This window comes from Lethenteron reissneri, chromosome 26 (assembly GCF_015708825.2).
Source record: "Lethenteron reissneri isolate LAM-NWPU_2019-01 chromosome 26, ASM1570882v1, whole genome shotgun sequence".
In the NCBI taxonomy this organism is placed as follows: Eukaryota; Metazoa; Chordata; class Hyperoartia; order Petromyzontiformes; family Petromyzontidae; genus Lethenteron; species Lethenteron reissneri.
Window position 1 is genome coordinate 16584966 of NC_083804.1, and position 62709 is coordinate 16647674.

The window sequence follows — 62709 nt, forward strand, 5'->3', positions numbered from 1 at the left end:
TGGAACGTTGGACCAACATTGATCCAACGGTTCTAACCGCATGCCAACGTTGGCCCAACGTCTGGTATGCTTATTGTGAAGCCACCGGTGAGGAACTTTATTGGTCGGAATTCGATCAATACATAAGCCAGGTTTTTTGGGGTTAAATCGTGTAAATATATAAATGTGTCGCTAAACCCGACACCACCCCACACAGCCATTTAGTAAGGTTTGTCGCGTAAACAGAATATGCCAATTCGTTACTAATACAGCACACTCGTGTGTTGGACAGCAAAGCCACAACATTTACAATCTGAGTATGATGTTTCGCCAGCAATCACAACTAGCTTCATCAGGCAACAGCCAGATTTGTGGAGGAATCCTCCTGCTTCGTTCCTTAACTAGAGGGAGAGATGTGATGTCACTTGTGTGCCCTTCTTGCGCGAAGTAATCAATACCAATCACCTATTTGTAAACCGTGACAATATTGTCGGGCGGTGGAAGGTTTATGACAACTGCGGCAAAAAACGACCACCTTGTGGCCTAACCCAAAAACAAATATGGATCATTGTAGCTCAATCAACTCTCCAGGAGTGTGCGACTGTGGTCATCCATAACAGACGGTACATGTAACAACGCAATGCCCCGATCCATAAATATGAAGGAGACATCACCTCAATGTGAAATTGTAGTTGTTGCTCTGAATCTACATCAGTAGCCATACGAAATAAGCTAAACCTCCCGTAAATCCCATGACTTTTGTGTGGCCATCCCCACTCTGAATCCCTCCCGTCTCCCCGCCCCTTGTGAAAACAGACGCTGCTCCATGTAGCAGCACAGAGGCCCTGCAATAGCCTCTTCCTCCATATACCTCATCTTTCCTGACTCTTTGTTCCCATGTTCCGTTCCCTTTTCATCCTTCTCTAAATTAACAATCATATATTCGACTTGGAACCCGCACATTCGTCAAGAGAGACCGCTACTCAAGAGGAGCGAGGAACCACAAACCAGCGGTAAAGGCCACCACGTGATGAGCCTGCGCCAAATCCCCCTCCAAGCTCTGTAGTCCTCGATATATTAAAGTATCATACAATTAAGAGGTGTCTACACGTGGGAGAAAATCCACGCGTACGATGGGGCAATATTCAATCCAAGAACAGAAACGATATTTTGTTCGTCAAAATTTGCCGTATTGCCTTCTCCTGGCAAGCCAGTCCGCCACGGTAGGAGGACACCTCCTCGAAAGCGCCCACAGGAGTTTCACAACATTCGCGTGATCCACCAACCTTCACCTCCACAGCTCTGGATGACAGGCCACGTGCGTAGCCACCACCGCCAATTCTTTATCTTCTCTCGTCCCTTTTCCTTTTTCCCCATTATATTATATCCTCGACTCTACTGCTGCCCTATCCCGTCGTGTGTGCCACGGGTAAAAACGAAATATATAAAATTGCTAGTCGGCAATCAAACACCACCTTACGTTGTAATCCATAAGAATGTGGAATTTCCACCACCCTATTATGTCGTATGTGCCACGTGTAAAAAAAAAAATGCTAGTTGCCAAAAAAAATACCACCCCGCGCTGTAAGCCATAAGAACGTGGAATTTCCAGCATCTTATCCCATCGTGCGTACCACGGGTAAAAAATAAAAAAAAATTGCTAGTTGCCAATAAAAATACCACCCCGCGCTGTAAGCCATAAGAACGTGGAATTTCCAGAATCCTATCCCGTCGTGCGTACCACGGGTAAAAAATAAAAAAAAATTGCGAGCTGCCAATCAAAACACCACCCCGCGCTGTAAGCCATAAGAGCGTGGAATTTCCACCACCGGCATCGGCTCGACAACGAGTTTCGGACACGTGCCCACGGTTCGACAAACTTGCCAGGGCGACCCCGCGTGCGCGTGACGTCACGCCACGTGCGCGCGCGGCGTCGCTTCCGGCGCGGCGGTCGCCACGGCAACGCAAATCACGTCCACGCCGGCACTCGACGAGTCGACGAGGCGGCTGGCGGCTGTCTGAAGAAGCCACTCTGAGTCGGTCCGCCGTGAAATCGATACGCGGCAAAGTGGGACGCCCTGCGGCAGTGACAGCAAGGGAAGCGTCGAGCGGCGGCAGCTGGATGCTGTTAGTGCCCTGCCCCCCCCCCCCCCCCCCCGTTCGGTCAGGAACAGCGGTGACAGCGACGATATAGCGAAAGCGGACGGCAAAGTGTCCGCTGGTGACAAGGCCAGCGGCGAGCGCGAAAAGAGATTTGGAGGCAGCAGTAACAGCGGCAGTGTTGAGATATCTGTAGCTGCGCCAGCCGTAGTGAGAGACTAGTAGCTGTATCATCAGCAGCAGCAACTGTATCATCATCAGCAGCAGCTGTATCAGCAGCAGCAGTAACAGCGGCAGTGTTGAGATATCTGTAGCTGCGCCAGCCGCAGTGAGAGACTAGTAGCTGTATCATCATCATCAGCAGCTGTATCAGCAGCAGCAGAACCAGCTGTATCATCATCAGCAGAACCAGCTGTATCAGCAGCAGCAGCTGTATCATCATCAGCAGCGGCAACTGTATCATCATCAGCAGCGGCAGCTGTATTATCAGCAGCAGCAGCTGTATCATCATCATCAGCAGCTGTGTCATCAGCAGCAGCAGCTGTATCAGCAGCAGCAACATCTGTATCAGCAGCAGCAGCTGTATCATTATCATCAGCAGCTGTATCAGCAGCTGTATCATCAGCAGCTGTATCATCATCATCAGCAGCTGTATCATCAGCAGCAGCTGTATCAGCAGCAGCAGAACCAGCTGTATCATCAGCAGCAGCTGTATCATCATCAGCAGCAGCTGTATCAGCAGCAATAGCTGCATCAGTGAGATTAATGGGCAGCGGTCACTGTGCCACCAAGCACTGAGACCCCAGTAACTGTGACAGCAGAGAGAGACGTCAGGAGGTGTATTAATAGCAGCAGCAGCAGCATTATCTGTATCAGCATTAGCAGGAGGATCCAGTAGAGGCGGCTTGAGCTGTGCCAGTGAAACAGCAGTCGCAAGAGGCGATATTATAACTTGCAGCAGGAGCTCTACCAGGAGAGTTAAGCTGTAGCAGCAGTGGAATACAGCCGCAGCATTTGCATCAACAGCAGCCGTAGCGGTAGACGCAACAGCGCCTGTAGCAAGCAATCACAGACAACGACATCATCATCAGCAGCAGCATCAGCAGCACCAAGGCAGCAGTAGAGGAGACAGCAGGGAGGCAACAGCTGCAAGCAATCACAGACAACAACAACAGCAGCTGCAAGCAATCACAGACAACAACAGCATCAGCAGCACCAAGTCAGCAGTAGAGGAGACAGCAGGGAGGCAGCAGCTGCAAGCAATCACAGACAACAACAACATCAACAGCATCTGCAAGCAATCACAGACAACAACAACAACATCATCAGCAGCAGCTGCATCGCAATGGCGAGCGACAGCAGTCTGCGTGGGGACGTGGATCACGCGTTCTTCAGCAGCGACTCGGAGGCGGGGGTCGGGGGGCCTGGGACCAAGGAGCCGGAGACCCCGAGGGACCAACCTGGGACTGGGACCCCGAGGGCTGAGAACCACGTTGGAGGCCACACGCCTGTGCCGGTGAGTTCCCACCCCCATCCCCTAGGTTGACTCAGCCTCAAACGATTACTTGGTGCTGTGTGTAAACATCAGCGCCTGGGGAGACAAAGGCGACCGGGCGTAGTGCTGGTTACCCCCCCCCCTCCGCCCCTGTGTGTGTGTGTGTGTTACACATGTTATAATTGCTGCGGAGAACGGTGGGCGGCTCATTGTGTTTGTGTAAATTACGATGCAAATTGTCTGTGAAGCAAATCACCCCGAATGTGCCCCGACCTCGTCAGATCTTTGAAGCTAAGCAGGCTTGAGCCCGGGTAATGCGAGGATGATTAAAGGAGACCCAACATGCACCAACAGATTTTTGACTTAAAACTTTCGTGACTTCAGGATTTCATATTCTTTGGTTCTTTCGGTAAAGCCACGTAGATAGAAAAAAATAAAAGTTAATTAAAAATTACGACGTTTCGAAACGTCGTTATTTTTTAATTTACTTTTATTCGAAAAATTACGACGTTTCGAAACGTCATTTTTATTTACTTGGATTTGTTTCTATCTACGTGACTTTACCTAAAGAGCCAAATAATATCCACCAACAGGTTGTTTGTTCGGAGGCTGCTGCTTGGCTTCAGGGTGGTCAGCAGAGGGCAGTGCAGTCAAATACTGTACGTTGTCTGTACTCGGCGTCTTTCGCCTCGGTGTTTCTCACCTTCATCAAAGCCAGCCAGCACTGGCCAGCTTAGTGAAGTACCTGCGTTCCTAAGTCGAGGACCTGCTTTATATCTATTGTAAAAGGCCGGCGTTCCGTTTGTCCGTCAAATAAATGAAAATATCATGTCAGAAGGCCTGAATTAAAAGTTATAGAAAGTGGGGGGTCCACAAAAATTGTCGACCCCCCCTTCCAATTTTTTCACTCCCCCCCCCCCTTCCCCAAAATAAATGCCTACACACCCTACATACAATAGAGTCAGTAGTATTCACACACATTGGGCGGGTGGGGGGGGAGAAGAGGACATCAGTGGGGGCGAGGTGCAAAACGTGCAGAAGCCCTCCGCAAGAGTTAAAATAAGGCGGTCATAGGCCGCCGAAATTCTCGTCGTCAAAATAACAACGACCCGCAACAAAGTGTGGTTGAGTCCCTCATCCAGCAGTGGATTGACATCGTTGTTCATCTGTGTACACACACGCTCTGAACTCTTTGCACGGAGGGCCAGACTGCTTCGCACGTTATAATAGCCACGAACTACACACGTAGACAATTGTTGGCTTGTTTGACTGGGTCAAGAGTCCATTGAGACAGGAGGTATCTTCCTTGGTTGCATAGAAACGACGTGGCATCAAGCTATGCATTATACGCTGCAGTGTTATTCACCTCTCTCTGTGTGCCGTTGCGGTTGAGACAGCGTGTATGTGGCTGTGTTGTCTTTCTGCTGCTGTTTATTTAACATATTTCTGTCGGGATTTTTAAAAATTCTTATTTTTGGCTGCATATGCTGTTTGTGTTCATATGTTGCCATCTCTGGTATCCTCAGATAATTTTTCGTAGTGTTGAGACACTATAGATATTCAAGTAATCACATTTAAGATTCATCATTGGGGTTTATAACCAAAGGCATGCCTTACTGTTCATATGGATCTGTGGCAGTGTTAATCATCAAGACTTGGAGAGCCAAACTGATTTAGAAAGGATTATTAGGATGTATTATTAATACCTAAGGCCCTGTTTCATCTTTGGCAAATTTGATCAACAATTTTGCATTTAGGGGCCGTCCATAAATGACGTCACGCACCTGGGGGGGGGGGTCAGACATTGTGACGATGTGTGACGGGGGGGGGGTGAGAAATGTGACGTCACATCAAAATGCGCAACTTTAAATAAATATAGACAACACTTTCTACTTAATTAAATCGACTTTTAAATAAATGTATTCTCCTACAACATCAGAGTACAGCGCCACATTAAATACGCACTACAATGACAATAGTTTAAAGCGACTTGAAGCATGTTTTATTTTTTTGGGGGGGGGTAGAGCTTTGTGACGTCATATTTGAGGGGGGGTTTGACTTTTTGTGACGCCGTGTGACAAAGGAGGAGGGGGGGGGTCAAAAATCGTCCAAAATCGCGTGACGTCATTTATGGATGGCCCCTTATCCATCTACACATAACTGCCCTTGAAAAGTATTTAGTGTTATTTGATTATTTGAGGATTAAAGTACGCATTTATGATTCTAAAATTCACCAATAATCAAATTCAGTAATCACTACATCACTACTGTAGTTGTGAATTAAGCTCAGGGGAATTTATCCAGACCAGACATATGTCTCATCATGGCTCCGTACCTACGACCCCTGGTTATGATTCTGTTATGATGGGTTTCATCATCATTTACAGATTTGACCCTGATAAAGCCAACATCTGTAAATGCAGTGTAGAGACTGAGAGGCAGCTTAATCAACTGGACACTCATTACCTCCCTCCAGGTGAGACAAGTGACTTTTGGCGAGAAGAGTGACAGCGATAGCGAGGATGCGGAAGGTGGGGCGTCCCAAAGGGTACGGGCTGGGGAGCCAGCAAAGGATGCGAAACTCGATACTGCTAGTGGAGAGGACACCTCGGCAACCGGGGGCCACAAGGAGGAGGGTGACGACATTGAGACGACTCCACGCGCGGAAGTGGAGAGCCACGAGAGCAACAGGAGCAGAGGAAGCAGCACGAGCAGCAGCAGCAGCAGTGACGAGGACAGTTCCGCGGATGACAGAAAATCGATAGATGGCAGAACAGCTCAAAATGGTGCCAAAATTGAAGATGATGTGAAATCAGAAAAGAAAATGGAAAATGACGCCAAGTCGGAAAGCGATGGAAAATTGGAAGATGAAACCAAATCACAACGTGGAGCTCAATCGCCGTCTCGTACGCAGTCAGCGGACCACGGGAAGCCTCCGGATCATGCGAATTCACCAGATGGCGCAAGGTCAAGGGGGCGGAGCAGTTCCCAGGGCAGTGCCAGATCCTACAGAGATTCGTCAAGTGACACCGTCAAGTCCAGAAGCAGCACCGCGTCCAAGAAGAGCATCGCGTCACGGACCAGCGCGAAATCCAAAAAGAGCACAGGGTCCAGAGCTCGAAGCCAGGCCTCGCAGAGCCGTGAAGAGCACGGAACCAGGGCTGGTGCCAGCATCAAGAACGACAGTTCTAGCTCCGACGAGGAGGACCACACGGTGCCACCGGGGAAGGCGCAGGGTCTCAGGAAGCCGAGCCCAGTCGTGAAGTCGACATCCGATAGCCTAGATGGTGGCCCACGATCGCCGCGGCAGGCGAAGGCGTCCAAGAAACAAGACAGGAAGGCAGACATTTGGCAGGCTCCTGCAATCTGCTCTACGGTAAAAAAAAAACGCCACACTCTTCGCTGCCCCTCCGACCATCCAGACACATGACACGGTGCGGTGTTCATCTCTGTAGGGTGTCGTCAGGGATTGGTTGGTTAAGCATTACCCTTTGGCAGAAAAAAAGCTAGGGCTTGTTTTAAAATTTATGTTCGGATAATTAATGAGTAAGCATTAGTTCGGAGCCCCGTGACTGATAAAATAGTGCACGCTGTTGTAAAAAACTCTCTCGGCTTCCCAGAATTATGTATGTATGTTGAAATTATTTGGCGCCGTACATAGCCAACCGTGCTAATCGGAGGCGCAAATATTATGGGAGAGACACATAATGACTTTCAAGCCTAGCAGAGGTATTTATGTATAATATGTGCGTCACAGCTCCTTTCTTCAGCACCAGACTTAAAAAGCTGAAAATGTTGCCTTTGCAGAGACATCGTGGTAGTAAAGGAAGTAGGCAATTAGTTTAACTCTCATAATGTAGCACATTGTAGTACAGCTGTGATACCATACATTACATCCATATTACAGTTTTACCCTTATTTTGGATGATCAATGTTGTGGCCTGGCCAACATACTTGTCAACTGTGTAACAGTTTCGCTTTCAGCAGATATAGCCAGTAAATGAGGTGAGTACAATATATTTCTGCTACACTGTCAGGAAAATTTTTAAATAGGTCTACTGGCGATGTCCATGCCGTTGTCACTGAATGAATGTCAAAGCAGCATTCGTGTTAACCGGAGCAACTGATGGGTATGCCTGCAGGCAAAACCGGTGAAAACGACAAAGCAGTCATCCTCTTCGGCCATCTCCTCCTCGTCCACTCTGTCACCTCTCTCATCCGGTGTGGAGGTGAGCATTGGTACTACCTGATTACGAGTAATCGTTCAGGGTCTACATATAGTCCCGTTCAATTAGGAATCAGATTGATCGGGTTTTTGCAGAAAATATCTGAATTAGTTTGTTGTTCTTCCCACCGCACCTCCAATTAGCACGGTTAACTATGTACGGTGTGAAAGAGGTTACAAATGCGTACGTGGGATTCGAAAGAGGCGCGATCGATATCACGTGACGTCGTCCTGATCGGAAGATTGGATTCCATTTTTCTGATCTAACTTTGTTGGTTTTTTAATTAATGGCTGCAGGAGTCCCATTTGATTTGTGAATAATTTATTTTAAAAAATTGTTTCGTAATCAGATCACGAGTCAAGATTGGATTCACAAATCCATTAATGAGAGGCTTCAGCAGTCACAATTAGATGTATGAATGGAATCTTTCACGGTATGATGGAGCCATGACACACGTCTGTAATTCAGCAGTTCAGAGGAAAGTCCTGGTGGATCATATGGGCTTTGTATTTATGTTGAACTTCTTTTGCACCCTACGTAGCCAACCGTGCTAATGGAAGGGGGCAACACTCCCGAACGCACTCAACGGTATGGTAGCCATCAGAATTCAGTATGCAGGTGGGTTCATAAACCCATTTGTAAGAAACGTGTATGTTTGTATGTATGTAACTCCTTGTATGTGTAAAATTTAAAAGCTCACCTCGGGTCCCGCTGATTGGTTCTCGCCAGCAAAAGGGGGCAGGGCTAGGAGCACGCACGCCTATTGGTTGGTTTCACCCCGGCTGATCACTGGCGGGAAAAATTAATCATGTGGATGAGATCCGCTGTAGGGTGACGACGGTTTGAAGGGAAGAAGGCGACATAAAAGGGTTTAAGCGATTGGTGACTCTGAAGACAGATGCTGTATATGTTTGATAGGCTTAGTAAACAGCCATTCATAACTTTATATGTGTTGGAACTTTTTTACATATGTGTGGGTTTTTCTGGGTAATCTGGTATCCTCCACAAAGCAAAACATGTTATGGCATTGGCCAAATATCTTAATGTCGGACACCCCTGAAAAAAACATGAGGATTCAGCCAGTATTTTTTTATTAACGTTGTGTTACTTCATAAAAGACGTGGATATTCTGTAGTTATATCATTTAAGCCTAAAAGTATTGCACAGTACATTGTTTTGCAATACATTAAAACTCAATCACAATTGATCAGGATAAGTTCAAATGCCCAACCAGGATTGGATCTGTGGAAACCCAGAGGAGATTGGTTTGGAGTCACATTATGGTACCGATCTAAATCACGTGAGTGGGTGTAATCAGAGCCGATTCAAAATTGCTAATTTGGCAAGTGCAATACGATCTGTCGTAGTAAGTCGAACAGGAAATCAGTCATTATAAAGGGTTTATTTATCCAGTACGGTATGTTGGTGTACACTCTGAAATTTTATCCAATGAAAATCAAATGACCTGGAAACAGAATAATGAGGTGCTTTTCGGAGCCAGTTTAGATCATGTTTCAGACCTGTCCGTGGTGAGTTTTGAGTGTGTGCATGGGTTTGTCGAGAGACACGTGTTTTCTCCCATAAGCACCACATTACTCACCATAGGAGTGATTCATCTTGTGGCGATCGACTAATTGAGGAGTGGTGGACTAATTGCGTGATGTTTGATTAATTATTTACCAAGGGTCAGTCGGGTGGTGGGTACCGCAGCTCGCGCGTGCTCAGCGAGGCTGAGGATCTCAACCACCTGCTCAAGGCCGTAGTTGCTATGGAGACACGGCCCAAGACTCGGCGGGCACCTGGAGAGGGCAGCTCGGCCACCAGCCGAGGTGAGTGGAGCTCACCTTGCCTCACCGTGCCTCACCACCCCTCACCTCGTCACACCTCATCATACTTCACAGTGTCTCACCACACCTAACCTCACCACCCCTCGCCGTGCTTTGCCACACCTCACCGCGCCTCACCTTGCCTCACCGCACCTCACCTTGTCACACCTTACCTTGCCACACTTTACAGTGTCTCACCACATCTCACCTTGTCACACCACACTTGACCATGCCTCACCACACCTCACCGTGCCTCACCACACCTCACCTTGTCACACCACACCTCACCACACTTCAGTGTTTCACCACACCTCACCGTGCCTCGCCACACCTCACCATACTTCACCATGTCTCTCCACACTTCACCATGCCTCACCACACCTCACCGTGCCTCGCCACACCTCACCTTGCCACACCACACTTCACCACACTTCACTATGCCTCACCACATCTCACCTTGTCACACCACACTTCACCATGCCTCACCACACCTCACCGTGCCTCACCACACCTCACCGTGCCTCACCACACCTCACCGTGCCTCGCCACACCTCACCTTGCCACACCACACTTCACCACACTTCACTATGCCTCACCACATCTCACCTTGTCACACCACACCTCACCACACTTCACCATGCCTCGCCACACCTCACCTTGCCAAACCACATCTAACCACACTTCACCGTGCCTCACGACACTTCACTACACCTAACCACCATCATAATGTTTGCAATTTAAACATACTGACGATAATGATGATGACACGTAAGGTCACAAAGTGCCACACAACCGAAACATAATTAAAGTAGTGACAATGAAACAGCTTCAAAACGAAATCAAACTGCAATTAATGTGGCAAGAACAAAGAACAACAAACATGGTCCGAAGCATCAAAGAAAATCACGCAGCTAAAATGCACACGTGTAAACTCAACGATGTGAGTGAACATCAGTGACCAGGAGCAATACACCACAATTGCCAATGATGCGCTTTATTTGGCCTCATTCAGTTTCACCAAATCTCACCAAACCCCTCTGCACCACTCAGCGCAGCAGCTCACCGCACTTTATAATCACTCACCTCACCACATCACAGTGCGCCAAGACTCACCTCCTCTCATCACACGTCTTCTTTACCACACCTAAACGTCCCTTCTACACCACGTTGTGCCCCTACGACTGTTGACGATGCCCCTGCATTTCCAACATTCCCCGTTGTGTTCCCCTTTACGTCACCCCTTTACCTCCCTTAACCCTCTATTGTCTCCTGTTTGCCAATGACATCTGTGGTTCCTCAATGCCCCCCTGTGCCTCTCCCATGTCTCCTCGTGCCGCCCCTCCTCCCCGCTCACCGGGGCTCGATGTGTCCCCTGCGTCGCCAGTCCTGCGGGCGAGTGCCTACGGCAACGTGCGCCGTCCACTGCGCTCCAACTACTCGTTCAGCGAGGAGCAGGTGCGCAGAATCGACCGCGACAACCAGCGACTGCTTGAGCGCCTATGCCACCTGTCCCTGCCACCACTGCCCCCGCCCGTCCGCCGTGCAGGTATGGAGGCTGTGCAGGTGCATCCCAACGCAGGCACGAGGCCATAAGTAAAGCACCTCATGACCCCCATTTGAGAGTTCTACTTTCTTATCCAAGGCCCCCATCTGGATATTGAACCATTCAAGTAAAGGACACTCAGGTATGGGTCTGCTCAAGCACGGGGCTATTCCATTCAGCGTCAACCTTTAAGCAGCAGCTCAAGGCTCACCTGTTCAGACTGGTGGCGTGTCAGAGACTTTGAGCTCTCGCTCTGCACCTCCGAGTTCTCGATCAAACATTGTGACCAATTCGCAAAATTGTATTTATCATTACGGTATTATTGCGAAACCACGCAGCTACAAGGCCACGCATGTAAGGGGTATATCAGTATTGTACGGCTCCCAACAATATAACAATCAGGAGAGTGACGTAAACTGTGAAGCTACTTTATAAGGTTGGCATAAAGAGGAAGTGTGATTTATTTTTTTATCAATGTCGGATCTCGTTCGCCCTCTGCTGCGGGTTCTCCCAGAAGGGTCATCACTGGGTTTTGTCTGACATCCTTTACCACCACTAGATTGCATGATTAACGAGATGTGTTACTGTTGGCACACAATCCAAAGATATCTGTCGGTTGACTTTTTTTGAAGTACAATTCAACTGACAACAACATTTACAAATTGTAGCTCTAAGTTACACCACCACACATGCACTATTATGGGAAAGCCCCACAGTCCATTCAAAACCCCAGAGGAGAACTCGGATATTCATATGTGATCCCGAAATTATGCTTGACCCTCCTTTATTTTTCCATTTGTATAGTCCAGCAGGAAAATGTACCTTGTGTGTGTGTGTGGACTGTACCACTAGGAAGTGGGAGTGTCGTTATGGTTCCCAGCAGACCGTACCACACAGCTGTGACGCGGGAGAGGGCACTTCGCAGAATTCAGGAGGAGAACATGGTGAGAACTGATGAGACATCACCATACACACCATCATACCCATCAACACCACCAACAGCACTACAACATAAAGGCAAAAATCATCATGATTAATATCATCACCATCTCTCTCCGCATCAACATCATTAACATAATTTCCAATATCCGAGTACTCAGATTTTACAATCTTTATTGGCTGTGTAGGGTGCTGGCAGGTTTAACGACACATATTTACGCGACCTAACCCAAAAAAACCTGTTTTATGGATAAGAGACCGTGCCCACTAACATGCCCACCAAGATGCCCACGAACATGCCCACCAACATGCCCAGCAACATGCCCACCGACATGCCCACCGACATGCCCACCGACATGCCCACAGACATGCCCACCTGGTAGACCGGACCGTGAAGCAGCAATGCAAGCGGTCATATGGAAAACGCTGAGAAAATACTCAAATATGATGGGATAGCTGTGAAAGCACCATACAGATCATTTTAACGAATACTGTATATTGTGATACACCTTGCTGCCCAGGCCTACAACACTCAGCGCTAAGCAGGCTGAACCCCTTCGTTTTCCAAGAACTGGCAGACAGATTCTGAGTGATTCGTCATTCAAGGAATACGCAACCCATAAAAATATCACCATCGATACCAACACCATGGGCGAGACGACTCTGCTCATGAATGCAACCGTCAATATAGTTACTGGAGCCACACAAGTGTTACATTCACCCAAACACCACTGACAGATGTACAACCAACACCATCATCATCATCACTGTTACATTCACCACCACCACCACAACCGTCAGCATTGCCACCAACGTATACAATTATCGCCACATGGTGGCGCCACACGTACATGTACCGGACGTGGACAGCCCGTTCATCCACTGCTGGTAGAGGACTTCATTGCGGATCGTGGGGGTTACTTGACCGTGCTTCACCATGCTGGTCAGTGCGGGTTATTGAAGGCAGGGGGCATAGGGCGTGCTCTCTGCTCGCCACTATGTAACACAGCCCCGCGTTGCCAAAGTGAGCCTGGCATGCAGTGGCCACCTATTCAAGCACTACCCAGGCTCAAGTCTGCTTAGCTTATGAAATCTGAAGAGTCAGGGCACATTCCGGGTGATTTGGTCATTGGCATACACACAAATACTGGGCCTATATTTGTATGCAAGAAACATAATTATCCACACGATTATTAACGCCACCATCATCAGCACTGTTAAAACCAATTCGTTTGAGTAAGTCAAATGACCAACTCCACTTTCACGGACATCATCATCAATACAAAAGAAAACGTATCCACTTATTAAATATGATGTTTTTGTGATGCTGCGTTAGCAGAGGTGCACGGGTACAAAAAACAATGAAACTCAACGGATTCATCAATAACACTGCCTTAAAATTAAATGAATACGTGCAGCAGTTGGCAATGTTTTGGGCAATGGCTCTTCGTCATAGCACGTGTTACGTGATGTGCTATGAAGAGAAATATGTTGAGTTTTATTGCTTATAATACATGGAGCAATCAGGCAATTAATGGTCGAGGAAATGTTTGTGGTGATGGTGATTGTGCTGCTATAAACCGTAGTGTTGATACTGACTTGCAGGTGATGTCAAAGTTCACAATGTTTATGGTGGCGGTGTTGTTGATAGTGGTGACTGGTGCTATTGACATGGTTCCATTGATAGTGGGGTTGATATTGTAAATGGTGGTGATGATAGTAACGGTGGTTATGGTACTCGTGATTATTGTGTTGATGTTGGTTATGTTGGTCGTGGATTTGTCAGTGTTTTTGCCGCCTCTATTCATGACCGTGGCACTGTAGTTCAATATGACCTCAGTGGCTTGAGTTCGATTCCCGACTACAGCTAACGTCAGTTGCCTGTGATATCTGACCTGGTTATCTTCTCCCCGCTTCACCAATCCACACTGACCAGCATGGTGAAGTAGAGTAAAATTATCTCCATGGCTTATTCTATCATAGGGCCTATGAGGAGCAACTTAGCGTGAGGAAGTCTTTATCCACCAGTGGATTGACAATAGGCTTACGTTATTATTTTATTAAATATTAAATGTAACTTAAAGCTTCTAGGTGTTGCAAAAGTGGTGATTGTCATCCTCAGCCTCAGTTACAGTACAATAATTTTAATTTACATGCAGCTTCTAATACAACTGGATCGCAAGAAGCTCTACAGATCACTGGGGACAGCTATTGTATGGAGAGTGGTGCACAATTCACAGTGACGTTGATGTCCTCGTTCATGTTGTGTACAGCTCATACTGCGCCGCCTGGAAGCTGTGCGACCGACTCCGGGTCTGTCCAGAGCAGAGCTGCTCCTCCAGTACTCGCGCCAAGCAGCATACATGGGCGGCCCCTCCTGGGCCCCAAGCTCCTCGCCCCGCAGGGCCCGTCGCCTGGGGGTCCACAGCTCCGTCTAGAGCCCCCCCCCCCCACTGTCCCACACCCCACCACCAACTGAGGGTCTTCGTTACAACTCTGGATACCCTAACCAATTGAAGGCAGGTGCACCTCAAGAAATGGATGGCACTTATCTTGCAGGTCTGAACCTAGGTTGCGTGCCATCTGACACGAGTTTAAAGTTTTATTATTGAAAATAAAATAAAAAATATAACATCACCGTCGGGCGCTCTACGGTGATGCTACAATGACGTCGCTACATTGGAGCGTGGAACTGCTGTGAAGTGACGTCACGTTGACTTCACACGAGTGTCATAGTGACACACTTGACCATCATTTCTAGATGTATTCTTTCTCAATAATGGCACATCGAACTCGTATCGAATATCTTGTAATACACAGCCTGGGTATGTATCTACAACGTACAAGCTGCTTATCTTTTTTGGAGGGTTGTATCTTCCTTGAAGAGCCTCCTACCCTAATGGGAATTTTGATGGTTATTTTAAGGCACATTTTTCAATATAGACGACCTCCTGTCTGCTAAGAGACCTTTCATCCAACACAAATGACTCACCTCCACCAGAGGGGTATTCCCTCCACGGGGGTCCTATTGCTCATCCTAAGAGACTCCTCTTCACCTAAATCAGGGGTCGGCAGCCAAAATAACAAGAAGATAATTTCTCTTCGAATTCAGTAAAAAAAAAATATCAATATCTCAAGAGCCACAATGCATGTGATTATGAGACGGTGGTCCTTTATAATTAACGTCACAAAGCGGTCCTTAAAGAGCCGCATGCGGCTCCGGAACCGCAGATTGCCGACCACTGACCTAGATGATTTTTCCTTCACCAAGGAAACCTATTTTCTGCCAAAATAATTCTCTCTCCAACTGGAGGCCTTCTCCTCTACCTCGGAGATCTCTAATACATTGAGAACACTCGACCACCAAGGGGCCTCCTCTCCCTCCCCTTCTCTCCTCCAACGAAGGGACCCCTCCACTCTACCCCACAGAAACTCTCATTCCCTTCCATGGCTCTTCATCTCGGGACCCTCGTACAAGGCCACTGAGCAGCAGTCCTGTATGCAGCTGCCCACTGTTATCGTTTTATGGGTGTTATCTTTGACCTTGTCAGTGGAGGAACCTTGTAAATGTGAAAGGGTGGGGATGCTACTGCGAGTGTCGCTCCGAGCAGCCGCGCACACGCACGTCTATACGCAGTGGTCTGTTCACTCACATGTGTACAGCACACACCTACGGGTGCACATACAGCTGTGCACGTACTCCCATAGTTTGTTCCACGTAATCATGCGCACACAACACACATGATCAAGATTCTATGTGAAGCCTATAATGTCCGCTATTAATATTCCAGATATTTAGGCATTGGCTTAATTTGGAAAGCAACACAATTTGTCAAAACGACCTGCCTATATTTTACAAAAAAAGAGATTTCGATTATGTGTTTAATGAATGAAATGGCTACAGCAAAGAATTGTATTGAGATTCATACAATTGGCTTTAATCGGACCCGTTGGAATTTGACAAAACATTACCTGCTAGTAAGACTGTATGGAATTTAACAAAAGATGTCAACAGGCATGTTCCTGCTCCATATATTATTGCAGGTAATTACACTGATTACAATTTCCTTATTTAGGCACATTGCTATGTTGATTTTCATTATAAAGTTTAGTTCCAATAGTGCTCCCTACCTGCTGTTTGCCTGCCTGTTTATTTCATAGCTTTAATCACGGTTTACCTTCAGTAGCTTCCCTAGGTATGTGTATATATATATTTCGATTTAAAGCTTTCGTGACTGCAGGGATTCATCTTCTTGGTTCTTTCGGTAAAGTCACGTAGAAGGGAAGTAATAAAATAATAAAAATAAAACATAATAAAATATTTTATTTTATTATGTTTTATTTTAATAATAAAAATAAAACATAATAAAATATTTAATTTTATTATGTTTTATTTTTATTATTTTATTACTTCCCTTCTACGTGACTTTACCGAAAGAACCAAGAAGATGTATATATATACTCTTACGTGCTTTCCATTTGTGTTTCTTCTTGACATATGATTTGTTTATCGAAATTGTTGTGCATGATGTTTTTGCTTATTTTTATTTTCGGCCAAATATTATTTAGCGGCCTTCTTAATTTATCCAACAATGTCCTTGTAGCTTCTTTCGTATGGCGTTTAACATTTTCACCAGAACTAATGGCATGGCCCTTTACAAAGAACATTGAATAACAGCTCAAAAGGGCACATCAAGCAAGTAGAGGTGCACGTTTGGAATTATGAGAGACAGAAATGAGAAACACTTCGATAAGAGAACAACAAAGGCAAATTATAGGCATCGTTTGACCATTTATCAAGAGTCGGCTTGGTGAGGAACACCGCTTAGAAGAGATGAGATAGCCAGTGGTCGAGGCTAACGACAGAGTGGCAACAAAAGGAGGGAACATGCCCGAGAGGACGTTCACCGCAGAGATGGAGCAGATGCCTGCTGTATATTGGGGAGTTTGTGTGTTCTCCGCGTGGTCGCGTGGATTTTTATTCGGGTCCTGCGGTTTTAACCTGCACATTGAAAACATGAGTTTAGAGTATTTGGCTGCTATAAATTTCCACACAATATGCCAATTTGTTGAGCTATCATTTGTGGCCAGGTTGCTTCTGAAATAAGTAATATTTAAAAAAAACTTTCAACTCTTGTTCCGGAGCCAGATGGATTCGTGCATCGCGAGCGAGTGAGAAGCGGCAACAATTTTGGGAGGGCTTCATCCAGCAGAGGATAGATCATCGCTGACGATGGTGATCTTCACGTGCATTATTAGTTTTGTTCAACAAGGCAGAGCTACTCGCCCATTGCAAAATAATCCATCTACTCTGGGCTTTGTCGACTGCCTGATCCAGAACCGGCCCTAGACCTTTGGGGGCCCTAAGCAAAATTTAGGTTGGAGGCCCCTTCGATGTATAATTTTTTTTCACCCACTCGCTAGCAGTGACTCTAGGGGGCCCTCTGCTGGCCACGGGGCACTTTGCAATTGCAAGGGTCGCTTAGTGGCTGGGCCGGCTCTGCCCTGATCCAAACTCAATTGTTCCCAATCACTACGACCATTATTGACCAATACTTTTCTAACTGTATTTAACAGGCCTACTCGTGAAAATCTGAAACTGAATCGTATTCTCAGCATTGCCAAACGTAATATATAACTCTATATGTTTACTGTTGATGCTATTCTTATAACTCAAACAGTTTCTACATCATGGGACCTCCTTTGCCAGTACCAAAATATGAGAATAGATGTTAAAACACTAAACTGAAACCTTTTTCAAGGAATCGTATCTGCATTAACCACAATACTTGTGGTCAAAATGCAAACAAAACACGTACTCTGATAATATATGCATGGACTTTGAAACTGATTGGTCCACACCAGAGACAGCAACACAACGTTTTGAGACGAGGCTCAAAAGAAAGCTATTTTTATGATAGAATATAGTATTGTCATCAGTATGACATAAGTATACCAAGTTTGCAGTCGCTACCACATTGGGAAGTGGGTTAAAATTGAGTTACAAGATTTGAGGATACAACAACAGACAGAGTTAATAGAAAGCGTGTAATAAATAGAGCTATAAAGCTCAATGGTCTTTACCTGGTAAAATAATAAATAGTATAGTCGTATAACACAAATCTACATGTAAAAAAATATATCAGTCAGCATAGTTTAGAATTTTGTCATACAGTCTAGTAAAGACTCTTTGTGACCGAAACATCCAGGGGTGTTCTTTATGGAGTATATAATATGGCCTGTGTAGGACCTATATAGGTCTCTGGCCTCGGTTAAAAGAAAAATTCGTGTCCGAATAATAAGAGCAATAGTGTGCTGCGCCACCTGGCGGACATTACATATAACGCCGGCTTCACATTGTGCATACGGAGGGAATGGCTTACAGATGATGTGGGAAGAATCACCCCGTTTCCTAGGATGGGCTGCTCTCCAGTTTCGATTTATGAAAATAATTATCTTTAATATTTTGATGAAGTTACATGTTTTCCACACCAAGCATGAAAACAGCTGCCCCCATGGTTACTAAAGCTACAGTGTCCATGTGGGTCATAGTTTTATCATGAGGGCAAATCTCGCAACTTCACAATCACATCAACAAATCCCAAGTGACTAAATCACATCGTATCGTAATATGCGGTTGCTGCTTCAATTACCTTGCTAAGCCATATTTTGTTGCTTCTGTTCCTGGAAGGAAAATACGATTTAAAATAAATGGCTGTTCAGGTTTAGATGAACCACATTCCATTATTTTCATCACGCACGGGTATCTTAAATTTCGTGGGCCGTTAGTATTTGCGTGTTATCTGTACGTTGATCTCTGAAATGTCTGAATTCCGAATAAAGTATGAATTAACAATTCATCTCACAATGGTCAGTTTTACTTTTAGTAATCGTGACGACGTTTATCCCACAGTGTGTTCCCAGATTAGTGAGTAAAAGCGACGCTCAGTGGCCTCATCACCCATTGAGCTGTGAAGGCGAGGGTTGGTGGATTACATGTTGTGAAACTCCCTCTGATGACGGAGGCTTGTGTTGCTTCCAAAACGTCGTGATTTGATTAACTTTATTTTTTTTTACCTACGTGACTTTACCGAAAGAACCAAAGAGTATGGATCATTGCAGTCACGAAAACTTCAATCTAGAACAAAGCCTATCTTGCCAGGTGAATGCGGTACAGTAAAGTGTGGCGTAATCATCTATCCTTCTGAATGAAATAGAATGTTGCCTTCCACATGTATTTACACTCATTAAATGGCGAAAAAACATCTTCACATATGAAGGACTGCAGAGCTTGCACAATTGCGTCGGCTCACTGCCTGGTTGCCTTAGATTTGTTTTCTTTTAAGGACATTTTATTCACGAATGTGTTGAATGTTCATGCATGAAAGCGACATTTGTAAATGTTAGGTTACTTAACATGTGACGTGGCGGGAAGGTCCGTTCCCCGGTGTGACGATCCCTGTTACCTGCGTCGCTTTACGAGAAGGGGCGTTTGTTTGTCACGTTGCGTGACGTGGAAATCGTCCATAAACGGATGAAAGGTTTCTGCATTTTTGGGTTATGCCCTGGGGTCGTTGCGAAACAGCAGGGGGTTTTAAGTGACATTTAAATACTGCGACTTTGGTGACAACAAAAATGCAATTGTGTTCATATATATTATACACTCATATCTATTATAGGCACAAACAAAGTTATACAAAAACTTATGGTAATTGTTTTTGTATCTTTATATTTATTACGAGTGACAATGTACGTCAATTTATTATCAAATGCATATTTGTACTCTTCATGATATTTAGTCACGGATGTTTTTCCCCTGAAAAGTAATTGTGATTTTTTAAACCCATCCAGTAATGTGACGATCTCACATTGCTGATGTGTGTGTAATTACTACATGGGGACACACGGGGAGACGCAGAGACACGGAGACACATTACTGATACGTGTTTCTACTACTAGAAAAGTCAATCAAAGTACTGTGCAGGCGTTTGTTTAGCAGAGTCAATAAAGGCCATCTGTCGACTACAATTATAGCAGAATTCAAGAATCACATGAACACAAACACTTAGTGTAAGCTTATGTTAAATTAAATCGTTTACGTATACTTTGTCATCTCACATCGAGTATATAAATCAGCAGCAAAATATATATTTGTGCTTACCTAGTAAGCATGCCAACGTTTTATAATTTACTGAATATACGACTTTCTACGTCGGCCAGCACCAACTGCAATCTGACGCCCATGGACAATACAATACACAGCAGTAACTAATTACAGTCACGACACGCATCTGTTAGACAGGTTCACAAAACACGTTAAACCTGCTCTTCCATTTCCACCTGCCATATAGCCGACGAAGTTTGACAAGTAAAACCAGCTTCCCTGGACGCTGTGGCTTGGCCAATGTTGTGGCTTGGCTCTGCAACACACCGGTGCTGTACTAGTGACGAATTGGTATGTTATGTTTACGTAACAACCCTTACGAGTTGGCTGTGTCGGGTGGTGGCGGCGGCTTTACCGACACATTTATATATTTACGTGATCTAACCCAAAAAAACCTCATATTGTTTAGTTTTTTGGCCTTCCCCCGCACCTCCGATTAGCACGGAGCGAAAGAAGTTCAACATAAGGTACATACAAACGTAGCCCGTGGTCACATCTAGGAGCGGCGCCTGTTCGCCCGTGTCACAGTGCAGCACAGCGTTCCGGAAATGTGCGACGATGAATATCGAAACGACGTCAATCAAAGCGATGTACAGGGCAGGTGGTGGAGGCGAAGGCTGAGAGGCGACGGAAACGAGAAAAGACGGACGATGCTTGTCGGAGACGTCCGCGTGGGGTTGAGGCGACGCGAATCGGACAGCGGTGTTGATAAAGTGCCGACGTCGGTGTGGAACGACGTTAAAGGGGGAAGACGTAAGTCGGGGTGTTTATACTGCACTGCAGACTGTCTCCGAACGCTCACTCGACTCGAAATGAAGCAGCAGATGCGCATCCGATTTCCCACTTCACTAAGGCAACAACAACAACTTCCTAGCGTTGTTCCCGCTGTGGCGCAGGGTCCGCTTTTCGGCATTGTCTTCTCCATTTGGCTCGGTCCAGGGCATCTTCAGGGGATGCGTTGACCGTCTTCATGTCTTCCTTTATTCGGTCCATCCATCGCTTCTTCGGACGTCCGCGTGGACAGCGGCCCTCTGACTCAATACGCACGGCAGTCTTGGCCACTGATGACTCTTCACTTCGCATCACATGGCTGTACCACCGAAGCCTTGCCTCAAGCATCTTGTCCGCAATGGGGGCCACACCAAGTCGCTTCCGAACGTCTTCGTTCCTGACACGATCCCATCGAGTGAGCCCGAGGCTCCATCTGAGCATCCTCATCTCCATGGTGTGGAGAGCTTGTTCGTGCACAGTTGTGGCTGGCCAGCACTCGGATCCATAGAGTGCCACCGGTCGGACGATGGTCTTGTATATTTTTCCCTTCAGCCTATCCGGCATTTTCCGATCACAGAGGACTCCCACTTCACTAAGGCAACCTATAAAAAAAAGATTTAACATTGTACCGAGATTGCGTTGGATGAATCGGAGGGAAACGCATAAGGGCAAGGAATGCGGTGGGTTGCCACTGGTAATTCGTGATTGCCCGTGGGAATAACTTTATTCGCTTGGCTCCAAAGACAATCATCACTCGTAGAGCTTTAACAGACTGCTGGGGCAAGTGCCTGTGAGCGCGTAGCACCTGACGAAGGCCGGGCACGGCACGCGGAGCGGTGGGTGGCCAGCGCCACACCGGGTCACCTTCGTTTCCCCGCTGGCTCCGCTTACACACTCGCACCAGGTACTCATTTGAGGCTGAGTCGACCCAGGGGGAGGCCCGGCACTAGGTTCAGATAACCGTCGGTGGCCGTGAGCGGCAAATCGGAACACCGGACCCGCCGGGGTTCGTAGCACGACGCGCGCTAACCGGACGCGCCACCGCTCCCCCGTATTAGGGCACCCCCCCCAGCTCCCTCCCCCCAGGCCGCTCCCTCCCAGCTCAGTCCGCCCAGCCCAACCCAGCCCGCCTGCCCGTCCACTGACTTCGCCTGCACCCCACAGGAGACGGCTGAGCTCACGCAGTCGCCGACATCCGAACCGTGGCGGTGGGGAGCGGACAGACGCGTGTCCAGCGCGACAGGTTTGCATGAAACTGTCACACACCATGCGGTCTGTACCCCCCGTGTTCTTCTGTCTTGGACAGGGAAATTGAGTTTCGAGGTCCGTGCGGCGTATAGTTGTTTCAATACGGGCAACTAAAACTGTCTGTTTGTGTTTCTCCCCTTTGGTGTGGGACTTTACAAGGGGCACGGGGTGATCAATACGATCTGAATCGGTCTGTAACAAGGTAGGCAGCACTGTTAAGGGGTCGACAGGTATGGCTATGTTCGTACGCGCTGCGCGCTGAACTTCTTTCGCACACCGCACGCGTGGCCAGCCGTGCGAATCGGAGGTGCGGGTGGAGAAGGACACGAACTAAGCAAGCACACACGCAGCGTCTCTCGCACACGCACACAGCGCCTCTCACACACACACAGCGCGTCTCTCACACACGCACACAGCGCCTCTCACACACGCACACAGCGCCTCTCACACACACACAGCGCGTCTCTCACACACGCACACAGCGCCTCTCACACACGCACACAGCGCCTCTCACACACACACAGCGCCTCTCACACACGCACACAGCGTCTCTCACACACGCACACAGCGCCTCTCACACACACACACAGCGCGTCTCTCACACACGCACACAGCGCCTCTCACACACACACAGCGCCTCTCACACACGCACACAGCGTCTCTCACACACGCACACAGCGCCTCTCACACACACACACAGCGCGTCTCTCACACACGCACACAGCGCCTCTCACACACGCACACAGCGCCTCTCACACACACACAGCGCGTCTCTCACACACGCACACAGCGCCTCTCACACACGCACACAGCGCCTCTCACACACACACAGCGCCTCTCACACACACACAGCGTCTCTCGCACACACACAGCGCGTCTCTCACACACGCACACAGCGCCTCTCACACACACACAGCGCCTCTCACACACACACAGCGTCTCTCGCACACACAGCGCGTCTCTCACACACGCACAGCGCGTCTCTCACACACACACACACACAGCGCCTCTCACACACACACAGCGCCTCTCACACACACAGCGCGTCTCTCACACACACACACACACAGCGCCTCTCACACACACAGCGCCTCTCGCACACACGCACACAGCGCCTCTCACACACACACAGCGCCTCTCACACACACGCACACAGCGCCTCTCGCACACACACAGCGTCTCTCGCACACACACAGCGCGTCTCTCACACACGCACACAGCGCCTCTCACACACGCACACAGCGTCTCTCACACACACACAGCGCCTCTCACACACACACAGCGCGTCTCTCACACACGCACACAGCGCCTCTCACACACACACAGCGCGTCTCTCACACACAGCGCCTCTCACACACACAGCGCGTCTCTCACACACGCACGCAGCGCCTTGCACGCACACACAGCGTCTCTCGCACACACACAGCGCCTTGCACGCACACACACAGCGTCTCTCACACACGCACACAGCGCCTCTCACACACACACAGCGTCTCTCGCACACGCACACAGCGCCTCTCACACACACAGCGCGTCTCTCGCTCGGAGGTGACGGGGGTCTCACTCGGCAAGCTGCGGGTTAAAGCATCACCGTTGCCGTGTGCGCTGCTTTGTTCATAGAGTGAGCGAGTGGCGCAAATCCGCGTGATGTCGTTAACAGACTCCACGCTTGCTGGAGAACGGTGAAAGCAGTCGGCGTGGTGAAGAGATCGACCCAGTCACACTCCTCTCCTTCCAGTTTGGAGCCATCAGGCGACACCGTCTAATGGAGGCGAGTTTCAAGGTCGTCGAGATGTCTTTGGGGTTTAACACGTTGTAGGAGGATTTTGCGACCAATATCATCCATAATAGAGGGTCTTTTGGGGGGTTAGATCGCGTAAATATATTAACGTGTTGTTAAAACCCGCAACCACCCGACACAGCCATTGTTTTGCTATGTTGGCTATGTATAGTAGTAAAACTATCTTCTTGGTTCTTTCGGTAAAGTCACGTAGAAGGGAAATAATAAAATAATAATAATAAAATACAAGAAATAATGCTTAATTATTTTATTATTTCCCTTCTACGTGACTTTACCGCAAGAACCAAGAAGATGAATCCCTGCAGTCACGAAAGCTTTAAATAGCAAAACTATGTTTCTTGCGTCCGTGTTCACTTACTGTATTCGAAAATACGTCCCTTAAAAACGTGTGTAGCTGGGAGCGGTGGCGTACGATGCGCTTTAAATGCGAGGGTTGGTGGACGACGCGGGTTTTGCCACACTCCTGGACCTACTGGCCTGCGAGCTAACCAGTAGTTGGGAGTACAGCAAGTGGGTCGACTCCATCTGTGCGGACGTTTGAAATGGCGTTAACCCCTTGTATCCCAAACGCTCATTCGTGGACTCGTACAAACATCCTCGTACCGTAACCCTCCTGAACGCGACGGGTCTTAAGACGTTGTAAGGCTGTCTTGAATAAACAACGGGATTTTTAGTCGGTGTAGGTTGGTAATGCAGCCATTGTACGGCATTGTTGTGTCCAAATGTCGAAAATGTACTGCTGTACTTCCCATTCCGAAAGAACCAGTTGCACGTTAATTTTGTTTAACCAGGTGGTGAGAACTCAAGAGATCAGGCTAAAGTCCAATTTGCAAGAGCGCCTTGGGTCACCAAAATGACCAAAGCAAAACAGAATAAATGAAGTAGAACAAATTAAGAAAATAGAAATAGGCGCAATGAACAAGGGGGCAGCACTTTCCACCCACCCTGCCACTGCGAGGACCGTTTGTCGTACAAGTCAAACCGACGTCTGTAATAATTACCAGAGCTGGAGTTTAGCCAAGTTGGCTGCAAACCCCCACATTTTGTAATGCTCTGTCCGAACATTGGTAACGTCTGAGACCATCAAGTTGCTACGTTTGAGGACTCGGTTTGGGCGCGCAAGCAACCTCCTGGATTCGACCCCAGGAGCTTGGTGGCGCCAGCTCAGCGATCCGACCTCTGAGCCACCTGGTCCTTGATAGTGAATAAACCTAATAATAAGTATTCATCTTAAACCACCTACTCTCCAATAAAATAAAATAAGAATCACTCAATTGGCTGTTTTAGGTTCCTTGAGTTTTTATTCACGAAACCCCTCCATTGTGGTGGTCGATATCCTGCATTCTCGCTCAAAGTCCCACTGACTTTAGTTTTACAAAACTTTCAGGAGGTGGGACAACTTCGGATGAGAAATCTCCTGCCTGTATTTTGATGAAATTTAATTGGGCACCATAGTAGCGAAGAGATTCTATGTCCCCTGACAAATGCTATCTCCCCTGACGAGGCCTGTTTTGAGGTTACATATTCTTTCTCCCCGTGGTCGAGTGGATTATTCTCTGGGTTCCTCCGATTTTTTCCCTCCACATTTATAAATGTATATTTAGATCGTTTTACTGCGACTATAAATTTCCACGTGTAGCTCCGTGGGATTTTTCTTGGTAAATGAAATAGTTTACAATAATGGGTGTTTTGTTTTTGCAGGTCAACTTGGACTTCCTCAAAACTCTGGATCGATTTGACAAAACTAGTAATGCTGTCCATGGGAAAATAGAGAAATGCTGCCAACACCTGGAGTCTTTTATTGCATCCACGTTCAGCAGCTCAGAAGGCAGAGTCCAGGAGATCCGAAAAGACCTCCAGCCAATCTCCACGAGATACAAAGACATAAGCACCAGGACCAGCTTTCTTGTGCAACGTGCAAAATCCAGAAATGACCACTATTTACAAGTGGCATATAAGGTTGTGGAGGATAAAATTTCCCCAGAAGAAGCGGGGAAGGAATTCGCATCAGAATTGCATGACCTCGTGACATCACTCAGAAATATTATTGGCGAGCACAACGAAGTCGTCCTGTTCCTTCGTAGGGCAGTTGATGTATCTCAGAAAATTACTGGGGATGAAAGAAAACATGCGAATCGAATGCAATTTTTACAAACTGTGTTGACCTACACAGCAATAATGTCATTGGTGGTAGGAGTAGTCACGTTGGCAGAAATAGTAGATGTAAGAGAGTCGGTGATAGGAGCAGTATTAGCACAGGTGAGAACAACCTTGGGATGGGAAACAGGAGTGGAAAGGGCAATAACACGAGTAAGAGTGGTATTCTCAGAAGGAGCAGTGGCAGCGATTATGGCAATAGTGGCGATGATTACATCACGTTCGTTACGTTGCACGGGAGCGCTGGCAGCCGGTGGTGCGCTTGTAACGGCGGCAACAAGGGAAGCTGTGAAGGTAATGCCACTGGCAGGGATAATGGTGTCAGCTGGATTGGTGGGAGTAGCGAGCGTTGCAATAAAAACATGGGTGAAACCTAAGGCTGCTTGGAAAAACAATGAGGAGCATGAAGCTTGGAAATCGAAGGGTGCGAGGTTTACCGAGGAGTTGGATGAGATCGAGGAGTCCATTCAGGAAGCGAATGGAGACCTCGGAGGAGTGGATCATTTTCTAAAACTTCTCGCAGACGAGATGAAGACCTCCCCAAGCAATAGGACATTGATATCAAAAACTAATTTTAAATTTATGATAAAGCAATGTCAAGACCACCAGCGATAAATTAAGTGATCATGCTACACCGAAATTTATTTCTTGAAACAAGTCAATTCTACATCTGTACCGTCGCAGGATGTCAATGAAATAGAGCCCAACAGTTTAATGGGCCCTTCCCGCTGAAATAAGAAAGTAAAATATATCTGTCTATTTCATTAATTGCGCAATATGTCTAAGCAAAGTTTGCTGACAGTAACCCACGTGTCACGTTTTAAATATCTTTTGATTGTAATTACGCTATTTGCCAACGTTGTTGGCTATGATTTTTTTTTTTGCCAAATAAAACCGATGAAATCCTTACAGTTGTCTACATTATTGTTCTCAAGTACACATTAAAATATCTTCCAAATATCACATGTGAGGTAAATCAATGTTTTACAGATTGTATTTTATATGTATAGGATTCAACTGAGTTGCAGACGCACTTCTTGGAGGCAACACATGTATTTATACCAACACGTAACACAGCCTATGGTGATGGACCACCAGGCTGAACTACACTAACACACTGGTATGTTAGCAACAACGGACCGGACCCTGGCTCTGGTCCAGGTCCACATGTTGGTGACTCTTCTTGGACGTAGATCGTAGATCTTCAGATGACAGTAGCAACGCTGAACCCTGGTCCCTGTGGGGAGCCGGTTTATATGCTCCCAGGTCGTGGCTGGCCCCGCCCTTGGCCACGCCCATCTTCGAGAGACCTCGAGTTCTCTCTCGACCCTTCCCGTAGGATCTCTCCCCCCGACACGTGACCACCCCCTATCCCCCACCTGGGGCCCCATGTTGACTTTACTGGTTACGTGTCCTTCGGGGTCAACCAGAGTGCCATGGCCCACAGTAACCTCGTTCCCGTGGCCTGCACTCTCACACCCTACCCCGTAGGGTCAGCACTACACGCGGAGTGTGGTGCCACTGAGCGCTGTCGCTCAGCGCTCACCGAGCCCCCTCCAGGAGTGGTACTACACCCACATATACGGGGTGTCCGCGATGGCAATACACCTCACTAGAGCCGGCATTACCCAGCGATATTCACGATGTCGCTACACACGTGATGTCCACGATGGGGTTACATCGCACGCCATGCCCTTCTAGGGCCGGCACCACTCAGTGACTTCCGAGATGTCACTACATGTGTAAGTTCAATTATTAGGCGGTATGATTATTACTTAATTTGGAGCTTTCGTGACTGCAGGAATTATTATTTGGTTCTTTCGGTAAAGTCACGTATAAAGATAAAATAAGTATACTAGATTTGTGTTTCTATTTAATTTATACCTGATGATGATTGCTTGTGTTGCAATCGAAACGTCGTATGCTGGTATGATTCTTACCTGCAGTAGCGGACACGTGTAAACAGAGGGTGGTAGATAGGATATGTGGGATGAGTCAGGCCATTGGGCCACCAGGGACCCTAGACCCTAGGAGGGGGGCTGGGGGGATGCCGTTATATTCCAGGGCCCCCTAGAGAGTTCGAGAAGGAAGGTGTGTCTAGGGGCGAAAAGACTCTGGAACGGGTATAAAAGCCGGACCCCTAAACGGGTCAAGCAGTCATCGTCCACCTGAAGACCCGAAGCCCTGGAGACCTGAAAAACCACTCTGAAGACCTGAAGACCTGAAGCGAAGAGCCCAAAGGGCAGAACCCGAACCCCTGGCTAGGGTCTGGTTAAGAGCTTACCAGTCTAGGGTTAGCGCTATAACCAGAGTGAGGGCACATTAGTCCGGAGGGGCTACCACGTTAGGGTATCGGGTGTAAGGGGCCGTGACCCCTTTGTGTATCCCTAGTTGTAATTAAGTGTGTTGCCTCTCGCAAGTCTCGCTATCCTTCATATTTGTGGATCGGCCATTGCGTCGCTATATGTTGTATGGTCTGTTCTGGATGACCACAGTCGCACACTGGAGAGTTTTACGTTTTTCATTTGTGCAGCAGGTATCCGCCATGATTTGTGCGGATGCGGCGTTGTTTGGCCCTGAAAAGGGCCGTGGGCGTGGCTTGTGTTGTTGTTGCTGCTCTGGAGACCGGAATATCGATGAGCAATATTCGGTCTCCAGAGCAGCAGCGCAAACGGACACGTGGAGATGGACACATTTTTTAAATAAGCCCTGGTAAGTGGATGTGGAAGAGCCCCAACGGAGAATCAAAAACTTTAATGGACTTTATTCCTAGGATTTCTCAGGGTTGTCACATAAACAAAACATGCCAATTCATTACTAGTTCAGCACACCGGTGTATTGGAGAGTAAACCCACAACATTTACCAATCGAGTACTCGAATGTTGTGCTGAACTAGTAACGAATTGGCAAGTTTTGTTTACGTGACAAACCTTACTAATTGGCCGTGTCGGATGGTGGCGGGTTTAACGACGCAAATTTATATTTCCGCGATGTAACCCAAAAACCTCGATGATGGATTCGAAAACCAGTGTGCACCTCCGATTAGCACGGTTGGCTACGCACGAAGTTCACCACAGAGTACGTCACAAAAGAAACCAGTTTGCCCCGGACCACGCAAACAGCCCCCATCCCCTGCCTCTTCCGAGAAATGCGAGCGTCTCGTCAGCCGCCCTCCTCACGACCATTTCCACGTCCTTGCTGTTGACATTAAAACCCAACCCACGGGCAAAGTTGACGTGTCCAAACAGCACACGCGCAGGTGCGCGTCGTCCTAAATTTTCAACTCGGAAAGTCAAACGTTGTCACGCGTCACCCATCCACGACTTCAATTGTGAGACTTGGCGACGTGAAGTCGTTCACTCCTTGCCGACGACGGAACGTGCTCCTCCTGCAGCTCCCGGACGCCTCTCCAGAGGCCCATTACACTGCGTACGAGGTAATTAAGAGCTTTTTCAAGATTGAATATAGGTTGTTAAATGACCGCTAAGACAAACATATCTAGTTTAAGTAACATTTCCCGGCGACCTTAATTCGGTTCTCGGCGACGGCTAACGTCAGTGGTGAGTTATCTCTGAACCCAACGGCCTTAATCTAAGTTTCGATTTAAAGCTTTCGTGACTGCAGGGATTCATCGTCTTGGTTCTTTCGGTAAAGTCACGTAAAAGGGAAATAATAAAATAATACAAATAAAACATAATAAAATACAATTCTCACGACGTTTTGGCCACAACACAAGCAGCCGTCCTCACTTGAGGACGGCTTGTGGTTGTTGTTGTTTGACTTGCATCCCACTGGGATTTTTGCACACAGCGTTGTTGTACGGTGTTTTGTTTATGGAATTTTTGCTGGTTTTTTCCCTGGATTTTCAGTTTCCACATAGTCACTTTAAGATGTGTTCTTGTTCATGTTTTTGTTTTTTGTTTGTTGCGGTTGCACCCGATTCAAGAGCCGAATGGCTCACAGGGCTATACCAAATAAATGAAACTTGAAAAACTTGAAAACTTGTCCAGGGCTCTCACGACACCAACTCGCATGTGACCAGCCTGGTGAAGTATGTTTAAACAACACTTACAGTCGACGTAGTGTGAGTAGGCGTATACATCCAGCAGTGTATCGACAAGGGGCTGTTGTCCGTAGATTATAATTTTATGTAATTACTTCGCTTGTTCACATAATCGCATCCTAAGACGCTCTGTAGAAGTGCACGGTCATTACACAATTCACAATGTTGTGCTGTTGATGTTCGTGTTGGCGTCCCGTACAGATTACACCACCACCACCAAGTTGACTTCGCACACGGCTGGGACGTGTGTTGTCGCTATCCACCGTGGTGAACGTTTAAGGTGAGGATGATTTGTGTTTGTTTCTAAACGTCGTTTCCAACGTTTCTCTTGTTTCTTACGCGATTTGTTGCGTATGGTTGTAATTTACTTTGCTCAGTCGGTGTTCGCCGCTGAGGTCCTGGCGGGTTTCTGTTGCTCTGGGGTATGTGGCAAACATCCAGGTGGGGTGCGTGAGGCGATTCATAAATGTGTGACATTATATCATGCATGAGAGTCATTTGTGCATAGTCATGTATGAATCTGCCAATGTAAAATAACTACGATAACCTGGAACTATATAAAGGACCATTCTAAACTCATTGATCATAATAACGTCACGCACGCAGATCGTCCGCTGATTTTTTTTTCGCCTGTTGTTACTCGTGAGGTAAGATACCTCGCAAAATGGACAATTGGTTAAAATATTGATGTTCATTCTTAATACATTTATTTAGGAGTACCTTGTTGGGTCAGGCAAGGGCGGGGGGGGGAGGGTACTCGGTTGAAACAAAATTAAACAAAGGGGGCACAGTAACGAAGCAAGGTTGAGAACCACTCCTCAATGCCCCTGTACCGTTCACATTCTGTTGTAATGTTCACCGATGCCATATTTATTGAGGGCAATATTGGCACGTAAAATAAAAATCGATTAATGGACTATATAAATGTTGTCTTAAATTCAGGGTGACTGTACGGAAGCAACATACGTACTGTGTCGGTGGTCATTCTGTAGTCGCTCGGCTACAGAATGAGACGACGGTATGTTGAAAAGTCTGACAAGATCCAAGCAGAGCCGTGCGAGACAAAAGGTGCACAGGACGGGGCGGAAGAGAAGGTACGACGGACATGTACGGTCTGCCGTCTGTTTTTGCCGTTCAGTTTATTGTCGATTTGGACGAAATGGGTCACTGAAACGTGTTAGTTACACGCCTAATTAGACTCCAAACGCGTACATCGAATAACAATCATCTGCTTAGATAACTGCTGTTGTGTAGTGTAGTAGAACGACAATACTGCGTTGGCTCGGTATGGGGGCTGTAGGCGGGTGTCACGGAGGTCGTATCAGGCCGCGTGAACCCAACAGGGCACGTGACTGGATAAAGGGGGGCCAGGGGTCCCAGGGAGGTCACGTGGTTGGGGGTTCGGGCCTTCCCGAAGGATCGGGAAGGGGGGCGTGGCCTGGGACGGAGCCGGCCACGCCGGAGGGGATAAGCGGGGTGTGGACGGAGAGCTGGGCTTTTTTCTCTTCTGTTCTGCTGGGTCAACTTTGGGATGAAGCCACCATCTACGATCCTCGGTCTCCAGGCCAGATATGTAGCATCCCCGTGTGTTAGCTAAGTTAGGAACAGTGGTTACCACCCTATGTCGTTATCCTGTTAATGTAAAGAGTTACCCGTTGTGTTTAGCTCATAAATAGTGTTGCCTTCAAAGTTCCAATGTGCGCCTGAATGTAACCCACTACAGTTGTATAAATATCCACTGCTTAAAAATAAGTAGCGGAAGGAGCGCTTTCAAATTAAATAAACGAGCGATAGTTTGCCATTAATTTGAAACACGCCATTCATCCGCTGCAGTGACTGCTCCCCCACAAACAGAAATCTGCCACGTCACCTCTGAAAAGCGTCTGTCTCATCGCCTGGACTGATGCTAATCGTAGCTACCACGGGTTTTCAAATTCACTGACCATTTAGTTTCATTGCAGCCGGCTCGGACAATGCACTGTGCGGTTTTACACCACTAGGTGGATTCTGACAAAAATGCGAGGGAAACATCTCGCTGCACTTCTCGTGCGCAGTCATACGAAGGGCACGGGGTTACGCACGGGCTACATTTGTCATTTAAACGAAACTTTTGATTTTACCAAGTAAGGCCCACTGAGCTATACAGCTCTTTTCCAGAAGAAACCTGGCCACAAATGATAGCTCAACGAAGTGGCTTACATGGAAATGTATAGCTGCCAAATACTCTTAAATGCATGTTTCGAAATGTAAAGGGAAAACCCGGATGACCCGGATAAAAATCCACGTGACTACGGAGAGAGCATGCAAAATTCAAATATATAGGCATCAAAGTCAGGATCGAACCCAAGACCTCCTGTATACCAGGAAAGGCAGTTAACATCTCACCACCACAGCACCCAGTGTCAAAGAAATTGCACCTGAAGTCCAAGAGACAAATCCCATTCATTAAGCATATTTGGCATAGCTTATATCATATTTAAACGTTGCTTTGCCTACTGAACCATCATTGTACTTTCATGAGAAATATGAATGATATCTTGTCAATGTGCTAAAACCATGTTCACCTTTTGTACATTTTCAGATTGGCATGACCACCCTAGAAGAAACCAGTGATAAAAATGTGATAATGGTACTTCAATGTCTGCAACAAATAGCTTCAGATCACAAAGACATCCACATTAATGCTGATACATATGTTGACAGCATTTGCTTTGCAATTAATGATTTTAATCATGTGATGGAGAAGGTTACGGATAAGATAATAACACCAGAGGAGGCAGTGGAATATTTCGCCACCCAATTCCCTGAACTGTATGGGAAAGGTAAACAAATTTCCAGCGCCTATGATGCTAGTTTAAACGAGCTTTGTAACTTAACAAATAGAACACAAGATGAAAGAAACAACTGCAAAGAAAGATTGTCTAGGCTTGCAGCAATAAAGCCAAAACAAATCGAGACACTTGCAAATGACAGAGCTGCAGGATGCTATAAGGTGGCCGGAAAAGCGGGAGGAGTAGCAGTAAAATCAGGGTGTATAGGAGCAGCAGGGGGTGGGACAATCTTGTTAAGTGCAGCAGCAGCAGAGGTGGCAGCGGCATCGGCAGTTGCCGCATGTGCAGTAGAGGTAGCAGCAACAGCAGGGACAATAATTGTAGGAGGTGCAGCGGTAGCAACAGGGGCAGCATTGGTTGCAGGAGGAGGGGCCCTTGCATTGGGATTAGGAGTCAAAGCGGCACACCACTGGTCTAAACGTTCAGAGGAGGAAATTCAACAAGAAAAAAATCAGTGGAAGGCAACCGAGGCACATTTTAGCCAATTAACTGAGCAGAATGAAAAAATAAAAGAGGTAATTGATCGAGAAAAAAGTTTGCTTTTGAAAGTGAACTTACGTTTAGAAAGTATTGCTAAACAAATGCTATTGGCGAAAGATAAAACGTCAGAAATTGTTAAATGTATACTTAAAAGGCAATCTAACGAAGTAAGAAATCTCATGGATGAATGTGAAAAATACAAGAAACTGAGAATGCAAACTAAGAATACTATATATCCAGAAAATGCAGTATGCACAACGCATAGGCACAATAGCAGAGGAGGAGATTGCTGATAGCCACTACATCTGGCGAGACAGTGGATATTCACACAAACGGCAAACCACATCCTTCTGCATTCATCTTGGGTTTAAATATGCCAAAAAGTTGTTCGGTATCTTTAGTCTAGAATTATAATTGCAAAAAAGGTTTTATAAATATTTTCAAAAAAAGGCAATCATGAGGATAACACGTAGGCTTTCACTACCAATATTATCCATAACAGGTTTTTTGGGTTACATCGCATAAATATAAATTTGTCGTTAAACCCGCCACCAACGACACAGCCTATTAGCAAGGTTTGTCATGTAAATAAAACTTGCCAATAAGTTACTACTTCAGCACACCGGTGTGTTGGAGAGTAAACCCACAAAATGTATAATTCGAGTACGAATTGCCTCATCATGCGACAGCCAGAACCTCTACTTTGGGTAACACTTGGGGCACATCAAAACATATCCCTGACCCTCGGGAGAATATTTTATCTGCATCCTTTAGAGCAGCGGTCCCCAACCTTTTTTGACACCAGGGACCGGTTTCGTGGAAGACAATTTTAATGAGCCCATAATTTAAGTAGGACTCTTGGTATTTTCTTTTAAATGCAGCTTTCTTTTTGTAGGCAGTCTTAGAGTCTTCTGCTGTCGCATCATTGGGTCTTTCCCCCGTTTCAAAGAAGGTCTCCAGCGATGTTTGTTTTTTACTCATTCTGGCTAGGGTTAGCTTGTGGGCTTTCCAAAACTGACTGAGACAAGCGCGCAGTGCGGGAAAGAGGTGCAGGCGGAAGTGGTAAATACAATAATGGGCAAGCCACGCGCGGACTAAAATAAGTGTCTGATTGTGACTTCTCATAAGGAGCTCGCAACCTAGATCCCTCGCATGCACAGTTTACACTAGGGTTCACGCTCCTATGAGAATCTAATACTGCCGCTGATCTGACAGGAAGCGGAGCTCAGATGGTAATGCGAGCGATGGGGAGCGGCTGTAAATACAGATGATGAAGCTTCATCTGTCAATACAGATGATGAAGCTTCGCTCGCTCGCCCACCGCTCACCTCCTGCTGTGCGGCTCGGTTCCTAACAGGCCACGGACCGGTACCGGTCCGCGGCCCAGGCGTTGGGGACCCCTGTTTTAGAGGACATCTATCCATAAGCATTGGGAAGATATCCAACCCTACCTCTATCTATTGGAAAGACCTTTCACCTTAATCCTTAGGACATCTAACAGCCACGATAACTCTTGGAAGGACATCTAACGCTCGGGTGAACATCTCACCCTAACCTTGGGAAGTGCATCGAATGCTAACCCTTGAGAAGATGTCAAACACTTTAGACGTCTAAATGATCTTGCCCTTATCCTCGGGAGTACACTGGTATCTAACCCTAGCCGTATGCCAATTTGTTTAAATTATAAACAGCAAAGTTCAGCGAAGTTCACGTGATTGTGCATAGAAACATATTGAATTGTTTTATGCACTAACACAAATTTGTTTTTCAATTTCCCGACAAAAATATAAAAAAAAAGTAATAACCAATGTACTTGTTGGTGAAAGAGCTATCATGGCGGGCCATCATATACCATATGATAAACATTATTTTGTGATACTGGTTTGGCAATGGTGCACACGGACAAAAAATGTAAAACTCACATTCGTTAATAACACTGTGACCTTAAAAGGAAAAAAACACAATCGGTGACGTTTCAGGCAATGACCCTTCCGGGGAAATGGCCCATCTCCATGTGCTATGAATAAGGGCCATTTGCCCGAAATGTCGCCTATTATATAATCTATATATTATTTTCTACTTTAAGGCCACAGAGTTACGGACACATATGTTGTGTTTCTAACCAAATTCTAGTTTATCCGGGGCTTGGGCAAAACATCGACATGGCCACGACACCGGAATATAACGGACCTTCAGAATATTGGCTCCCATAACACAAATGTGACGTTGGATATGCTATTATTATTTATATTGTTATTGACTTAAAGTAGGGATGATCAAACTCCAGTCCTCGCTATCCACCACGATGCACCTTTTCACGTTCGCCAACCACCATTCAAACGAACCCGGAAGGCACCAACTGCACTAGTTAGTTGGTAAGGAAGTACACATGCGCCTTGATGGGGTTCAAGGACTGGCCTTGAAGAGGCCTTGTATTTGAGGTTACTTCCATTCTTGTTTTTTTGATAGCCCGTCAAGGTTCTCTATCGCCATAGAGCATTCACAGTTCAACGCAATGCTATTCAAATCGTTCTCTTTTTGCAATAAAACATATATAACGAATTATTACAAATCCCAATGCTATTTTGACATGTGTTTAATTTAGGGGCCGTCCATAAATGACGTCACGCGATTTTGGACAAGTCAGCCCCTCCCCTCAAATATGACGTCACAAAGCTCTGCCCCCCCCAAACCATATTTCCATTTTGAAAATAAAACATGCTTCAAATCCCTTTAAACTATTGTCATTGTAGTGCGTATTTAATGATGCGCTGCACTCTGATGTAGGAGAAAACTGTTATTAAAGTCTATTTGAGTACCTATTTATATTTATTTAAAGTTGCGCATTTTGATGTTGCGTCACATTTCTCAAAGCCCCCCCCCCTCGTCACACATCGTCATAAATGTCTGACCCCCTCCAGGTGCGTGACGTAATTTATGGTCGGCCCTTTAGGGCTACCTATCACAAATGTATTCAATTGATCTTTTACCAGAATATAAAACATTGCATTTTTGCTTGAATATAAGTTGTATTTAATGGGTGTGGAATACTGTAATTATACCAATGTATTGCATGTCAAATTGCTTGCTGAATTTAAATGACTGGTTAATCACTGATGCATGTTATGATTATGGTTGCTTTTACTCCCGTACTTTCAAATGTATAATAAATAACAATTTCTTGTGCATTAATGAGATTGCAGTTACATTATGATAAACATAAAGACAAAGACTCCCCCGTATAGCCTGAACAGATTGTTGGGGTAAGTGCTGTTAGCGAGCACCTATGAAGACTGGCAAGGTACACGAGGTGAGTGACCACACTACGCCCGACCGCCTTTGTCTTCCTATTAGCACCAGGTACTAATTTGAGGCTGAATTGACCTAGGCAAGGCCCAGGACCAGTTCAGATAATCGTCACTGGTTTTGGCCATGAGCGGGAATCGAACTTGGTTCGCCGGGTTTGTCGCACGGTGCGCTAACTGCTACACTACCGCTCCCCACAATATAACCGTGGATACACATACGTACAAGGGGCACTCTTGGTGCTATGGGCAGAGTACAATGCGGACTCAAGGAGCTCAAAAGAGGGAGTGGTGTGAGAGGTGGGCAAGGAGTTGAGAGGAGACCACATGCTCCTGAAGGTTGGAGAGGAAATGTAGGCTGGAAATGGGGCAGTAGTTCGACAGGATGGAGGAAGATTCGTTTTATAAAGCATCGTTCAAGCAATTGCATCTCGGAATCACTGAGCAAAGACAGACAAGCTGGAAGGCTAACTGGCGGTGGGCCGGTGCCAACAATTTATCTGCTATTTACTATGTACAGTATTAAGATTATTACATACGCGTGTTTTGTCAGAATGGGAGTAATGACGGCAGTTGTACAGGCACGGGGCACGATGCCAGGAGACATTGATAGGTTAATACTGGTAGGAACCTCCTGGTTCCACCAGCCCACAAGGGATTATTGTGTCTGTCCATCGTGCATCCAAAAATGGGAGGGGCTGGGTGGAGAGGGGAGGGTGGGGAGGGTGGGGCTGGGTGGGGGATGTGAGGGGTGGAGCTGGGTGGGGAGGGGCTGGTCACCCCGTGGTGCCCTTATTAAACTCAACGTTTAACCTACTCACGCCGGCTTGTGCCCGCCCTCACAGTCGGGCATATTTGCGGAATACACCACTTCAAGGAAGTTCTCTTGCGTGTGCACTCCCTCAATGCCCTCATCTGTTTTCACCTTCATCAAGCTTGAGCTGCTCACCTTCACTCGCTGTATGGCCGCTGAATTGAGGCCACTGTCTGAGGTGTTTGAAGCTTCAGATATATCTGCTTCAACCTGGTCCCATGTCCTTTGTATCCTGGCATCAAGGTCCTGCTTCTCAGCATCATAGCTTTCCAAGGCCCGATGTGTCAGCCTGACCTGTTTTTGGGGCATTGAACTCCCTTTGTCCTCTTGAGGCAGAATGGGAGGTCCTGGATTGCATAATTCACTTTCATCCGCATCTCTCCCTGCTGAACTGCGGCTTTCCATGCTGCGATGCTTGTAACACAATTTTTAATGTAGATTTGTTGCAGAGCCGGTTGCCTGAGAGCTCCTTTGCTTGCTGCAAGCTGACTGCTTGAGAGCTCCTTGCTTGCTGCAGGCTGACTGGGAGCTTCAAGAAGAGTGTATTTTTACTGTCTCAGCCTCGCTGTGTGCTGTGTTGCACCGCTATCCTCGCATCCAATAAACCTTCAAAGCCAGGGTGAAAATCTGACTCCAAACGTAATTTATTTAATTGAACGAGGTAAAACTGATGGAAAAACACAGCACAGATACACCATCTGTTAATACTTAGAAACATCAACACAATGCATGAACACTACAGCATCACAACATTTTCCTAGATAACATGTTTCTCAACAATAGATCCTGGATGGACCAGGCACTCACAACAGCACTGAACAGCTATACAAGAGAACAAGCTACTGTGTTAAACAAAGGCACATCGTGCAATTATCACACTGCACCCCAAATGTACAGCACTACATATAACACTGCACTATGAATGATACATTTTGTCATCCTTGCTCTCCAGATCGCAATAAAGTTACTTGGGTACAAGTTTGACTTGACTTATTCGATTACAAGTAACATTCACAATAAGGCAAGTTGCAGGCTTCGTTGTTAACTAGGCCTCGTATTTATCATAACAATTTAACATCATTATAAAGGCATTTACAGCATTATAACGGTCAATATAACATTATAACAGCATTCCCAGTATTATAATAAAATAAACGAACTTACAGACAATGCTTCTTAAAGCCCCACAATGGACAATTACAGCTGGCTTCACTGGGACGCGATGTGTGCCGCCATCTTGAACTCTGTGTAATGGCGGAACCCCAGCCTCGTGGTTGAAAGGCTGTCAAATCGTAACTTCCTGTTCACGTGACCAAACTCACCCTCAAAACAGGACATTCCTGTGTACTCACACCCCCACTCCCGCATGGAGCAAAACACCTGCTGTGAGGCAAAACAATATATGAAGGACTGCAGAGCTTGCCCAATTGCGTCCGTTCACTGCCTGGTTGCCTTAGATTTTTTTAAAGGACATTTTATTCACGAATGTGTTGAATTTTCATGCATGAAAGCAACATTTGTAAATGTCAGGTTACTTGATAGGTGGTGAACTGTTCTCGACGTGGGCAGGAAGGTCCGTTCCCCGGTGTGACGATCCCTGTGTAGTGGGTTTGTATGAAGACGGAGTCTTCGTAGGAGGCAACACGTTTATTATATAACGTAACAGCAACAAAAACACTAGGTCCCTAACACGAAGGGGTAATGGCCCCTTCCACTCACAACCTAGGGAGGTACAGCCTCCGGGCTAACGTGTCCTAGCCACTGGGGCGAACTGCTCCTGTAGCCCTCCGGCTAGTGGGACCTAGGGGAGGCTGACTCGACCCAGCCAAGGTGCGATTCACAACCCTGGCCCATCCAGACCCGGCCCTTAGAATGACGTCGGGTTGAGGGATCCTCAGGGTCCTAGCCTATTGACCACTGACCTCACTGAGCCCCGGCCCCCCACCCGGGGTCCTGGGGTGTCCCCCTCCGGTTCCCAACCGTCCCCCCCAGGATGCCTGACCCTCGAGTCCTGCTTGTCACAGGTCGGACTCGCTATTGCCCCCTGTTGGGCCCTGACTGGAAGTACCAGCTCAACCACAGTGGTGGCGGCGTCTTCTGCCCAACAATTACCCACAACACCTGTTACCTGCGTTGCTTTACGAGAAGGGGCGTTTGTTTGTCACGTTGCGTGACGTGAAAATCGTCGTTAAGGAATGCAAAGTTTCTGCATTTTTTATTAAGCGCGGGGGTCGTTGCGAAACAGCAGTGGTTTTAAGGTGACATTTCAATACGGCGACTTTGATGCCAACAAAAATGCTATTTTGTTAATATATTATACACTGATATCTATTATAGGCACAAACTAAGTTTTACAAAAACGTATGTTTATTGTTTTTGTATCTTTATATATATTCCGAGTGACAATGTATGTCAACTTATAATCATACGCATATTTGTACACTTCATGATATTTAGTCAGGCATGTTTTTCCCCTGAAAAGTAATGGTGATTTTTTTAAACCCATCCAAGTTAAGAAATTGCGAATGTGAGGATCTCACATTTCTGATTTGTGTGTCGTTACTGCATTGGGACACGTGGGGAGACGCAACGTGGTACGGAGGCACTTTGCTGTGTGGAGCTATTGGATGGAGAAACACGGGGAGACTCATAGAGATCCGGATACACATTCCTGCTGGGTGTACCTACTGCGAGCAACAAAGCCATTGAAAGTACATTGCAGGCGTTTGTTAAGTAGAGTAGAGTCAATAAAGGCCATCTGTCGACTACAACCGGAAGTCACAATTATAGCAGAATTAAAGAATCACATGAACACAAATACAAAGTGTACGCTTATGTCAAATTACATCGTTTACATATCCCTTGTCATCTCACATCGAGTATATAAATCAACAGCAAAAAATATTTTTGCTTAGCTAGTAAACATGCCAACGTTGGCCGACGTTGACCCAACGTTTTATAATTTACTGAATATACGACTTTCTACGTGGGCCAGCACCAACTGCAATCTGACGCCCATGGACAATACAATACACAGCAGTAACTAATTACAGTCACGACACGCATCTATTAGACAGGTTCACAAAACACGTTTAACCTGCTCTTCCATTTCCCCCTGCCTGAAAACCGACGAAGTTTGACAAATAAAACCAGCTTCCCTGAATGCTGTACTCGCTGCATTGTTTAGTTTCTTGAACACGTAGGCTTCCGCGACCAGTATCATCCATAAGAGGTTTTTTTGGGTTAGATCGCGTAAATTAAAAAAATGTGTCGTTAAACCCGCCACCACCTGACACAGCCAACTAGTAAGAATTGTCAGGTAAACAGAACATGCCAATTCGTCACTAGTACAGCGCACCGGTGTGTTGGAGAGCTAAGTCACAACATTGGCTCTCCAACACAGCCCAGCTGCACTCCACCTTGGTCGTCTTCTTCAGTCTTGTCCCAAGCCCCCAATCACACCGTGTCTCTACGTGGACAGACCCACCTGCTCTTAATTAACTCAACGTATGCGTTCCCCGAAATCTCCCCCTTATAGTTCCCCACGCCTTCGCGGCTATTGTATCTGAACGTGTGCGCCGACCATAACTCCGATATACAAAGGTCCCCGACAAAGGTAAAAAAAAAACTTTTTATTGAAAAGGTAAAAACTTTGTTGCTCGCAGTGGCGGAGCCAGTGAGAGGGGGGGGGGTGTGCCATATGCCCCCCAATGATCCGATCGAAATCCATAATTGGCGTTTATTTGTAATAAAACGGCATTTTGCGACCCCCACTGCCAGGGGCTCTATGAGATGATAGGACAATAGTCTGAGTCCATAATTGGCAATAAGTAATGGCAAAGCAGTTATAAGTGACTCATAGAATTGTGCGCAGTTGTGTATACAGTACACGACTTCCCTGAAGGCAAACACCTTCAGCGAGCGCGATGCCGATCACACACGCGTGAAATAAAAAGCAAGGGATAAGTCCTTACTTACTAACAACTCCTATAATTTTTCATTGCTGGAGGAGTTGCTCCCCCTACCTGAAAATCCTGGCTCCGCCACTGGTTGCTCGACAATTATATGTCTGCGGTAAACCAGTGACATGTTTTTTAAACCGTTTTTAATGCAAATAGCCGTAATAAAAAAACAATATATTAACAACTCCACCTTTGACTCTTGTTTAAATATACGCTGTATCTCATTTCACTGCATCTGTCTCATCCGTAATGTTTAACCGGTTCTTTAAGTAGTTGTTCGCTTAGCCGCGACAAAACATTAACATCTGCGCACACGCAACGTATCATCAGGCTGCTTTCTGTTCCCACTACACTACGATACACGACACTACTCTACAATACACTTGTGGGGACCGTCGTCCACCCCACTGCCCTCGCTAGGCAGGTGGGGCGCGACGTCCACCCTTTCCGCTCCCTCCTCCACCACGTCGGTCAGCTCCCGCCTGGCCCCCGCAGACCGAGTGATCGGGCCCCCCACGCTAGGGGCCCTCTCTGAGGGACATACTCGTGCTGCTGGCTCACAGCCGCACGAAATTATACCACATGCCTGCGTACACCACAGCTAACACAGTGGGGTACGAACGCGCTCGCATTTGCGGGCGATTATCTCTTAACGCGCGCCCGTGCACACCGCAGCTATCGTACCCAGGCGGCCACGCCTTGCGTCAGTTTGGGCCAGAGACACTGGCGACGCAGGGTCTCCCGGGTGCGCCATTCCCCATCGTGGCTCCCAAGTGGGTGGTCGTGCACCAGCCGTAGCAGCTGGGGCCACACCTGGGCGAGAACACAGATGCACCCCGGTTTCCTGGCTTCGGCTAGTTCCGGCACCACCCCATCCTTCACACACAACCGGGAGTACAACCCACTCCAGGGTCCCTGTACGGCGACCTTTTCGCTGCCACAGGGCCGCCTCCACTGCCGCCAAGTCCGGGTCCCGCTGCTGGGCCTGTCGCAGCTGTTCCTTGTCCAGGCCAGGGAACGCACAGCCGACGTCCTCTTAGATCCGACCAGGTTGGTCAGAGCATCCCGTCGAGCCCATGGGTGCGGGATCCGTGCCCGCTGGGAGGCCCCCCGGGCCCCCGGCCCTTTCAGCAGGGACCTCTGTGACACACACGGCACTCTCTCTCAACAGAGGGGGGTTCGTCTCAGGGCGTTCCAGGGGGGCCGCTGCCTATCGGCAGCGCCCCCCACCCCGTGAAACACGGGCAGGTGTGACGTCCGCCCCTTCCACTTCCTCCTCCATCGCGTCGGTTCGCTCCCGCCGGGCCCCCCGCGCTAGAGCCCTGAAGGATATACTCGTGCTGCTGGCTCACAGCCGCACGGAGATAACCCACACACCCGTGCACACCGCAGCTAATGCATGGGGGGGGGGGGGGGGTACGAACGCGCTCGCACCTGCAAGCGATTACCTTACCGCGCGCCCGTGCTGCAGCTCCGCGTTCACTCTCGCGGTGCGTTTCCACACACAATTCACCGACATCACACCGATGCTCTGTGCTATTATTCGCGGTGCAAACCCTGCACTGCCCGGAGGGAATATTTAGCGAGAAGAGCCTTGCCTACTGCTGATCAAGTCCTCTGATACTCAGATGCCCTATCACGTACGTCGTGGCTGTACTCACGGCGTCGCACGGACGCTGTGAAAGTCGGAGGGAAGAGGACGAAAACACCCTTGCCCTATCACTGCCTCGTAGCAGCACTCGCTGGCATCACACAGATGCTGCGAGCGGCTCGAGAAGGCAGGATGGCAGGAACCCTTCGGAATAAAACCCGGCGTGCCAGGCAAAGCCCCGCCAGGAGACTGTGTGGGCGCCCACTGTGAGGCGTCTTCTGTACCAATAAACCTTTAACGTCTGCAAAAAAACAACGTGTCATCAGGCAGCTTTCTGTTCTCAGAATTGGCGTCATTTCTGCAAAGAGGAAGCAGCCCGACTGTGCCTCTGTACCCAGAAACTACGTGATGCCTCTCCAAACACACCCGCCCCATTCGCACGCTCACTCCGTATGCGACCACCACGCCAGGTATATAAACAGAGCGGCAGCGCTGAGTGCCTCCTGAGCTCTTTCTGTCGCCCGCACGACCGCCACGGACTCCTGCTGCCAAACCGCTAAAAAGGTAAGCGACGCTTACACTCTCTCGACACTCAAACGAGTTTAAACTATACATGTGATTCATTTTGGTGCTCTTGCACGCAAATAAACGATGCATTCAGTCGAAAATGTGTTTGTTTCTCACGTGAGCGCGAACGCCATAAAAACGCAAACGTATTTACATTGCTCCGCATGCCACTTCCCATACAAACCATGCGCATACAAATTTAATTACTAATTGCAATAGAAATCAGTCTTCCGTTTACTGTCCACATTGCCTGTTATTTACCAACTCGCTCTTAATCCTACAGGAAGAGAAAGACATGGATCCACACGAAGCTATTGAAAATGCATTTAAACATGCATTGAAAATTGTAAGTAAACACAATGGTATTTACAGTGCTCCCATTGCTATTTCTGAAAGCAAAACGCTTACACAATCTTTCGGTTATCATTTTAGTTTTCTTAACATAAACCAATATGCTGATAAAGGAATCGCCACCGACAATTAGAGAAAAACTGTCGTACGAAGTAAACGGGCAATAAAGTGGGATAGTTTAGAGATGAAGACAGGTCGACCTCGGCTTTCATCATTCTGTTTCTTGTAGACCTCAGCCGATGTGAAATGTACGTTTTATACTGTTTGTGTTACAGATGCTGTATGAATTGGAACCACATTTAAATAGTTTTCACCAATATTGCAATGATTCTTACAAGAAAATGAAGGATTTTCTAAAATCCTTGTTACCCGTTGCATCGAGCTTCATTCAAGGGTTTCGTCAAGAATTCGAAAAAAACGATAAAAAACACAGAAATTTAATTTCAAGCAGTTACAATCTTCTTAATGAAATCCATATAACACACAGGTTACTTTCCAGCATAGTTGAGGAGGTTATTAAGAACAAAATATCAGTAGAAGAGGCAGATGCATTCCTCAAGACCAAAATTGCTGACATTGAGCAACCATTGACCCAAATCATCGCGGATCATGAACATCTTCTTGACGCATATAAATATACAATGGATCGTGTCACTGAAAAGCGTAACAGTCTTATAGAAAATAAAGACAGCATCGCTTCAGGTGCGGCTAAAGTAGTCGTGGCAGGTGCAATAACGGGGGCAGTATCAACAGCAGTAATCGGTGCAGCAGTTTCGATATCACCACCACTAGCAGCAATTTTTACCCTGAAGAGAATTGCCACGGTGGGATTTGGATTGGGAGTACTCGGCGAAGCACTCGTACTGAAAAATAACAAAATGGTTTTGAATGAAATGGATCTGGCCTTTAAAGGATTTGTCAAAATCATGGTAAAACAAACGGAGGACATTTTAACGGTGCAGAAAGGATTTGATACAATAAACAGCTCCTTTAAACAATTGGCAAAACCGCAATCTACGAACGAACAAATCAGGAAGATTGAGTTTGGAGTCGGGGTAAAGGATCAACTCAAAATTATCGAAAAGGTTTCCGGCGATTTGAAAGAAAGTCTTGACAAAATCAGGCAAAGACGAGATGACTGATAAAGATACGGGCGCAAAAATCTGCATTCTGTGAGCGCCAATGGCTGCAAATGATCTCGTCAGAGATGAAAGGTTTCAAATCGATTCTCTGCGCATCATAGCGAGTCGAGTGTTTTGACGATTCACAGCTTTTGTACGGCAAAAGTAATTTTGGCAGATAATACAATAATTTTGAAACCGTATATGAATAGTATTGATTGTACACTTGAGAATAATTTAATAAGCAAGGCGAATTAAGTTATTTATGTCAAGATTACACAATGATTAAAACTCTCAATGCAAACTTTGTAAACACCGTTAATTATTCGTAAAATCCATTAAAGAAATACCTTGGTCACCACAAAAACTCACGTTGTTTGCAAAAGTAGTTTGAAACTCAGGATCATGGAACGGTGACTTCATCAGTGCATGCTGAATAAGTATAACCCGTAAAAACAAAGTTTTTCACTCTAAATCCTTTATATGCGTGGCGGCTAGAGTCTTCTCGTCCTTTGGCTTGAGATGGCTGCCACCTATGGGTCAGATGATTGTCTGCAGTATTAAACAATTGGTAATTAAATATTTAATTTGTTTTTCCGAAACAGTGTAAAATTTTGGATTAAATTTTTACACGAACATTAATTGTCTCGCACAACGAGTCTGTGTGCAAAATGTCAGCTCGATTGGATCACGGGAAGTGGGTTAAAAAACGACCGAAAGGTTTGCACGGTCATAAGCAAGCAAGCACGCAAGCAAGCAAGCGAACTTAATATGAAGGATTTAAAAATGCATTCTTCCCATGGCTCTTCTCGATTGCCCCTTAACTCTGATATTTGATATGTAACACACAAAAACTGCTCGAAAATGTTATTTTCTCGTTTTGTTTCCAAAAATATGGGGTTTTCTGCTGACATAACTCATGTTAACGATATTTTCAAATATTTATGTCAATGTACATTGTATCACGAACCTGCCTATTGAAATGTATTGTATTTTTTTATGATATTGTTTTTGACATTAATGTGCTGCTACATTGTACCATCTAAATTTCATTAAGTTTCCAAGAAAGTATCACTGCAGGTGTCTGGACTATGTATTGTCATAGAAAAATAGTTGTTTTCAGTGTGACACAATTTGAATACAAATTATTTTCACCGCAAATTTTCCATCCAAATCTTACCTGATGGTAATGCTAATGTTTTATAAATTATTATACGAGCAGATAAAACTATCGAAAACTTTAACATCGTGTTATGGGTTTTGCCATATATAAGTGTGGGGAATGCATATGCTGTACCGTATATATACTAGTCTTTGTACGTATGCTATAGAATTAGCGTAGAGCCTTGATTTTACTGGTGTGCAGGGTTGGGTGTCTAGGTAGTGTTTCAAAACTGTAAAGTTAGACATTGACGTGTGTGATGTGAATAAGAGTGAAGCCTCAGTCACCCACGCTATGACCCTATCAAGAATCGTCCTGGAGCCGATGACAAAAAATAAATAATTCCTGCCTGGAGAACTATACACGTGTTTCTTGTATATGTAACGTCCTTTGTCATATTGACACTCTTGGTCTGATTGCTATAGGCCATGCACGGCAATGCAGCTGCGCAGGACGGTTTGTGATATTTATCGCCATACTATTACAATAATTGCATTTAGTGGGGCTGATTAAGTGTAAATACAAATGAATCGGCCAAACTAGACTCTACCTATTCACATTGTTGAGTGGTGATGGTCAGGTGAGTAGATGCTTGGTGAATGTGAGTAGAGTGGTGGATGTCTGACGAGGATCAGATTAGTCTCGTGGATCATGCCATACCGCCCGTAAGATGGGATGCCTAAGACACACGAGTGTACAGTGTCCATACACAATAGTGTACATACACACGAGTGCACATAAAAACCCACTGCATTTAAATCACACGCATGTCATTCCAATCAGGCAGAGTCCCGCGAGCTGAGCTATCTGGTCCAAGCAATGCCTCCCAGTGAGGGTTGCTCATTTCTTTATTGGGAGACAGAGGAGGTGGGATACATTTTATTTCCCATGCAATTCCCTTTATTTTATTACACGCTTTCATTTAATTCACTGTCTGTTATTGTTGTTGTCGTATCCTCAAATCTTGTAACTCAATTTTAACCCACTTCCCAATGTGGTATCGACTGCAAACTTGGTATACTTATGTCATACTGATGACAATACTATATTCTATCATAAATATATATTCTTAAACATTATTTTTTACATGTTATGTTTCGGCTTTGGTCTAATTGTTCACGCTCAACTGACGTTGGCTGTAATTGGCCACGATCCATTACGTTATGGCAAGCTTCGGGGCCACTTCCTTGAGTTGTGGAGTTATTCCATTACTAGTACATTTTATAAAAGCGTGTTTAAAAAAATTAGTTTTTTTAAATATTACTTATTTTCTTATAGTGCACCAATGTGGATTTTTTCAGGAATACAGACTCTTTAACAAGATTTCGCATGTATTAACTTTGCCTTGGTTCGTTTTGCACAATTGACGCACTATGCACAAGGACACAAACCAACTGTGACGGATAATCATTTATTGACAACCAAGTATAACCAACTCTTCAAAACTCTCGAAACTGACAGCACACATCTACATAACCCCGTCGTTCAGCAGCTCAACACAGCGACCCTGCGTGTCGACAATCACAGAACACCGCGATGACGGTTCACACCAACCATTCCGCACGCTCCACTCCCGGGTGACGAGGCAACGCAGCAGAAGCCCAGGGAATGTAACGGTAGCCTCGGGACTTTGACGCTTTCAAGAGCGCTCTGAGCGACTCAACACAGTGGAAGTCTCGGGACTAGGTTGGCGCTATCAACAGAGCTTTGAACAACTGAACACAGCTACAGTCCTGGTCACTGACACGCCCGCACAGCAGCGTCGCACACAGCGACTCCGAGCACCAGCAGACACGGGGCAGCCGCTTGGGGCAGCCGCTTGGCATCAGAACAGCAGCAGCACTTGCAATGACCCACACCGCAACAGTCCAGCCACCGAGCTGCCCACGACAGCATCGCCCTGGCGAACCCAGACCACCCACCACCCTTGCCCTCTGGCAATGACACCCTCCACCCGTACATGGGTAGTGCGCACTTAAATTCACATTTAGTCCCGCCCTCACAGCCTCTGTCAATTAACTTGGCTTGTGCAGCGTCCCCCAATTAGAACCCCGTAACATCATTACATCAGCCCTGACTTTTTGTTGATCTCACTATCTATCAATCACGCAAAGCCCCATCAACTACCCCTCACCCCATGCCAACCGGCTTGACCTGACTGGCCAACTCGTGCCCTGCCTCCAAGTCAAGGCCAGACTGTGGCGCCTTGTCTTCCGGAGATGGGCGGTTTGGGGGATTCCCCCCATGCCGATAATTGCTCACCACCCTTTACCTCATGTAACCTTGGCCACCCGGGCTCACCCTGGCACGACAGCATTCATCCACAACGTTACACCGTCCCTCTTCCCTGGAGAATGGGGGACCATACCAGAAACTTATCTTGGCTTGGATCGACGAACTAATTCCATCTCACCCAAACGTCACCGTTTTTGCAGTGGGACTCCCCAGTAGGATATGCCCAGCAAACAACGTGCAAAAGGGAATGCTTATTGGCCGATTTTCTGGGTCAAACTACTTCAGTTCTGCACGCAATGTGCTACGATCTGCTGTGGAAATGCTAACCCCTCCCCAACCGTATTCATCACTTGCTGAAATACCTCGCACATGGTTGTGCTGCAGATCTGGTCAGTTCTTCTTCCGACCTACATCCACATGATCACAGAAGAGCATCTTCATCGCCATACTGCTGCTGATGTTAGGTATCAAGCCAAATCATTGACCAGGGCTCCTCAACTTTGGATTGGTCACCGCACGCTCCATAGTTAACAAAATGGTGCTGATCCATGATCTGATCAACGATTGTGGACTCGACATATTGGCCACTACCAAAACTTTGGGATATGACAACTCACCGGGCGTAATTAAGCATGAGGCTGCACCGAACGGATATGCTATTGTACATCAGCACCGTTGCGGAAAGCCTGGCACCAGCAGCACACATAGTGGTGCGATCATACTGGTTTACCATGAAGACATCTGCGTGAAATTCCAGAGCGACTCATTATCTGTCACCACATTCGAGCTGCTGCTTGTGAAAGTAACGAACACCATTTAAGGGGCTTACGGTCGCTGTCGTCTATCGACCGCCAGAATTCTTTCCCGAGCTTTCCGGTCTCACCACATCATCTGTGGTGACCTGAACTATCCTCGACCGACTGGTTCTTGTGGTAAAATCAACAGTGATCTCGCCGAAATTATCGACAGTCACAGCTTAACCCTGCACGTCTGCGGCGCAACATGTCACTCGGGAAATATACATGATCACATCTTCACATCCGCGAATGCCGTAACTGTGACCAAAATCGTTATCGAAGACGTGGGTATTTCACATCACAATCTGTGGTTAGAAATGTTGGTAGAGGTGAGAGAGTTTGAAATGGGAAAAGTGGGATTAAGGAGAAAAAGGAGAGCAAGGGTGAGAGGTGTGAGAGAAAAACAAGGAGAGAGATAGGGGAGGGAAGTGGTTAATATACATTAGAGGGAGGAGAGAGGACAGGGGAATTGAGAAACAGAGACAACGTGATAAATCAAAATTAATTGCGATAGTACAGAGAAGACAAGAGAAAGATGAAGAGGCAGGGATCTATGTAAGAATACAAGTTTTGCTGTTTGGTAGGGATTGACAGTCACTTCCAAAAGGACTTGCTGGTTATTTATCATAAATGAAGTCATTCGATGGAAGTGCATCGATGGTGAATTTCTGTATAAGTAGTTTGGTATTTTATTGCTCAGGAGTTAAGAAGAATATGACCACGTTCGGACGTACAAACACAGCACGTTCAACTCTGATTGGTCAGAAGCAGCCACAGGCATACTGAACGTCACAACGTGGTACATTTGCCTTTGTTTTTCACTGAAAAGATAACGATGTAGCCCTGCAATTATTTTCTCATGCCACTGCTGACGGAAAGGCCTCCACTAGAGGAGATCTTGAGGGTAATTGGTCCACTCTTCTAAGCTGACCATGTGTATTGGTAGAGGCGGGCGTACCCACCCTCTCCCCCACTATATGAACCTCTGTGTGGTGGGGTAAAGGTGTAAATGAGTTTTCCCGAGAGGCGTCCGTTTCAACAAGGGTAGGGTAGGTCTTTATTTTCAGCCCAGCAGCACTCCGCCTTGGTCGTCTTCTTCAGTCTTGTCCCAAGCCCCCAATCACACTGTGTCTTTACGTGGACAGACCCACCTGCTGTTAATTAACTCAACGTGTGCGTTGTGGTGCCACGACCGGGGAGCAACTCCGCAAGCGCCACAACTCCCTCCCAGCCCCTGCACTGAACACACACCCACACGCAGCGCACACTCATAGTGTCCTGGCGGGGGATTGCCTGGCACATCGAGTTTTAATCCGAAGGGCGCCTAAAAGGGAAGTCCCACGATTTCCCCGTGCCAGGAGATTGACTGACCCTCGCAGGACAGGTTACATTGCGGTGCCCCTAAATTTGGCTTAAAATTGTATGGGCGCAGCCAGAAAAGGTTCACTGGGCCAACCGCTATGAATTACATCATTGGGGGGAGGACTGAGGGTGAATATTAAGCAAGAGGAGCGTAAGGTCAGGAGAATTGCTGCACCACTGCTGCCCCCATCTCAGCCCCAAACCCGATACACACTCGCGGGGTGTATGTTTGCCAGCCGGGCGCCCTTCCAGACATTGGGCAACGAGGGACAATTGGTGGCCGGCACTGCTGCTGCAGCACTCGAGGACGGACACGGTAATACGGGGGCAGTAACCACATGTAGGCACACATTTGGTCGCGCGGGAGAAACGCCATCCTGGCCCTTTGAAGTGGGGAGATTAGGCCACGGTAGAGAAGGTCCAAAGGCGCGACGGCGTGGGTGAAGCACGATTGGCTGCGTAGTACGACGTCAGCCTGGACCTTTTTAAAAAGAGTAGCCCGGGCCAATTTTCGGTCTCTTGTCTGCAACCTTTGGGCCGTTAAAACCCACTCCCTGCCATCCTGTCTCTTTGAGCCGCTCGCAGCATCCGGGGTAATGCCAGCTAGTGCTGCTACGAGGCAGTGATTGGTAAAGTTTTCTCTCGTCCTTCTCCCTCCGACTCTCACAGCGTCCGTGCAACGCCATGAGTATATGGGGGCCGTTGGCCCCCGGGGTCCCTCCCGCCTGCATCCCCTATTCCGTTTATGTTACCCCACCTCCCTATTCCCCGCTACGGTTTCGCCGACATTCGAACGCGACGCCCCTACTGTTACAGCCTCGCGCCGCGCTCCCACGCTGCGAGCATACGTGCACACAGCATCATCAATCAAACGCCACACTCCCCCTCTTTACACCGCTACGTACAGCTCTCGCACACTGCGAGCGTGTGCCCGTCTATAGCCCGGTGCGGCACTCGCCTCCACGTCGAATAACCACGTTACCAATGCGCATCCGTATCCGACCCATAACGGACGTATGCGCACTCACGCACACAGCTCCCCGCGGCACTCACTCACCACTGAATACTCGCGTTATGATCGCGCACCTGTATCACACACGGGGTGAACACACGCGACACCCACTCTCGCACCGCTCTGCGCAGCACTCCCCCGAGGCGAGCCGCAGCACTACAGAACCACTGTGTACACACGCTCACCCGCGCGCTCAGCTCCGCGCAGCGCTCACTCACGTGGCGAACCACTGTGCACACAGCGCACCCACACGCTCACACTGCTTGACAAGATCACGCAAGACCACGCTTCGCTATTAATGATTTATTATCCGCTACCTGGAACTAGATGTTAAATCAGTGAGTCGACGAGGCTGGCCTACGCTGATACCTTTATACCTATTTCCGATTTATCTGCTTACGATACCCTGTCACCTTGCTACTCACGGGTCGAAGTATTCGGTCGTCCTGTGGCTTTTCCTCTATGCCGTCGGGGCACGTCGCGCGGACGTCCGGAGGCAGAGCTGGGAGCCGACTTGCACGCGTGCCTCTTGAAGAGAAGTCAGGAGAGAGAGAGCCTCCCTACCTTGCTGCGCTCCTTTTTATCCTAATTCCCGGACTCGGGCCCCTACCCCCTTCCCACATACCGTGCGCCTTCGATATGCTAATCAATGTCCTGCCCGCGCGGCGCAAACTCCAAACAATGGCTCGCGCACCTCTTGCACGCGCACGGCGGCTCCGCGGCGCCCCTGACACGCCAATCAATGTCCTGCCCGCGCGGCGCCAACTCCAAACAATGGCTCGCGCACCTCCTGCACGCGCACGGCGGCTCCGCGGCGCCCCTGACACGCCAATCAATGTCCTGCCCGCGCGGCGCCAACTCCAAACAATGGCTCGCGCACCTCTTGCACGCGCACGGCGGCTCCGCGGCGCCTCCACGGCGCTTTTGATATGCTAATCAGTGTGCGGCGTGCGCGGCGTAAATCTCAATTAATCCCTTACCCTCCCTAACAATGGGGCCTGCGCGCTCAAGCGCAACCATCCCAACCTTTCGTGACTATGCGCAAGAGTCCCTGCGGTCCTGCTACTCATGCTATCCCGTCCTTCCCCTGCTTGTCTCGTCGACCCGTGGGGGTGTGTGTGGGGGGAAATGCGCCTCAACCGCGGTGGCCGAATGCCCCACGCCGCGACCACACCATATTAAGGCCGGTCGCAGCGCCGCGGCGCAACGTAGCACGGGGGAGGTCATCCAATTCCCTGATCGCCGGAAACCGTGAGAGTTAATCCCGATAAGGGTTTCTCGGATAAAAACAGGTCGGCCAGGCGACCTCCCCTCGGAGCTCTGTGGGGGGGAGGGAAATGCGTGCGGGTGTGTTCATGTGAGGTGAGGTGAGGGGGACAAGGGGTTGGCTCCGTTGCTTGGTGGTGGCGAGGTCGGGGATGGGGCGCCTGCCGAACGGCTTCGTGGCGGCAGCATCACAAGTACAGCTTCGAGGTAACTGGCTACGTCGGAAGAGTTAGGCTAGGCTCGTCTCACAAAATATCCCCCCCCCAGGTAGTGTGTATTTGCGCCGCAAATAAAACGCTAGTACAGAACATCGGTGTGGTGTCTGCGATTTGCGTGTGGTGTGACTGGGTGGGACACGGTGTGCACGAGAGAGCGTAGAGCTGCAGCGTGGGCGCACGTGCCGAGGGATAATCGCCCGCGGGTGCGTTCGCGGCTTTGCGTTAGTGTTGGCTGCGGCGCGTACGGGTGAGTGAGGGCTAACTCTGTACGGCGTCAAGCCAGTAGCTGAGTTATGTCTCTCCGAGAGGGAGCTAGTGCGGGAGGGCCGATCACACGATCGGCGGAGGCCCGGCGGGAGATGATCGATGCGGTGGAGGAGGGAGTGGAGGGGGAAAACGTTGCGCCCTACCTGCCCAGCGAAGGCGGTGGGGCAGACGTCGGCCACCACAAATTCCCCCTTAAAGTTTCCCACGCCTTCGTGGCCAATGTATCTCAACCGTTTCTTTTATGCTAATAGCCGTAATACATTTTTTTTAACAACTCCACATTGGACTCTTGCTTATATATACGCTCTATGTCATTTCACTGCATCTGTCACATCCGTAACGTTTAACGGCTCTTTAGTAGTTGTTTGCTTCGCCCCGACAAAACATTAGCGTCTGCGCACATGCAACATATCATCAGGCTGCTTTCTGTTCCCATTACACTACTATACACGACACTACTTTACAATACACCATACACTACACTACTTTACAATACACTATTATACACAACACACTACTGTACACTACACGATACACTACTATACACTACTATTCAATACACTACTATAGACTACACTACTATACACTACACATTGGGCTCCATGGAGGCCCGCGATTAGTCGTTAACAGGGGTGGTCATTAAGAGGCGTTCTTCTGTACCAATACACCTTTAACGTCTGCAAAAAAACAACGTGTCACCAGGCAGCTTTCTGTTCTCAGAATTGACGTCATTTCTGCAAAGAGGAAGCAGCCCGACTGTGCCTCTTTACCCAGAAACTACGTGATGCCTCTCCAAACACACCCGCCCCATTCGCACGCTCACTCCGTATGCGACCACCACGCCAGGTATATAAACAGAGCGGCAGCGCTGAGTGCCTCCTGAGCTCTTTCTGTCGCCCGCACGACCGCCACGGACTCCTGCTGCCAAACCGCTAAAAAGGTAAGCGACGCTTACACTCTCGACACTCAAACGAGTTTAAACTATACACGTGATTCATTCGGGTACTCTTGGACGCAAAAAAAAACGGATGCATTCGTTCGGAATAGATTTTTGTTTCTCACGTGAGTGCGAACGCAATAAAAAACGCAAACTTATTTACATTGCCCCGCATGTCACTCCCCATACAAAGCATGCACAATACAAATTTAATTATTAATTGCAATAGAAATCAGTCTTCCGGTTATTGTCCACCTTGCCTGTTATTTACCAACTCGCTCTTAATCGTACAGGAAGAGAAAAACATGGATCCACACGAAGCTATTGGAAATGCATTTAAACATGCATTGAACAGTGTAAGTAAACACAATGGTATTTACAGTACTCCCATCGCTGTTTCTGAAAACAAATCGCTTACACAAAGTTTTGGTTATCATTTGTCTTCTTAACATAAACAAATATGCTGATAAAGGAATCACCACCGACACAATTAGAGCAAAACTGTGGTACGAGGTAAGCGGGCAATAACGTGGGATACTTTCGAGATGAAGACAGGTCGACCTCGGCTTTCGTCATTTTGTTTCTTGTAGACCTACTCAGCCGATGTGAAATGTACGGTTTAATACTGTTTGTGTTACAGATGCGGTGTGAATTGGAACCAGCAGTCCAGATATTTCACCGCACCTGCAATGCTTCTTATGGAAACATGTTACCTCTTTCAATCTACATGCAAGATATTTGTCAAAGATTACAAAAAAACGACAAAAACTACAGAAAATGTATTATAAGCATTTACGATCTTATTAATAATATTCCTATAACACATAAGTTAGTTTCCGCCATAGCTGAGAAAGTTACTGAGAATGAAATATCAGTAGAAGAGGCAGATACATTCTTCAAGACAAAGATAGCTGACATTAAGCAATCATTGACCAGAACCATCGTGGTTCATGAAAACCTTCTTAAAGAATACAATCGGACAACCAAGCGTGTTACTGAACGGCGCAACAGAGATGCACACGTTGCCAAAGAAGCAGCAGAAGAAACAATGGCGAAAATATCAACAACTGTTGCAGCATACCTATCAGCGACATGTGATACCTTAATAACCGTCGCGAACATATTCGGAGGGGGAATCCTCGACGAGGCCGACGTCCCGTATAATAACGAGGTTTTAGATGAAAAGGATCAGGCGTTTTCAAAATGTATTCAACACATGGAAAACCAAACAACAGACATTTTAACGGTGCTGGAAGCCCTTCGTAAAGTGCGTGACTCCTTCAGAAACCTGTGAAAAAATAATCTACAAACAACCTTGTTGAGATTGTGTATGAAGTCGAAAAAAACCTCACTGCGCAAATATCAAAAAGGATACCGGAGTTTTGAACGAAATACCTTATAAGAAAGAAAGTAATAAATGTTTAAAGACTAATAAAACTACTGGTGCAGAAAGATGCACTTTTTGAGCGCCCATGGCTACAACTGATATACTCAGAGGCGAAGGTTTCAATTTTACTCTGCAGATCATAGCGAGTCAAATGTTTTGACGATTCGCAGCTTTTAAGGAAATAATTTAGAACTTCAAGTTTTGTATATTGTGGGGGTATTCTCGAAATAAAAAAAATCAGTGGCGCAAGCCTCCTGTCATGACAATTTACGTATCGTTATCTGTATGAAACTGTCCAAGGCTATGAACACATCCTCTGCATCGTGCAATCCATATGTTCAAATGCTCTTTTGAACATCAGAATAATAATATTTATCCTGGAGGAATCCGATGAGCGATGAAGCCCTTTTTCACAGATGTCCAGTAGGCGAGGGTCAGATAGTTATAACACATATAGGAAAGGTAAGCAAGTCAATAAATGTTTAAAAAGATCAGCATATACGTTTCAATTGCATAAGTACATCAATTCCTTCCGATTTTTCAACACTAAATGCAAGCTTGGGCAAGGTCGCAAAAAAAAAGTCCCAGGCCCCACCAAGACATCACACAGTCCCTCAATAAAATTGCACATTCAAATGTAGCTATCCATACATACTCTTTAGTTCTTTCGGTAAAGTCACGTAGGTAGAAAAATTAAATAAAAATAACAAAATACATCACGGCGTTTCGATCGCAACGCAAGCGATCGTCTTCAGGCGAAAAAATCCAGCAGTGGAACTGCTGAACCAGAAAGAACACAGCGAGAGAGTTGCTACAACAAGGGGTTATATATGTTTGATGGTGGGTGCAGCCCAAGGGCATGCAAGCGGAGTCCGAACTGGAAAGGCGTCCCATCCCCGCACGCAAGGACATCAGTTGTGTTAATGGGGAGATTAGGGAGAGATATTAGGGAGAGAGATTAGCATGTCAAAGTAAATTAGCTACCGTCGCCGCACATGCGCACAACAGCAAAATGTTAATGGGAGATTAGCACTATGCTAATGGTAGAGATTAAGGAGAGATTAGGGAGATTAGCAAGTTAATGTCATGTCTATGTGTAACACAAGCTGCGACGCTGGCCACTGAGCTGTGAGAGGCAAGCGCGTCAACGTAAGAGAACCACCGCAACGGTGGCCGTGCCAGTGCGACACGGCTCTCATGAGTAAGGATTTGCCAATTTGTTTGTATAGCAGCCCTAACATTCTGCTTCAGGTAATTATTTAAGGAAGATTCATGACGTTAAGGAAGGAAGCAAGGTTCCAAAACGTCGGTGCTGCAACGGCAAAGACTTTGTCACCTATTCCAATTCTTGTTCTTGGGATAGTTAAAAAGGCAATTAGATGGATGCCTTAGGTTTCTTGGGTTTTGAAATTGATCTTTCAGACAGCTCTGTCTTCACCTGAGGACGGCTGCTTGTGTTGTGGCCGAAACGTCGTGAGAATTATTTTATTTTATTATGTTTTATTTTTATTATTTTATTACTTCCCTTCTACGTGACTTTACCGAAAGAACCAAGAAGATGAATCCCTGCAGTCACGAAAGCTTTTAATCGAAATTTTGAAATTGAGTTAATAAGTATGAGCGCAGATTTGCTAATCAGGATTTTACGGATGAACAGGACCCAATGTAGATTTCTTCTTGCATCAAGTGATGTGAGATTGGATTTTTAAGTCGAGGTCAATATGGTAGGTCATGTATGGTACATTCAGTGCAAATCGAAGAGCAGAATGATATAGTGTGTTTAATCTGTCTAGTGTTTCATTAGTATAATATGTTTTACCAGTTCCAAATTGGATAGAATATTCAGATTGGGAAACCCGTTTGTTTTACTAATTACTTCACTATAGCGTACTTTTTATGATTTCCTTTATTGTTAAAAGGTCGACAATATAACACGAAATATATATCACAAACGTGCTATTATACGCCAAAACTAATTCCTTGGAATATGCAATTATTTTTGAAAGCGTATATAAATATTGTATGTAGGCTTTAGAATAATTAAAAACAATCTAAACCAAGACGGAATCAATTACTTGGAAATCTCACAGTGATTCAAACTCGTGATGCCAACTTTGTAAATACCGTTAATTCGGAAAATCCATTAAAAAATATCCTGATAATCGCAGAAATTAGTTTTGATCGCAGAAGTTGCCTGATACACCATGATCATGAAACAGTGACTTAATTAATGCATTCTGAAAGATGCCTTTTTCGTATGGCTCTTCTCGATTGCCCCTATACTGGCGTAGCATTGTCTTTATTTTGACTTTTTACTCTCATATTTGATACGTAGCACTTGAACAAAACTGCTTAGAAATGTGTTTTTGTTTTATTCCAAAAGTATGGAGTTTTCTGCAGACGCATAACTCGATATGAAACAATATTTTACAATTTTGTCAGAATTTACAACATTGTCACAAACCTCGCTTATCTCATAAAATTCAATGTTTTATATATATACAGTAGATCAATTATCTGGCGGCTTCGGTGTAGGAACGGGGCGCCGGATTTTCAAAAACGTCAGATAATCACATTATTTAAAATAGCTTATTTTGGTACATTCTTGAATAACATGTTTTTAGGTGTTATTGATGTGTTTTTTGTTTCAAATTTGTTTACTGTGGAATTGGCATAAACAAATATACGAATACACAAAAATAAATATCCACTCTAAAGAGTTACTGGATTTACTGTGCTGTGCTTACCACTCCAATCTCGAAGACTCTGCATGGAGTGATGTGATTAGGGGAGTGTTGTATACTAACCCTTCTTCCAAAATTGAGATTAATAATATTTGATGATATTTTTTATATATTATCTTTTTACTTGTTTTTTTAATGAATGAAACACACCAAAAGCGCAGCAAACTGCAAAACACCAGGTGTTGTTAAGTAATGAACTGGAGGAGGGCTAGGATGGCAGAATTTGCAACCTTGCTTCAAGGAAAGATAAGGCCTGATGAACGGGCACATGTCACCCTGCAGGCGGCAGAGACAGTGGGAGTGTCAGCCAGACATAGTTAAGGCAAAAAGCCCAACCATCCTGCATGGTTTTAAAGTAACGTCAAAATTCGAAATTCAACAACAGAGTAGGCTAAATTATCGATCCTCGCGCTCGCTCAAATTGGAGACCAGGCTGCGAGCTACATCAATGAACCATTGCCCATTTGCTAATCCAATACTGAATGTTAATATTACTGAAGTCAAAACGAATTCTATGACCTCAGCACATGGGCAAATAATAGGGCAGTGTCGACTCAAAGGCAATGGAAGAAACAGAGGCGCCTTTGTCTAAATCACAACCACAGAAAGCCAGGAATCATCACTGATTGTGTGTTCAGGGATTCCGAGCTAGTTAGAACACGTGCACAGGGGGGGAGCTGATGTAAACAACCCTGTGCGTCTGGATGTGAGGGGGCCTTTGACCTGAAAGTAAGAATAACACTCCCAGAGCAGAAGGTTGGATGACCACAGTGAGACGAGAATAAGAGTGGTGTATATCTCTCAAGGAGGCAGACCCAGCTGAACAACAAGGCTGCGGGGTCACCAGAAGTTCGCATTCGCCTAGTTAAGACAAAAAGCTCAATTATTCTGTATTGCTATTAAAGTAACGTTAAAGTCGGAATTTAACAACAGGGTAGGCTAAAGTTATCGATATTCACACCCACTCCAATTAAACCAGGCCACAAGTTACGCCTACTGAACCATCACCATTATTAAGTCAATATGAAATGTTATTTCCATACTTCAATACTTTCTATACAATTCGACCCGAAGCATATGACAATCAGAACCTTCCTAAGTCAAAATTGAATCACACCCAGACAGGAGCGAATAGTCGATATAAGGTTGAAGAGGGAAGGAAATTAAGAGCACGGCGAACTGCAAACGTAAGCAAAAAGCCGGGAACGACCAGCCCAGCAACAGCGAGTCGGGCTTCGACAGGCCATAAAAAGTAGAAATAATAACTCCCGAGGTCAGGGGACACAAGAAGAAGCAGGCAGACAAAAACCAGAACTGACTCCAAGGTTCAACCGCCCTCACACACAAGGAGTGACGGAAATTAATGAGGCCTTGAGTTAACGACGTCAGCTGGACAGCAACAACCACGGCGAGCAGAGATAGGGTGGGGCAAAGACTGCGGGGCTATGGAATGCAACTTCGTGTCAGTAAAGCCCTGACAAACAAGTTAAGTTAAAGACATCACAATACATAATATCGTACATAACATCAATGTTAACGCTATTCACCGTAAACTATATTCCGCTTATATAACCATGCAGACACCAAGGAATACGAATTCCTAGGATCAAGAAACTTACCCCTTAACCTAAGATATCGGAAATAAATTAATAGTAATAAGCACATGCATGAAAAGACAAAAGTAAAACTTATGGAAAAGCCAGGATAACGGGATGAATCACCACCAGGTCGAATATAAATACATAATAAAAAAAAAACGATGTTAAACCCAGGGTCGGAGAGAAAGGGAGATCCCGGCCGTCTTTGTATCCCCGCAGCGCGGGATAGGAGTGTGTATACGCTCGGGGAAACACCTCCACTTGAGTCAAGCACCACGATGGGAAACGACAGACCTTAGGTTACATACAGAATCATAACTGTGAAATAGTAAGGGACAAATGTTAACTTAAAACTTTTTAACCATTTCTTTGTGCGCCGGGTCGGAGAGAGTGTTGCCCCTCCCTCCAGGTTGTGCAACACGAACAAAGACGCCTATGAGACGATTTGTAACGTCTGTGTTTTGGGTTCATGAAGAAGGCCAGACAAGAGATAATATTGCACCCAGACAGAGAGACGACTTCGAGGCAATTTGTAACATCTGATTGTTTGCTCGTGGGTTTTATGGAGGGAGTGTGACAACGGAATATTCAGTGAGTGATGCACACAAGGACATACGGACATACGGACACACACATGGACACACCTGCCTACGGACAAATCCTGACAGCAAAAATCGAAAGAAGCCCCGCCTTGTGGGCGGGATCCAGGGGGATTTTTCGGCATAAAGGAAAGGATCCTGAGCCTTGGAAACCAGTGCGACCAGCGGGTCGGCTCACGTGGGGAGTGCGACCAGCGGGTCGACTCAGGAGTGCGACCAGCGGGTCGGCTCACGTGGGGAGTGCGACCAGCGGGTCGACTCAGGAGTGCGACCAGCGGGTCGGCTCACGTGGGGAGTGCGACCAGCGGGTCGACTCAGGAGTGCGACCAGCGGGTCGGCTCACGTGGGGAGTGCGACCAGCGGGTCGACTCAGGAGTGCGACCAGCGGGTCGACTCAGGAGCGAGCCCGACCGGGAGGGTCGGCTCAGGAGCGAGTGCGACCAGCGGGTCGGCTCGACTCATCTTCAGCTCGTCTGGGACTCAGCCGAGTTCGATCGGCTTACCAAAGCCGGCTCTCGGGGCTCGACTCAAGCGGCTCCCCATCTCCTCTGCAGGCGGGCAAGACCCGCTTGACAGCTCAACTCGGCCTGCGTGGGTCAACCTCTGCCGAGTCGGAGGTCTCTGCTGCCGCCGGAGTGGTGAGGGTCGCGGTTTGGCGACGAGGCTCCGTGCACACGACGACCCCACCACTGCACGCTGCGAGCGAGTTGTGGGCGCCACCTACCGACCGGGTTCCGAACTGCGACAGCGTATCAACGGGCATCCGAACCAGTTCCCCACGGTGACAGGGGAGCGACTGATACGTATGACGCGCACCGCCCCCTCACCACACGACCACCAGGCGTCTGTTTGACATAAAGAATCGACTCCGAACACTGACTATTCAAGACAACTCTTACCACTCAAACACACTCGAACCCATAAGCCATCTGTGGCTGGGAAGGCATCACAACGAGACCGAGTGATGGCCATCCGTCGTTTATAAGAGTATTCGTAATTTGTATCTTTAATATTTAGTGGGCTGTACTCTTAATCGCATAAATTCCCAACAGATCCATCAATACGAACTGATTCTTGGCACCTCCTTCCGCCGAGCCACGCTCACGTGGGGAGTGGTGGCCCACCGGATCCTTATCAGGTGATCTGGTCCCCAATTAGTAAACTTGGTATAAGATAACGATCTTCGGAAAAGGAGCACCGTTGCAGGCCCTTACTCCGAGCCGTTCTGTTGTCAGATAACCTGCCGATGTATCTGTTGAGATTGATGCCTTTAAGAATAATAACTGTTTTTGATTGTGTTTTTTTATCGCCGTATAATCTTTCAAGTATCTTTCAGTCATAATCGCCGCACGTACTCGCATCCTCCACAGAATATTCAACTGTCCCGTGACCCAAGGTGCTAACAACGTGATAAGGGTTGCGTATGATCAATAAGGAGTGCGGTACTGCGTGAACAATATTGAGTATAATCATTCATTAACGTTAAGGTTTTCTTAGCATAGTATTTGCATATTTTAACGACTCTCTCTCTCACTAACAACCATCGCGTTATGCGGGATCCATGTGCCGTTGTCAAAGTGAAATCAGACAATCGTTGATGATACTGTATTGATGCCGTGTTGACGTTCCTGGATTGAGAGTTCGCATACTATATCATAGTTAAGGTTGAATTAGTAATAAATTGATCAATACAGAAGTGGTTGTGTGATTCTTTCCTGAAATCTATGCATAAGATCTGCTTCTGCGTTGAGATCTGAACTTGGTGACCTTAATAAACACACTAACACATAC

General features: G+C 46.8%; 4 protein-coding genes and 1 long non-coding RNA gene across 7 annotated transcripts; all 5 read left to right on the forward strand.

Moving 5' to 3' along the window:
* Nucleotides 1-2480: 2480 nt before the first annotated feature.
* Nucleotides 2481-16386, forward strand: LOC133348005 (cilia- and flagella-associated protein 97-like). The gene is made up of 7 exons (XM_061560803.1): nucleotides 2481-3595; nucleotides 6051-6950; nucleotides 7717-7803; nucleotides 9485-9629; nucleotides 11011-11172; nucleotides 12022-12113; nucleotides 14382-16386. The coding sequence occupies exons 1-7, from the start codon at nucleotides 3425-3427 to the stop codon at nucleotides 14544-14546; spliced, it is 1722 nt and encodes a 573-aa protein (XP_061416787.1). The 5' UTR covers nucleotides 2481-3424; the 3' UTR covers nucleotides 14547-16386.
* Nucleotides 16387-20812: 4426 nt separating this feature from the next.
* On the forward strand, nucleotides 20813-27158 carry LOC133348035 (uncharacterized). 2 transcript variants are annotated; one of them, XM_061560858.1, is made up of 4 exons: nucleotides 20813-21025; nucleotides 22208-22286; nucleotides 23952-24062; nucleotides 25794-27158. In XM_061560858.1, exons 3-4 carry the CDS (start codon nucleotides 24057-24059, stop codon nucleotides 26862-26864), a joined length of 1077 nt encoding a protein of 358 aa, XP_061416842.1. In that variant the 5' UTR covers nucleotides 20813-21025; nucleotides 22208-22286; nucleotides 23952-24056; the 3' UTR covers nucleotides 26865-27158. The 2 variants fall into 2 exon arrangements, with proteins under 2 accessions (XP_061416842.1, XP_061416841.1); XM_061560857.1 differs by lacking the exon at nucleotides 20813-21025 and having other exon boundaries at nucleotides 22142-22286.
* Nucleotides 27159-29093: 1935 nt separating this feature from the next.
* LOC133348030 (uncharacterized) lies at nucleotides 29094-37523 on the forward strand. 2 transcript variants are annotated; one of them, XM_061560843.1, is made up of 4 exons: nucleotides 29094-29685; nucleotides 30514-30592; nucleotides 31255-31406; nucleotides 32894-37523. In XM_061560843.1, exons 3-4 carry the CDS (start codon nucleotides 31320-31322, stop codon nucleotides 33914-33916), a joined length of 1110 nt encoding a protein of 369 aa, XP_061416827.1. In that variant the 5' UTR covers nucleotides 29094-29685; nucleotides 30514-30592; nucleotides 31255-31319; the 3' UTR covers nucleotides 33917-37523. The 2 variants fall into 2 exon arrangements, with proteins under 2 accessions (XP_061416827.1, XP_061416828.1); XM_061560844.1 differs by lacking the exon at nucleotides 31255-31406.
* A 6234-nt stretch (nucleotides 37524-43757) lies between these two features.
* LOC133348042 (uncharacterized) lies at nucleotides 43758-46840 on the forward strand. Its single transcript, XM_061560874.1, has 3 exons — nucleotides 43758-43859; nucleotides 44146-44208; nucleotides 44489-46840. The coding sequence occupies exons 2-3, from the start codon at nucleotides 44158-44160 to the stop codon at nucleotides 45353-45355; spliced, it is 918 nt and encodes a 305-aa protein (XP_061416858.1). The 5' UTR covers nucleotides 43758-43859; nucleotides 44146-44157; the 3' UTR covers nucleotides 45356-46840.
* Nucleotides 46841-54533: 7693 nt separating this feature from the next.
* Nucleotides 54534-57141, forward strand: LOC133348091 (uncharacterized). Its single transcript, XR_009755769.1, has 3 exons — nucleotides 54534-54593; nucleotides 54884-54946; nucleotides 55231-57141. It is a non-coding gene; the product is annotated as an uncharacterized LOC133348091 (long non-coding RNA).
* The last annotated feature ends 5568 nt before the right edge of the window (nucleotides 57142-62709 follow it).

Bases quoted from the DNA above. Each gene is read 5' to 3' on its own strand.
- LOC133348030 (XM_061560843.1), top strand. From the start codon at position 31,320: ATGAGACGACGGTATGTTGAAAAGTCTGACAAGATCCAAGCAGAGCCG. The intron at 31,407-32,893 runs GTACGACGGACA...GTACATTTTCAG, and splicing joins AGGACGGGGCGGAAGAGAAG to ATTGGCATGACCACCCTAGA.
- LOC133348005 (XM_061560803.1), top strand. From the start codon at position 3,425: ATGGCGAGCGACAGCAGTCTGCGTGGGGACGTGGATCACGCGTTCTTC. The intron at 7,804-9,484 runs GTGAGCATTGGT...TTATTTACCAAG, and splicing joins CTCTCTCATCCGGTGTGGAG to GGTCAGTCGGGTGGTGGGTA. The intron at 11,173-12,021 runs GTATGGAGGCTG...CTGTACCACTAG, and splicing joins CCCGCCCGTCCGCCGTGCAG to GAAGTGGGAGTGTCGTTATG.
- LOC133348042 (XM_061560874.1), top strand. From the start codon at position 44,158: ATGGATCCACACGAAGCTATTGAAAATGCATTTAAACATGCATTGAAA. The intron at 44,209-44,488 runs GTAAGTAAACAC...TTTGTGTTACAG, and splicing joins TTAAACATGCATTGAAAATT to ATGCTGTATGAATTGGAACC.